Raw genomic sequence first — 72,089 nt, 5'->3', positions numbered from 1 at the left:
GCTTGTTCACATGTATTTAACCATTGAATAAACTCTTTAAATAGAGCTTCAGTGCCTCTCCACACTATGAAGATGTCATCGATAAATCGACGCCATACCAAAATGTTCTGTTGGTATGGAGAAATTGATAGCCACTGTGATTCAAAGTGTCCTACATAAAGACTCGCGACACTAGGGGCCATTGTGGCTCCCATCGCGGTGCCTCCCACCTGTTGATAATACACTTTATCAAAAACAAAAAAAATTTTTTTCAAAGCCAAAGCGGCTAATTCAACTATAAAAGTAACTGGTGGGTGAATCTTTGAGGATTGTGTTGTTAACTGGGAATGAATCACTTGCAAAGCCCCTTCTTGGGGCACGTTCGTATAAAGAGACACGATGTCAATTGTGGCTAAAGAAACTTCTTCAAAAGGAATATTTAAAGTTTCTAAATACTGTATTAAATCTCCAGAATCTCGAACATACGAGGGCAAGGAGGGTACAAGAGGACGTAGAAATGTATCCACATATTGAGAAAGAGGTTCAAGCAATGAACCTCGTGATGAAATAATAGGACGTCCCGGAGGGTTCTCTAGATTCTTATCTGTATCCTTATCTGTATCTTATCTGTAGCGTTATAAATTCATAATATATGCCTTTAAGCATTAAACCTCAAATATACTTGTTTTTTGTCAGTTGATAAATTTTGAGGTAGTGAGCCGTGGTTGTGCAGAAGCCATATATTAAACCATAAAATTTGATCTGAATTGTAAGACCAGTAATTATTAAAGTTAATTAATTATGGATTTCACTAAAACAAAAGCTTCTGAAATTGTACTTTTGAATTTTTGTGGGTCTCAAAAATTTCTATATGAGCATTTTCTTCTGTCTGAAATATCCCACTTTTATTCAGTTGATATGTATTTTACCCAAGAGCAGAGGCTAGTTCTACATCATAAATGTAAGTAGCTTTGAGGTTAAGAGGAATCTTTGCCCACGGTGGTATGAGACACCTCCAACTGTTATATAAATGATTTTTAAATGCTGGCTTTACTGAGCATAATCAGCTTATACCAGTGGGAAATGTGTATTCTCCCATTACACATTGCCAGGATCTGTCAAGGTCAATAATGTGGAAACTATACAGCTGGGGAACTGTAGATTTCCTCACAGTGCTTCTACAGAAACAAGTGACAAAATACTTAGCAACTAATCCAAGAATAATATCCTGCCACATCTTTTTTTTAAATCAATCAGGTGCACAGTGTGGTAAATGATATCTAGAACTGTACATAAAGTGCAGATCACTCAAATGCTGCAGTTTCCCATAGGCAGTATGAAGATTATCTAAAAGAATGCGCAGGCAACTTCACTAATGTGCAGTTTTGACATGTGTAAATAGGTCCTCTCCCCCTTAGAAAGGGGGTTCACATTTTTCAATTCTTGACGAGCACTGACCTTCCAGGTTCAGGGTTGGGGAACATGAATTCTGGGAATGGTAGGGATGTGCATTCATTTGAAACGAATGAATTTGTTGGAAGGAAAAAGTCAATTTTTGTTTTCTTCTGAATGGAATGAACTGAATCAGTAGTGCCTCACTAAAGAATGAACATTTTCATTTACATTTGTTTTAGGAAGTTTGTGCTCAGAGTTCCATATACATAAAGCACACAATGCATCCACTCTGGAATTTGAGTGCACAAATTGGAAATTTGTGAATATAATTTCCAAAGTATATGCACCACAGAAATGCTTATGAAAATTACCCTCCCTATTAATGATTGTACTAAAGACTTATGGGGAATGATGACAGCAGAATCTATATCTGCTAGTGTGTGAGCAGGACTTGTGGGTATTGGTTTGCTAAGGAAAGTGCGTGCTTAAAACTTGGAAAAGAAACTGAGAGTTGAACTAATTCTATGTGTTTAGAGTATGTTAAGAAAAATAGTTTGTGATTGAATTAATTCTGTGGATGTATAAAATGTAAATATGTTAAGAAACATGGAGGTTGATTTTAAAATTGTTGATAATGGACTGAAGATAACCGCTAAAGTTTGCATGAACCCAAAGATAGTAAAGCTGAATCACCATGTTGTCTCATGGAAGACAGGGTCCCTTCTGGAAGATCAACAGCATAGCAGTGCAGGCATCGTGGACACCCTGGAAGGTGGTAGTGCAGTCTTTTTCTTGGCAGCGAGACAGTACAGCAGAGCGGATGGCAGGGAAATAGGATCTTTCAAACCCTGATCCTAGTGGCTCAAAACGCTGCGTGAAGGATGTCAGAGGATACATGGCAGCAAGTTCTCTAGATGCAGGACGGCTCGAGATGATATTGGATAGAATCCACTTGCACAGAGCAAGGGCTGGAATACTCTGTGGATGCAAAGCGGCTCGCCATAATGATGCCATGAAGGAGAAGCACAGGAAGGTGACGTCTGTGAAGAACTGGCGTGGAATCCGTTGCTGGAGTCACCACTTGCAAACGCAGAGAGAAGCTTCAGGCTGAAGATGGCCCCCAGACAAGCACCAGGACAGTGCACACAGGAGCTGGATTGGAAGAGACGAAATGAAGACAGGTCTTGGGTGCAGGCACCTTCTGCAGGTCGTAAGGAACCCAGGGAGATGAACCAACATCATAGTGGGAAGAACGGAGATGGTCTCTGGAACAATGGCAAGCGCATCTTGCTGGTCGAGAAGGTTCCAGGACAGATTAAACTTGGAAATGATCTGGAGTCAGGTGCCTCCTGCAGGTCATGGGATCTAGACAGCTGTAGAGGAGAGACAAGCAACAAAATAAAAAAAGGTGGCTAGAAACAAGGAATTAAATGTCCAGGAAACTGGGAGCAAAAATTCTGGGCAAAAATCAAATTATCAGAGAGTCCAGGAACTAAGGCAAACATTCTCTGGGCAAGGAACAAGTTCAAGTTTCTAAGAACTGAAGCAAAAATTTCCAGGCAAAAATCAAGGCCAAACAAAATGTTCAAAAACTGGAGCCCAACACAAGCACAGCTCACCAAGCTCATGGCCTTCAGATCCTGTTGTGGAGCACGCCCTCAGACCTGGTCAGGAGCTCAGAGGCGCGGTCCCATCTATGGAAAATGTGAGCTCTTGGGCCACGGCACGGCTCAGGGAGGAGCCCAAGACACACTGTGGGAGGTGAGCTGATACGAGCACGGGTGGAGCAGGAGTGAGGCTGGAGAGAAGACTAGGCGAGGATTCCGGAAAAGGAACAAGGCAAGCTCAGCCCTCCACAGGACCTACACACACCAATGAGATCCAGCAATGCAATGCAATGCTGATCTCGAGAGTAGCCCTCTGGCCACTCGATAGCCCTTTCAGACCTGTCACTGGGGAAACACGAGTGCATGAGGCCAGATGGAGGCTGAGGGCTGGAACTTCAAGACTTGGACGAAGACTCAGGATACTCGGAGGGTTCAGATGTAGACTTGGATACTCATGAGACTCGGACATAGACTTAGATACTCAGGAGACTTGGACATAGACTTGGCTACTCAGGAGACTCAGAAAAAGACTTGGATACTCAAACAAGGACTCAAGATACTCAGAAGACTCAGAAGACTCAGACAAGGATTCAAGAAACTCAGAAGACGCGGAGGACTCAGATAAGGATTCAGGAAACTCAGAAGACTCGGACAAGGATTCAGGTTGCTCGGAAGTTTCAGGCAAGGATTCAAGAGTCAGGCGAAAGTACTGAGTGAGAACTGCATAGCACCATGCCCTACTTAGCTGCCCATGGCTGGTCGCGGACCACGCTGAACAAGAAGAAGACTCCAGGCGAAGACATGGAACCTGAGACTGGAACATGATGAAGATTCAGTACAGGCCTGCACCGGGGCACACCCTACACAGCTGCCTGTGGCTGGTCACGGACCACGCTGGAGCGGAGCAGGTTCTGGCAGAGTCTTAGGCATGGATGGATGCAGGCACAAAGGAACTCCGTAGACCGGGAACAAGATATTCAGGAACAATGCTTTAAAAACAGAAGTCTCCCGGAGTCTTTCACTGCAGACGAGAAGAAGGCCTTGTACCACGAGGCACCCTACACAATCAGCCCATCGACTGGTCAGGGACTACAACATGGCATGTCAAGAGAGGTGGACAGACAAGGGACCTGGGAACTGGACGAAGAGCTGAAGATGAGATGGAACATGGAACATGGCACCTCAGGGCTTGAGACATCAGGACATCTGGACACAGAACATCTGGAACAGAAGATAGGTGATGAGGGAGCTCCGACGAGGTACGAGACCAGGAACATCTAGGAGACGAGATTCAGGAAAACGAAGATCATGGAACAAAGATCCATCAAGGCACAGGAGACCATGGAAGACCTGGGACGGAAGGAAGATCACAGATATTGTGCAAACCCGATCCGAAGGCCCTGAAGAATGGCAGCATGGCCCTTTTATAGGGCTGAAGCAGGAACAGGCTGATGACATCACTGATGAGGGCCACAGGGATTTTCCCACCACTGTTCCTTTAAATACCAAAGAGAGGTGTGCGCCCATGCCTCTGCTGAAGCAGGAAGAAGTCTGCATGTCGGTGGCATCCCTGCTGCGTGGGAGACCCGGAGGACAGCGGTTTTTTCGGTGGCAGCCCTGCCACAAAGATGGAAGAAGAGACAGGCTGAAGGAGCGGCTTCATGCCGCGAAGAGGTAGCACCTGGTGGTAGCACTAGGACCACAGGGGAGCCAGGATAGTTGCGGCTTGGCTCCCTGCAGTTGTGGCTTGGCTCCCTGCAGGTCATAAGGAACCCAGGGAGATGAACCAACATCATAGTGGGAAAAACGGAGATGGTCTCTGGAACAATGGTAAGCGCATCCTGCTGGTTGAGAAGGTTCCAGGACAGATTGAACTCAGAAACGATCTGGATGCAGGTGCCTCCTGCAGGTCATGGGATCCAGACAGCTGTAGAGGAGAGACAAGCAACAAAAGAAAAAAAAGTGGCTAGAAACAAGGAATTAAATGTCCAGGAAACTGGGAGCAAAAATTCTGGGCAAAAATCAAATTATCATAGAGTCCAGGAACTAAGGCAAAAATTCTTTGGGCAAGGAACAAGTTCAAGGCAGGCTGAAGGAGCGGCTGAAGGAGCGGCTTCATGCCATGAAGAGGTAGCTCCTGGAGGTGGCACTAGGACCGCAGGGGAGCCAGGAGAGATGTGGCTTGGCTCCCTGCAGTTGTGGCTTGGCTCCCTGCAGGTCGTAAGGAACCCAGGGAGATGAACCAACATCATAGTGGGAAGAACAGAGATGGTCTCTGGAACAACAGGCAGGCCCACAACAGATGCTAATTAAGTCTATCTAATCATTCAGTGCTATGCCCTCTATCCTATCTTACTTCTCTACTTCTGGCATTGGCATCCAGACATTTCAAAATGTGTTTTTTGTTTGTATTAGCAACCTGATTTTCAGTTGGGGATAATTTGGAATCTTTTAACTCATGTGATTCTTTACTTAAAGGCACATGGACCTCTTTTGCTTTTATTGGAACCTCTCTGTTGGGATGCCCTAACTATCCTGCTTCATTAATATCCTTCAAAGATACCTCCCTCTAAACCATGCACTGCTGGGCAATTGTTGGCTTTCCCCTTTGCTCTTCTTTAACAGTTGTTCTCTCATTTTAAAAGGTTAGCGTCAGCAGCCTGATTCTACCCTGGGTAAGGGGGAACCTATCCCTTCGGAAAAAACTCCTCCTTGCCCAAAAGGTTCCCCGGTTCTTTACAAAGTTGAATCTCTCTTCCTTGCACCATCATCTCATCCTTGCATTAAGAACCCAGAGCTCTGTCAACCTCTGGGTACTTGCACACGGAACAGGCAACATTTCAGAGAATGCTACTTTGGAGGTTCTGGATTTCAGCTTTCTACCTAAGAGCCTAAATTTAGTTTCCAGAACCTCCCTCCCACATTTCCTATGTTATTGGTGCCATGACAGCTGGCTGCTCCCCAGCATTGTCTAAAATCTTATCTTGGTAGTGTGTGAGGTTTGCCACCTTCGCACTAAGCAGGCATGTTACCAAGTAATCCTTGCACCCATCAGCCATCCAGCTATCTACATTCCTAATATTTGAATCACCAACTATGATGATGAACCTAACCCTTCCATCCTGGGTAGTAGCTCTGGGAGACACATTCTTGGTGCAAGAGCAAAATGCAGGTGCTTGCTACAGGATCACTTCTTGCTGCACCAGGTTGATATTCCCCAACAAGGAGATCTTCTTCCTCCAATGCAGCACCATGGCTCCCAACTAGAGTTGGGACTTGGCTACTATGTCCCTGTAGGTCTCATCTATAAACCTCTCTGCCTGCCTCAGCTCCTCCAGATTTGCCACTCTAGCCTTTAGAGATCAAACTCATTCTCTGAGAGCCAGGAGCTCTTTGCACTGGGTGCACATATACAACCTCTCACCTGCGGGTAAAAAATCATACATGTGTCATTTGATGCAGATGTCACAAAATTAATCAGAGTAGTTAAATAACAAGCAGATTGTGATAAACTGCAGGAAGAACTTGCGAGGCTAGAAGATTGGGTGAACATATTGTAGATGATATGTGATAGGGGTATGCATTTGTTTGCAACATATTGGCAATCCGCCTCGTATAGGGCCATATTTGTTGTATTCGTGGGGAAGTGAAACGTATCGCGATTCCCACGAATACAATGAATCTTCACTGAATTATTTGGCCGTCTAAAGGAGTGAATTTAAACAAAACCCCCACCCTCCTGACCCCCCCCCCAAGACTTACCAAAACTCCCTGGTGGTCCAGCGGAGGTCCGGGAACCATCTACTGCACTCACGTCGTCGGCTGCCGGTATTCAAAATGGCACCGATAGCCCCTGTGACATAGTAAGGGCAAAGGCTATCGGCGCCATTTTGATTACTGGCAGCCGATGGCCCGAGTGCAGGAGATTGCTCCCAGACCCCCGCTGGACCACCAGGGACTTTTGGCAAGTTTTGGGGGCAGCTAGTGTAGGTAGGCTTATAAAGGGTTGGATAAATTCCTTGAGGTCAGGAGTACCCCGCCCCAAGACTTGCCAAAAGTCCCTTGTGGTCCAGCGGGGGTCCTGGAGCCATCTCCTACACTCGGGCTGTCGGCTGCCAGTATTCAAAATGGTGCCAATAGCCTTTGCCCTTACTATGTCACAGGGGCTACCGGTGTCATTGGTCGTCCCCTGTCACATGGTAGGAGTAATGGACGGCTGGCGCCACCTTGTGCTCCTACTATGTGACAGGGGCCAACCAATGGCACCGGTAGCCTCTGTGACATAGTAAGGTAAAAGGCTATCGGTGCCATTTTGAATACCGGTAGCCGATGATGTGAGTGCAGTAGATGGCTCTCAGACCCCTGCTGGACCACCAGGGAGTTTTGGCAAGTCTTGGGGGGGGCATGAGGGTGGGGGGTTGTAGTTAATTACATTTTAGCTGGGAAACAAATAAGAATGGAACGGATCGAGGCCCCCCTTTGCTGAATGCAACGTATCTGCCCCCCACAAATACAAATACTGAATGTAATGTATGCTGTCCCTCTGCACATCCCTAATATGTGATGTGATGTGGACAAAAATTGCCTAGCTACACTATGTTAGGTTCCAATTTGGGCGTTACCACCCAGGAAAATGATCTGGGCATCATAGTTGATATTACATTGAAATTGTCAGCTCAGTGTGCTACAGCACTCAAAAAAGGAAACAGAATGTTTGAATTATTAGGAAGGGAATGCCAAATAAAACAGTAGATGTCATAATGCCTCTGTATCACTCAATGGTTAGATCGCACCTTGAATACTATGTGTAATTCTGGGCACCACATCTCAAAAAAGCTATAGTTACACTGGAGAAAGTACAGAGAATGGTGACCAAAATGTTACAGGTAAGGATGTGCAGAGGGATGCCATAGATTGCATTCGGGATTTGTATTCGTCGGGGGGCAGATACGTTGCATTCGGCAAGCCCCCCCCCCCGATACATTTATACTTCAATTTGTATTTGTTTCCCCTTTAAAATTAAATTAACTACAACCCCCCACCCTCCTGACCCCCCCCCCCCCCCCCGCAAGACTTACCAAAACTCCCGGTGGTCCGGCGGGGGGTCTGGGAGCCATCTCCTGCACTCTCACACCCTCGGTGCCAGTTTCAAAATGGCGCAGATAGCCTTTGTCCTACCTTGTCACAGGGGCTACCGGTGCCATTGTTCAGCCCCTGTCACATGGGCATCGGTGCCATCCTGTGCTCCTACCATGTGATAGGGGCTGACCAATGGCACCGATAGCCTCTGTGACATAGTAAGGGCAAAGGCTATTGGTGCCATTTTGATTACTGGTAGCCGACAGCCCAAGTGCAGGAGATCTCTCCTGGACCCCCGTTGTACTACCAGGGACTTTTGGAAAGTCTTGGAGGACCCTCCTGACCCCCACAAGACTTGCCAAAAGTCCAGCGGTGGTCCAGGAGTGACCTCCTGCACTCGGGCCATGTGATATAGTGAGGGCAAAGGCGATCGGCGCCATTTTGAATACTGGCAGCCGATCACCTTTGCCCTCACTATATCACAGGACCCGAGTGCAGGAGGTCGCTCCCAGATAAACATGCAGAATAGCAATGGGAGCTATGATGGCCCTAAGCTTGGCCAATCTTTTGTTATATATTTTGAAGAAGACCACATATATTTTTTCTTATTTTAATCAAGTAAAATCATGGGTTAGATATATCGTAAATATCTCTTCCATTTACAAATCCACAATATGCCATTTGCAAGACTTCATGCAATGGCTGAATTTGGATAATGTTAACCTAAAGTTTTCTATGACTTTTCATTATCATACAATTTCTTTCTTGGATATTTTGATTAAAAAACAAGATTAAAGATTTTGTTTTTCGGTTTACAGAAAATCATGCGACAGGAATAATTTATTACATTTTGAGAGCTGCTATCCCCTTACAATGAAGTCTAATTTACCTGTCGGGCAGTTCCTTCAGATGCATTATGTTCTGAGGAGTCTGATTTCATCATTCAGGCACAGGATTTATTTTGTCATTTATTAACTACACCTTTTTTTCTGTAATAAAAAGAGCCTACAAATGAGCTTTCTGTGCCCATAGAGATTGGCTACTCCTTCATAACAAATAGACAGATTCTTCACATATGATAGGTTTCTTAGGATACTCTCATTTGGCAACAGCACTGTCCTCACTCATTTTTACATACTAGCCAGTATTACAACTTCATGATGTATTTAAGGAAGTTCCAGTGATTGCATATGCCCATGAGTATAATAGATGATATTTTGTGGTAAAATCTTATTGCCACCAATTACGACCCAGGTTTCAAGTACATTTACTGGTCACAATGTATGTGGCAATTGCTCTGTATGTTCCCAATCTATCATGGGAGAAATGTGGAAGTATCCACTCATAGATAGGAAAATGAAGCTTTAGGGATCTACTCCTTGCCAATCCACTTATGTGGTTTATGTAATAGAATATTCATGCCTGAAAATATATGTTGGTTGAAAAAAGTGCATGATTTGCACCAAATTCATTGAGAATCGGAATGTGTTAATGATAAAAGAGTAACAAGCTCCGATGTTTCATATCTGAAATCCGATGGATTCATATCTGAAATTTATATTGTCTTATGATTTCTGGACATCAGAATGAGGAGATTCATGATGAGATCCACACTGCAGTTTTCTGCAAAGAGACAGACAGGAGTAACCTCTTAAGATTTCAGAGCTTCCATTCAAAAACCTTTGGAATCAGAAGGCTTTGTTTGTAGCTCCAGGAATATTAAAATCAAGCATATAAATTACCTAATTGTTTTCTTTCCCATGGATATCCAATCACTACAATCAAAACAGCATACTGTGGGGCTCTGCATTTTGACAGATCAGTGCTGTTATAATATCAAGGCAACATGAAGGTCTAAAAAATGTTTGAGTGATTCTACATTCTTCCAAATCGTTTTAATTTGCTACTAACATTAGATGACACTGGCATGTTCTGTCTTAACACTGGATATTTTCAAAGGTACCACTGATAACATTCACCTGGGGACTGAATATTAGATACCAGTTGGTTATGTTATTCCCTATAATTGATGTCAGTATGGATACAGTATTAGCGGTCATTTCCCATGTAACAATTGCAATTTATATACACTCACAATGTCAGGAACAGCCTGGGAACATAAATTCCTTTGAAATTTTACACTATTTGTGATTCAAAGAATGTTGTATATGCAATTCGCTGCAGTTGACCTCAATTATGTTTAGGGAGGTCAAAAATAATAGTGCATACTCACTTTGTGAACATACAAAGTTGTCTAAAACTGAGAAAGAACAAGCACCAACATAAAGTTCTGTATTGCAAAAGGTCATCATTTTGAAAGTTTACGTTGGAGTATAATCGACTCAGTCCCAACTCCAAAATGAGGTGGTGACATATCAGCTATATAGAGCTACTTGGAACACTTTGGATCTTTAAATTGGATACGATTGCAACTAATGGGATAAATGAGGACATTGATTGGATTACTCTAATTTAAATGTTTTCTTTCATTGCAATTTTTCAATATGGGACAATGAGGTATATTCGATTTTTAAATGTGGGGACAATAACTTTAAAACTGGCACACGAGCACACATGTACACATGTATGCTGGCTTGTGTCCAGAGATGCAACCATTTTATAACAATCATAAAATATTGTATTCAGCTATGAAAAAGAAGAGCTCCTGTTGAGGAGTCTTACAACCATCATAAATTGCCTCTAGAAGCTTTTGGCTTATATGTACAGCCCTTATAGCTCTGGGCTTGACTAATCATAGGTCGCAAGAGGTCCAGATATTCTCCATCCGGAGCTATAACATAAGATAAGGCACTGAATGTATGACTACTAATACATGCACTTAGCTTAGATCCACAGTCAGCATGTGTAATCCTGAAGACTATCCTCAGACACGGCAGTGTTTCAGAGTGCAATACTCCTTCTTCAGGGAGCTTCAGGAACCGCAGGTCTATTAATGCGTCTGTGTGGGAAAATCAAAAAGCAGAGCCCTTAGAGAATGCCTACCGGCTAATACAACATGGCTTACAACATGGAAATCTTGAACTTACAATGAGACACTATTGTGGTCAGTTCTGGGCTGATGGGAGCGAGAAAAAGTGCTAGGAAGACAAATATGAAATGATTAAGACTTCGCCCAGTATTTCCCTGGAGGCAAAAGGTAAAAATGCAAAACTGAACTTACTTGTGTGACAGAGTATTGTCTGCTAGCGTTTTGTCCCGTGGCTGATAGTTCGACTGCGGTGAGAAACGCTATATTTAAAGGAAACTACACCGACTGCTTGGACTCCCCTCACCCTCTCCTCCCTCCCCTCAGCTCACTCTCTCCTCCCTCCCCTCACTCACTCCCCCTCTCTCAATCCCCTCCCCTTTCAGCTCATCCACAACCGGTAGACGGGGGGGGGGGGTGTCCCTACCTCCCTCGTGCGCGTCACCGCCACCACTACTGCTCCTCCTGCTCCTATCCGCCACCGCCGCTCCTGCTCCTAAGGACCCAGCACCATTTTTCTTTTTGGGGAACGCTCCGCTCTGGCCGACGTGCTTGCCCGCGCATGCGCAGTAGAGCTGTTCTCTAATGCGCATTTGCGGCAAGTCAGTCAGGGCTCCCTTATCTTGTAGATCATTGTTTCTTTGTTCTCCATTTTTCCCTCATTGTTTCTATATTTTTCAAAATATTTTTAAAATATTTTTTCTTTATTTCTATCTTTACTTTTTGTATCCCCTTGGAATCCTTTATTATTATTATTGTTATTATTATTATTATTATTATGATTTTTTATTAATTTTCTGAACCAAATAATTTTTTCTCCATTTATTTGTTTATTAATTACTTTATCATTTTCTTGCCTTGTTTTTACTAGCTACACTAGTTACACTAGTTTATTGTTTGTGTACCTAGTTTTTCTGATCAAATTGTTTCCTTCTTTTTTTAAAGTTTTGCTAGTTATATCTTTAATGCTTTATTAACCATTTTGCTTTTGTGCTTGTGCAACTCATTGTCACAAGATGGCGCCAGCCATCCATTGCTCCTACCATGTGACAGGGACTGACCAATGGCACCAGTAGCCCCTGTGACATAGTAAGGTCAAAGGCTATTGGCACCATTTTGAATACCGGCAGCCGAGGGTGTGAGTGCAAGAGATGGCTCCCAGACCCCCCGCTGGACCACCAGGGAGTTTTGGTAAGTCTTAGCAGGGGTCAGGAGGGTGGGGGGTTGTAGTTAGTTCAATTTTAGCCAGGAAATGAATAAGAATTAATGCATGAATGTATCGGGGGGCCCCCTTGATGAATGTAACGTATCTGCCCCCTGACGAATACGAATCCCGAATGCAATGTATGGCGTCCCTCTGCACATCCCTATTATTTATCCTATTGCAGAAATTATTTTCATACATTTTAAGCTACCACAATTTTTCTTTCTTTTTTCTTTAGAACACTTTATTGGTATGTAGGGCTGTTACTCCATTTCTTTATCTATGTTTTTATTTATTTACATCTGTATTTAGATTTTTCCATTGTTTATTTTATTCACCTCTTTAGTTAAATATAATTTTCTCCACTTTTCACTATTTGCTTTGTAGCCTTTTTGCAGGTGGTTGTCTTTTTATCATCTACTTTTTATGTTTGATAGATCAGTCTGCTAACCATATTGGTGAATATCAGTTTTGATCTCCTGCTCTGTCCCTCCCGATTCAGCCAGTGGAAACATGGCTGTATCAGGGGATCAACAGTGCTACTACAACTAATTGCCATATTGTATTCAAACACAAGATACATCTGCCTAATAATTATACTAAGGGGTAGATTTTTTAAAAAAGCGCGTTCGTGTACTTTTGTTGGCGCGCCAGGCGCAAACAAAAGTACGCTGGATTTTATAAGATACGATCCTTATAAGATAAAATCCTGGATCGGCGCGCGCAAGGCTGCCGATTTTGGGCAGCCGGCGCGCGCCGAGCCGCGCAGCCAGCCTCCGTTCCCTCCGAGGCCGCTCCGAAATTGAAGCGGCCTCGGAGGGAACTTTCTTTCGCCCTCCCCTCACATTCCCCTCCCTTCCCCAACCTAACCCACCCCCCCGGCCCTATCTAAACCCCCCCCCCCCCCACCTTTATCCATGGATTTACACCTCCCGGAGGGAGACGTAAAACCACGCGCGCCAGCGGGCTGCTGGCACGCCGAGACCTGACCCGGGGGCGGTTCCGGAGGGCACGGCCGCGCCCCCGGAACGCCCCAGGCCAAAACCACGCCCCCAGGCCCGCCCCCGAAACGCCGCATCCCGCCCCCAAAACGCCGCGTCATTCGGCCCACCCCCGACACGCCCCCTTCAGAAAACCCCGGGACCTTCGCGCGCCCCGGGGCTCTGCGCGCGCTGGCGGGCTATGCAAAATAGGCGCGCCGGCGAGCAGGGCTTTTAAAATCCGCCCGTAAGAGAATAAATACATCTTCTACTCCATTTCAGTTTCTGTGCCTTTAGATGATTCATCTGATTTGACACACTCCTTTATTATTTGGTATTTTGAAAATTGTTGCAATAACATATTACATTTATGCCTGTAACTCCTTTGCAAATTCACCTGATAGACTTTTGTAGGCCTGAATCGAATAAAAGAAATGACCAAGCCAATTGGCCTAATGAATGAATTGATCCAAACATTTTTTCTGTGCACATCCCTTTTTGGTAAAGATATTTCTGTTTTAGTTAGTGAGATTTGGCTGGCCTGGATAATGGCGCTGGTGCAGCATTGGGTGGAGGAGGTGGAAATGGGGATCAGGAATCTCCTAAGTTAAAATTTATAATACAACCTACAGTGGAAATATCTCTTTCCACAATTTGGGGAGCGCTTCAATCCCTTGAAAAAGCTATACTGGGATTTACTAAAGAAGAAATAGCCGTTAAAAATCAAGTTATTCAAAATGCCTTTGAAATAGCTCAACAGAATCAAAAAATGGAAAGAATGGAAGTCCGGATAATAGACATGGAAAAAGTACAGACTACGATTATTCACAGTGAAAATGAAGTAAACAGAAGATTGGAAAAAATTTAAAATAATGGGCCGGATTTTAAAAGGGTTACGTGCATAAGGTATGCGTGTAACCCTTTTAAAAAAAAACCTGCATGCGCCGAGCCTATTTTGCATAGGCTCCGCGGCGCATGCAAGCCCCGGGACGAGCGTAAGTCCCGGGGCTTGCAAAAAGGGGTGGCCGGGGGTATGGCAATGGGGCGTGGTTTTGGATCGGGAGCATGTTCTGGGGTGTGTGGGTGGTCCGGGGTGTGGCCGAGTGCCCCGACACAGTGGCCTGTGTCGGGGCCTGCCGCGCCGGCGTGCGTAAGTTACTACTGCCAGGAGGCAGTAGTAACTTTTCTGATAAAGGTAGGGGGAAGGGTTAGATAGGGCCGGGAGGGTGGGTTAGGTAGGGGAAGGGAGGGAAAGGTGTGTGTGTGGGGGGGGGGGGGGGGGGTTGGAAGGAAAGTTTCCCTCTGAGGCCGCTCCAATTTCGGAGCGACCTCGGAGGGAACGGGCAGCACGCGTAGGGCTCGGCGCGCACACATTGCACAAATGTGCACCCCCTTGCGCATGCAGACCCCAGATTTTATAAGATACGCATGACTACACGCATATCATAAAATCCAGCGTACTTTTGTTCGCGCCTGATGCGCGAACAAAAGTACGCGTGCACGCTCTTTTTTAAAATGTACCCCAATATGAGAGCACATAATTTAAGATTGTTACATTTTCCTGTATTGAGGAATATTGTCCCATTAGAACTTTAAGCTGTATGTTTCACAGGTGCTGAAGATACCGGAAGAAATAAAGCCTGTGGTAACTAAGGCATATTACCTTTATCCAAATGAAGCAAATTGAGAGAATTTTGAAGAACAGACATTGCCTGATTTGTCATCTCTACTTGAATCCTCTCAAGAGATGGTCATAGCGCAAAGGAGACCATTGTAAATCACCTTTGCATTTCTAATGGACAAAAATAACATCTTTAAACAATTTTTTTGAAACAACCAAGCTTTATTTTTTGGGCATAAAATATGGTGCTATCCAGATTTAGTAAAACAAACTCAGTTGAGAAGGAAATCATTTCTAAATATGAGGGGGAAGTGCTACAGATGGGAGCAAGGTTTAAGTTGTGTTTGCCCTGTAAGTGTATTTTTTTATCAGGATCATAATTATGTGTTTATGGAACCTCTACAGTTCAGGACTTTCCTAGATTTTCATAATTCTCCTAGTTAGACCCTATTTGTGAGTGATAAGTAGGAAATAAGTGTTGGATCTGTTTAGGCTGTCATTATGTTTAATTAGTATTTATATTGCCTAATTGATGTATGCTCTGCTTTTCCTAAGCTCTACTTTTTTTGCCTTAATTTTATTAAGTACAGTAAACAATATATAGAAATTACAATTATTATTATTGTAATTATCACATTTATCCTCAATTTTTTTCTGTACTTAAGAAATTGCCACAAGTGGATGCTTGTAAATATATTAAAATGCAATAAATAAAAAATTAAAAAAAAAAGAAGATTGTGCCCCAAAATATGCAAGTCATTGAAATTGCCTATATTGAAAAATTAATTTAGAACTCAGAAGAGACATTGAAAAAATACAATTAAATCTGGCAAGCAAACCACTCAGTGTAGTTGATTTCTCTCTTCTTATACGCTTAGATGCCCATTCACTAAGCTGTGGTATTTTTCCTCTAGTGAAAAATATATGCAGGAGTCACAAAACTGAGGTAAATGATCTAGCCTTATTGCAACTCCCTTGGTATTTTCCCATTGGTAAAATATCATGAGGAAAAATACCACAGAATTAAATCTCCCAAAAAATGAACAAAATGGTGGCCCTGAAACTGTGGCACCATCATCACTTAAAGGGGCCAAAAGCTGCAAGTAAGCCGCCCCCCAAATATAGTTGACAAAAACCCTGGGGATCTGCACAGACCCACTGTTCCACTCTCTCTGCCACCCCTAGAGGTGGCTGAATAAAAAAAAGTGAATTAAAAAACTTTACAGGTTTGTCTCAGTCCTAATCCCCTATCCCTACCCCTCCCCTTAAATACAAAAATATGGTCCTCAGAGGCCAAAACCCTCACCCCCACTCTAGTCTACCTCCAGACCCCCTTTTACTCACAATGTAAACCCTGGTTGTACAGTGGAGGCCAGATCACCCCCTAGGCTCCAGGTCCAGCAGTGGCTATTTTTAAAAATGGCACCGCCCAGCGCTTATTCCCTCATATGAGTTTTTTGTGATATTTCATGCCATGGTATTTTTTCTCATAGTATTTTACCTTGTGGAAAAATACCACGGGAGTCACAAAATGGCAGAGTCATTTACCTTGGCTTTGGGACTCCCGTGGTATTTTTCCTTCTGCTAAACATAATGCAGCTTAGTGAATGAGCCCCTAAGAGGATAAGCAGCGAGAAATGAAAAGAGATAAAACAATTATACTGAGTGATTTGCATTTTCATTTTAATCAGCTCATTATAATACCTATGGTGCTGAGGCTGAAATAACACCAGGTATTGCAAATATCTCATATTATCCCTGTGATCGGCCATTTTGTAAGATTCATGGACCCTTGTTGCTTTGGGTAGGTTGGCTCAGTCTACAGGTGAGGCCCCATAGGCCCTCACCGACAGCTGGTGAAGCAATGCCAGGAAAAGATGGGACAGGAGCTTTACCTATACCAACCTCATTCACCTTAGGTTGAGGGGGTTCATCAGGTCTTAGTCAAGAGACTCTATGGAAGTGGCATAAGTGCAGGTCCAGAGCCAGACTAGGGTCAGCAGCAGGTAGCAAGCTAGAAGGATCAAAGTCCAGGCAGGGGTCAGTGGCAGGCAGCAAACAAGAATGGCCAGTATCTACTATCTAGGCAAAGGTTAAAGGCAGGCAACAAACAAGAATGGTCAAATTCTGGGCCAAGGTCAGATCCAGAAGTCAGTCTGAGGGCAGGCTTAAGAGACAAATGGAAGGATTGACACAGCAGGGTAGGCAGGGATCCAAGGGCTGGATAAGACAAAGTTGGACAGGCTAGAAAGATGAAGTGGGCTAGGCTAGAGAGATGAGGCAGGCTGGTCTGGAGGACAAGGAAAACACAGGATCAGAAACATAGGAGTCAGGAAGCAGCAATGCACACTACACACAGGATATAAGTACCCATTGCTGAGGCAAAGAGGAAGCGGCAGGAAAGCCCTTAAAATAGGGTTCTGGAAGTGACATCATCACGGGGGCACTGTGGCCTGTTCCTGCCACAGGCCCTTTAATTCTGGCGATGCTAGCCACATGTGCACCTAAGGATGCACACAGATGGTGGCAGTTGAGGCAGCATTCTGCCGCATGAGTGGAGGTCAGCAGTGACAGCTACAGGAGAGAAGCCCAGTTTGCGGGAGCATCCCGCAAGCCGTCAAATTTAACACATTTTACCGTGTGACAAACAACTTATACCATGTGGTATATGGCCTAACGTGGCTTTGTGAATGAGCCCCTTTATTTATATTTATGAAATAGTAAATGTGATGTATTTATGAAATTTACTTGCTTGTCTTTATAAATAAAAAATTTTAAAAATATATGACATGATTGATTGGTTAAAAGTTACATATTGCTAGTATGTGCTTACATCTGATATGCTAAGAATATATTTTATTGCTTAGATGTGAATATGCTTGATTGACTGATTAAAAAAATGGGAATTAAAATATAAATATAACTGCATTACTGAGGACTGAGAATGGAACTTCACCCTGACAAGGTAAGGAATAGCAATGTCGTCACACAGTAAGGTTTTACTGATAAGAATATATAGACATTTGAGTGATTTTCTTTCATTCTCACAGCTAAGCTCTTGCCAATGAAGCTATTAAGTAGGAGGATAGAAGGAATGATAAGATATGGTGAAGTGAGAGAGAAAGATTAATGATGGAGGGGTAGGTGAAAGGGGAAAGATAAAGGAAGGGAAACAAAGACAGAAAAGAGATTTAAAAGGAGATGGGGGAATTGAGCGATAGCAGGGTGCTGATCTCGCTGGTTTCCCTTGAAAAAAAAACTGTTGTTGGCTGATACAATTTAACTTATTTAGTTATATATTTACTTTTGTTATTAAAACTTATTTCTCATTAATATACAAACCATATTCTAAGGGAATTAGCTCCTGTTCTACTTCTCCCCACACTCGCATGCCTCCAAAAACAACAAAATCCTAACAGCATCCATGTCTCCAACAAATAATGATTTTCAAGCCCCCATTTCTACTTATAGCAGGGTGGTAGGAATTTTAGTTAGATTGCAAATGCTGTGGCAGCTGAGATAGAATAAAATGCTTTATAATCCTTATTACCCTTTAAAAAAACATAACTACCACCTAGGGATATGCAGAAGAGAAACTTTTGGTTCATTTATTCATTTTGAAGGTCATAGTCATTCATTTGGTTCTATAGGTTGTTGTGCGTCCCGTCCGGCCTGCGCACAGGCCTGCTCACCTCTCTGGCTCTCCTGCAGGTCCTGGGTCAGCCTCCCCAGTGGCAGCCACAAGCTCTTCCAGGCCCTGGCGTCCCGCGGAGGCGGTCGCTGGACCTTCCACTGTGCATCAGGCCTCACGCCAGAGTTCGGCGACCCCGTAGTGTTGGCCATGCCCCTACGTGCACGCGCGCAGACTGCCTGGCCTCTTGTAGGGCCAAGGGCAGGTCTTAGCTCTGCGGCATGCCCTGATTGAAGGAACTACTTAAGGAGGTCCCTGCTTGCACTTCCTTGCCTTGGCAATCGGGTCGGCTTTGTTGCTAGATTGTCTCTGCGCTACTAAATCTTGCTGCAGTCTTGTTCCAGTCTTGTTCCAGGATCCTTGGGTTCTAGCCTTGTTCCTGCATCCTACTGTTCCAGTGTCCTTCTGTTCCAGTGTTCATCTCTCCGTCTCCCCAGGGAGTACCCTTGGACTGTCTCTCTGGGACTGACCCCAGCCTGTTCCTTGATCTCTCTGCCTGCTGCCTGCCTTGTGACCTCATCTGACCTCCAGAACCTGACCTCTGCATTGTTGACCACTCCTCAGACTGACCCTCGGATTCTGACCTCTCTCTGATTCTGGCTCTGTCCCTTGCCTTGTCATCGCCTACACTGTTCTGGTCTTCCCTGTTCCATCAGACCTATGATTTCAAGTCCGACCGCACTCCTTTCCTATCTGTGGCATGCCTACTATCTATCCAGGAGACCCTGTGAGGCCCACCTAAGTCCAAGCGGCCCAGGCACCTACAGGCTCCTCCTGGGGGGACCTCGGGCTTCCAGTGGTGAAGCTCATCCTAGCCTCTATCTCCTCCTGGGAGCAGGTGCTTCCTGGTCCCTACCAGGAGGTTACCCTGCCCTGCTCCAGGACAAAGGTCCACCCCCGAGCGCAACATAGTGTGACATAATACATCCTATTTAGGGCTCCTAAATTGGAGTTTTCTAATCATTTCTAATGAAACTTGTAGGTAGAAATCATCAGATGGGTGAAGGAAGTCCAACACATCAAGACTAAATCAACATGGTACCAATGCGTGGCAATAAATAGCCCAAGAATCCACACTGGGACAAAACACACCAGCAGTGACAAGACTTCTTCCAGACACTGTCAGAGGAGCAAAACCGCAGCAAGAGTGGCCAGAACACCTCAAAGCTCCAAAAGATGAGCAAAGGGCACCAACAGGAATGTTATGAACCCCCCTAAGGCTGCTGAAAGGGACAAAGTAGCACCAAATATGGCAAGAATAGATCAAGGCACAATTAATGGGGAAGAAAGGCGTGACTGAGGGTCAAATCAGTTGAAAGAGTGGCATGAAGACCCCAAAGCAACACGAGAGGTGCAAAGCAGCCACCCATAGTGGCAAGAACACTCCAAGGCTCCAAATGAGGGGGCAAAGGCCATCAACCCAATTAGTAAAAAACTCTAGGCAGGGAGAAGCCAGGGAGGACTCATGTCATTTTCATTCTGTATTATTAAAGGAAAGGCCTGGCTCCACTGTTGTGTATAATCTCAGCCTTCTCAGTATTATTTGCATCATCCATCTCCTCATTGAAGTCTACAATGCTACTAACAAAAGGTACCACATTTCTTCAGTCGCTAGTTATTCAATATTCTGTGATTCCTGAATTAAGGACACAATTCTTCTGAAACAGCATTTGCAAATACTGCCTATATTACCTGAGAAGAGTAACAATGGAGGTGCGTAATCTTGGTTTTGGGTGGAATAATCTGTCAAATGTTAAATACTAGATGAAAACAATAGTCATAAGAACCATAAGGGAAGGAACTTTGAGGTAAAAGTCCAAGAGGACACAAAACCATTATAGATCTGCATCAGCTATCCAGGGCAAGACCAAAAGTCAGAAAGTACCATAAGGGAAGAGAATTTTGAAAGAACCACAAATATAGCTAGAAGAACCATTCAAATATTCTAAGAGTAGATATTAGAAGCTAGAGATGTGAATCGTGTCCTCGATCGTCTTAACGATCGATTTTGGCTGGGAGGGGGAGGGAATCGTATTGTTGCCGTTTGGGTGTGTAAACTATCGTGAAAATCGTTAAAATCGTGAGCCGGCACACTAAAACCCCCTAAAACCCACCCCCGACCCTTTAAATTAAATCCCCCACCCTCCCGACCCCCCCCCCCCCAAATGCTTTAAATTACCTGGGGATCCAGCAGTGGTCCAGAATGGCGGCGGTCCGGAACGGCCCCCTCAATTGAATCCTGTTGTCTTCAGCCGGCGCCATTTTGCAAAATGGCCGCTGCAAAATGGCGGCGGCCATAGACCAAAACGATTCGATGCAGGAGGTCGTTCCGGACCCCCGCTGGACTTTTGGCAAGTCTTGTGGGGGTCAGGAGGCCCCCCCAAGCTGGCCAAAAGTTCCTGGGAGTCCAGCGTGGTTCCGGGAGCGATTTCTTGCCGCAAATTGTTTTCCGTACGGAAAATGGCGCCGGCAGGAGATCGACTGCAGGAGGTCGTTCAGCGGCGGTCCGGAACCCCCGCTGAACGACCTCCTGCAGTCGATCTCCTGCCGGCGCCATTTTCCGTACGGAAAACGATTCGCGGCAAGAAATCGCTCCCGGAACCCCGCTGGACTCCCAGGAACTTTTGGCCAGCTTGGGGGGGCCTCCTGACCCCCACAAGACTTGCCAAAAGTCCAGCGGGGGTCTGGAACGACCTCCTGCGTCGAATCATTTTGGTCTATGGCCGCCGCCATTTTGCGTCGACCATTTTGCAAAATGGCACCGGCTGAAGACAACAGGATTCAATTGAGGGGGCTGTTCCGGACCGCCGCCGTTCTGGACCACCGCTGGATCCCCAGGTAATTTAAAGCATTTGGGGGGGGTTCGGGAGGGTGGGGGATTTAATTTAAGGGGTCGGGGTGGGTTTTAGGGGGTTTTAGTGTGCCGGTTTTCCTGCCCTCCCCCTTCCCCCGATTTACGATTTTTTAACGATAAATCGGGGGAATTGGTATTGTATCATAGCCCTAATGATTTTTGACGATTTAAAATATATCGGACGATATTTTAAATCGTCAAAAAATGATTCACATCCCTATTAGATGCTGCAGCATTGATGGTGCTAGAAATTAAAAGCACACATGGTAGATGCAAAGCAATTCAGCATGAAGCATGTCAGCAATGTCACAAAATCTACAGTGAGGGAGGGGGCAAGAAGAAGAATGGCATCAAAAACTCAATGTACCAAGAGGGACAAAGTATTACCTGCAGTATCATCAAGGGCCAAAGAGTCTATTGTTATGCATGCGTGAATTAAACAAATATGGGCTCATTTGTTGAGTTTTACCCATTTATTTCAAATGAAGGCTCATCCATAATAAGGACTTCCAGGGCTAAATTTAGTTGGCTAACACTGAAAGTTTACAGGTAACCCAATCCCTTCCACTTCCCCTTCCATGCTCTCTCAAATCCCTCCTTCACCTTCTGATACCTATGCAAAATAAAACTTTCTTGCTGGTCTTCAAATCCTGCCTCTTTACCTTCCTTTCCCCATGTAAAAAAAAAAAAAAAAGGAAATTGCCTGCTGCTCTCCATAACTCTTTCCATCCCCTTCAATTGTTAAAAAAGTATACTGACTGTGCCACAACCTCGCCCCCCCCCCCCCCCACACACACACAAATATGCCATCCCCTACCCTTCTTAATGTTTACCATTATTTCCCTCCCAATCTGAATCCCAGTCTTGATAAATTCTGCAGACTATTTGAAGATGTTTTTTATAGATATTTTGGTGGCTTCTGATACCATAAATCATGATTCTTTTTCACTAGACTGCTTGAAATTGGGGTTCAAAATTATGTTCTTAATTGGTTAAATCTTATTTGAAGGGTCATCTTTATCAGCATGTCACTCTGAAAAATAGTTTGTATGCTTGGCTCCCATTGACAAGTGGGGTGCCCTAAGCTTCAGCATTATTAGCCACCTTTTTCAACATATATTTAAGACCAATATAGCTTTTTCTAGCAGACTTGGACCTTGATTAGAAGCTTTATGCAGATGATATCCAGTTCACTTTTTTCATTGGATCATCAATGGAAACTAGGGATGTGAATCGGGTGCCCAATCGTTCCAGCTTCCGGGTTCATCTGGCGGATCCCCGTATTTTTTTTGTGAAAAACCAGTTGTTGGGTTAGTGCACACTAACTCATGTTAGCGTGCACTAACAAAAAATAACAAAAAATAAAAGTAAACAGCGCACTAACCCAAAAAAAGATTTTTATGAAAATTCGGGGGGAAAAGTGATTGTTCTTTTTCTATCCAATCGTACGATATTTCAATTCGTTAGAAAAATGATTCACATCCCTAATGGAAACCACTATGAACTGAGTCTCAAAGATAACCAAGGAAATTGGGTAGTGGTTACAAGCAAACAAATTGATTTCCAAGTAGTGACATGCTTGAGTCCATCAAGATTCAAGGTCAGTTCTTCCCTATAGTTACATAAACAAGAAACGTTGGTGTCAATTTCAATATGACTCTCTCTATATGTCTTAATTTTGTTAGAGTAATGCAGAACATATTTCACAAGCTACATATAGGGGTAGATTTTATAAATTTGCGTGAGGGCGTACTTTTCTTCACGCACCAGGCGCGAACAAAAGTACGCTGGATTTTATAAGATACGCACGTAGCCACGTGTATCTTATAAAATCCGGGGTCGGCACGCGCAAGGGGGTGCACATTTGTGCAACCTGCGTGCGCCGAGCCCGGCGCGCGTTGCCTGTTCCCTCCGAGGCCACTCCGAAATTGGAGCGGACTCGGAGCGAACTTTCATTCGCCCTCCCCCCACCTTCCCCTCCCTTCCCCTCCCTTCCCCTACCTAACCCCCCCCCCCCCGGCCCTACTTTTGTTGCCAGATTTACGCCATCACCCGACCTGGGGGCAGGTCCGGAGGCCTTGACCACTCCCCCGGGCCGGCGCCATGCCCCGGTCCCGCCCCGAACCGCCCCTGACCTCAGTCCCACCCTAGACACACCCCTCCCCGCCCCTTTTACGAAGCCCCGGGACTTACGCGCATCCCAGGGCTGTGTGCGCACCGGCGATCTATGCAAAATAGGCGCGCTGGCATGCAAGGGCCCTTTTCGCGTAAATACGGCATTTAAAATCCGGCCCGTCATGTATAGACTGAGACCATTAGATTATTGCAATTCAGCTTGCTTATGCGTTTTGGTCTTTACACCTCAAGTACTGCAGATAGTTCTAAATGCAGCAGTCAGGGCCTCATGATATCAGCATATGATTCCAATTTTTCTGTCCTTGCATTGGTTCCCTATTGTCTGGCACATTCAGTTTTAAATATTGTTTCTTAATCTTTTAAGTATTGAACTTTGTAGTTCCACTCTGCATTAGTGTTGCCTTAAAAGATTTATGTTCCAACTCATTTGTTAAGATCGTAAGGCAGATATTTTCTGGAAAATTTCATCTGTCAAACATTTCTAATTGTGTGAAACAAGAGAACGACTGTTTGCTACTGCAAGTCTAATGCTTTGGAATTCATTAGCTGAGGATTTATGATTAAAGTATGTATAAAACCTTTAGGCAGGTTAAAGTACTCCTATTTAAGCAAGTCTTTGGAGGTTGAGTTTTCTCAGCTCTGTTATCCATGTGGAAGGGGTTTGGCAATAATTAGATTTGCAATTGGTGATAATTTAATGTTTACTTGGTAAATAGTTGTTTAGTGCTGTTTTAATTGTGCACGTTTATTTGTTCCTTGCCTAGCATTATTGAAAGCTGGGTTAAACAGATTTAAATTTAATAAAATAAATCCTCACCATCTAGACCTGCATAGTACTGCTACCTGCAAAACTGTTTCTTTAGCATGCAAAGGAAGAGGAAGTAAGGAAATAAGAGCTTACAAACAGTCATATTGAGTTTAACAAGCACAGTACTAAATAACAGGTGAAACTGAGCCATTGAGCTGAAATATCATCTCATACAGGCTTGTTCAGCATTTGTTTAAAGTTTTTTAGTCAATAAGAACAAGACAATGAATAACAGCTACATATTTTGTAAAATTTATTTTTTCTGTACAGTAAGCAAGGCATGAAAACCAGCTTTTTTTCATGACATAAAATCACTACAAACAGAATGCGCTGCCACTGCTGAGTTTCTTCCCCTGATGAAGCCTTTCATGGCAAAACCTAGGCCTTTGTAAGGATAGAAAAAAAAAAAGCATTGGACTCTGTAAAAAGGGATTTAAAAAGGCATTGGATTTTACATAATACATCTGTTAAACATTTAAAAAGTATCCTTTTTCAATAAAGGTGCTCCTAATATGCTTCATTGTTATTTACAAAGTAATTTTGACTTGCATTTCATGTTTATCTCATTTTTGTAACAAAACAGAAGCAAAATAAACATTCAGTGAAATGAAACCCAGGGGAAAAATGTTTGAGGCTGCATCTCTCTAGTTTCTATGTTTCTAAGTTCATTTATGCTTCTTCCCAGTTTATGGATGCCCCACTGTAAGGAGTTCAATTGTCAAATGTAGGACATAAGTGTGACTGTGGCTTTGCAATCTCACCAAGGTTTGCCCTGTTTATATCTGTTTGGGAGTTCTGCATTTTTGAATCCTTACCTAACTTCAGACCATTCTTTTGGGATGGATTTTGTCCTTTATATACTGGGTGAGCAAACTTAGAAAAGGGAAGACCATATGGAATAAGGAGTTGGAGGTTTGGAGCTGAATAAGGTGGTTTTTGGGAGGTGGAGCTCCTGATATGCCTCATGGCTCATTAATTGAAGAGTTTTGTGGATGGAATGGGATTTTTATTTGGTGACTTTGACCAGTTCCCAACAGGAGGACCAGTATAACCTTGCTGGAATGGCTGGATTTCCATTTATCTTACCCCTGTGATCTATTAACAGGAGTGACAGAGATTAATGTCCTAGAAGACGTTTTGGTACCCAGTTTTGAAGTAAGAAGGTTTTTTCCAATTATTACTTCCATTCTTACCAAAGTAAGAGAGAGGGACATTTTCCTACCCTTCAAGGGGAGGGTTTATTGGATATTGATTCAGATCAGAGGAGAATAGTTAAGGGGAGAAACACTAGGGACTAAGAAACTGCAGACATAGGAGTTGTTATTCTGCTGTTATTGTTAATGAGATTTGTCCAATTTTGGCATAAATCCTGTACTTTAAGTTAAATTAAACTTGTTTTCTGTTGAACACCACTACTGGACTGCTGGCTGTATTTCTCTGTTTTACCACAACTTATTGTGATCCTTCCATAAGTGAGCATCCACTGATTTGTGACTGATGAGTGACTGAGAGTGACCCAACTGAATTGTGAACCCCACCACTGCACCTAGGGCCTTGGAGATTATTCTTCTTTCCTGCTGATGGCTGTTGTCATTGTGAGGTGAAAGAGAATAAGAGGTCTGGAATATTAGTTCAATAGCCCTGGGAACTGTGTGGCCCCTTTATTCAGTCTACAAAATGAAAAGGTTGCATATGATTGAACTGCCTTTCCACCATATCTTAAATGTCAGCAGGCTGCTTTTGCTCCTGGTATTCAACAGAGTGGGTGGTCAAGTGCATGATTTCTCCATCTCCTCCATGTGTCAAATGGATTCTCTTTTAATGTGTGTGTTTTTTTTTAACCATCTCTTCTGATTCTTGAGGTGGTGTTTTTAAGACACCAATGTTTATTTCTTTTCCATACCTTACTACTCCTGACCCCCCCCCCCCAAAGACTTGCCAAAAGTCCCTGGTGGTCCAGTGGGGGTCTTGGAGCCATATCCTGCACTCGGGCCGTCGGCTGCCAGTATTCAAAATGGCACCAATAGCCTTTGTCCTTACTATGTCACAGGGGCTACCGGTGCCATTGGTCGGCCCCTGTGACATAGTAAGGGCAAAGGCTATCGGTGCCGGCCTTCCATTGCGCCTACCATGTGACAGGGGCCAACCAATGGTACCGGTAGCCCCTGTGACAAAGTAAGGGCAAAGTCTATTGGCGCCATTTTGAATACCGGCAGCCGACAGCCCGAGTACAGGAGATCGCTCCAGGACCCCCGCTGGACCACCAGAGACTTTTGGCAAATCTTGGGGGGGGGGGGTCAGGAGGGTGGGGGGTTGTAATAAATTAAATATAAAGGTTTGGGATGGGGTTTTTTTGGGAAACAAATGCATATGTAACTAATGAATGGATCGGGGTCCCCCGAGAACGGATGCAACGGATTTGGGTCCCAATGAATATGAATACTGAATGGGACGAATCTGTCTCTGCTGCACATTCCTAGAATTGATTGACTTATTTATTTTATTTATTTAATAATTTATATACCGACTTTTCATACAAGCATATCAAATCGGTTTACAGTAGTTAGTAATTAATCATTTAAAATTATTTGCATTTCCAAAGAAGAAAGGAAGTAAATACATTGTTTCATAATGACTTGAATGGGGTACCCCAGAAGCTAATTTTAAAGCGGGATGAACTTTGGAAGGGCTGCACCCTCTGGATCTGGCTGCGAGAGAACAATTGCAATTTCTGAAAGTGGATGTGCTCATGTGTGCCCTCACCAAGTAGACATCTATCCCTGTAGAAGGGGGAGCAGAATTGAAGGATGCACAAGATAGAATAACTGACGCCATCCTAAAGCAGGCCTTTGAAGTGATGGCAATTAATTTGCAGATAGCTTCCTGTTGCTTCCAGGTGGCTCGCTCTTGTTTACTTCTTTCTCAGGAAGTTGATGAATCTGGTGTAAATTCCAGAGCAGTGATGGAACCAGCAGCTGCCTTTTTGGTGGATGCGGACTGTGACCTGATCTACACTTTTGCCAGTGGGTTGGATTCTGTAATTGTGGCCAGGCGTCAGCTATGGCTCAGGAATTGATCTGCCGATACAATTTCAAAGTCTAATCTTATGAAATTGCTCTTTAAAGGATCACTCTTGTTTGGGAGTGAGCTGGAAAAATGGCCAATAAATGGGGTGAAGAACAGATTCCTTGGTTACCAGAGGATAAGAAGCAGATACCGTGCACCTTTGGCACTGATGGTTGTGATAGGGTTTTCAGATGCTTTCGACCCTAGAGAGGAGTAGCTTCCTAGAGGACTTGGCCTTTGGATAAGTCTCAGTCCTTTCATTCCAGGCAGCCCAGAAGGGGTGCAGGCACCGGTAGTAGTACTCCCCAGGCCTCTCAATGAAGGTATGCTGACCCACCCACCAGATCGCCTCTCTCTTTTTTATCGGAGGTGGGTTGAGTTCACGTCAGACCAGTGGGTTCTGGAGGTGATAAGAGATGGTTACACTCTGGAGTTTCGCAGTGTTCCTCAGGATGAATTCATGGTGTCTCCCTAGAATTCTATGCAGAAAAGATAAGCAGTAGAGTGTACATTGTCAAGGCTCCTCAGCCTGTGGGCTGTAGTTCCAGTGCCAAAATCTCAAGAAAATATGGACCAATATTCCATGTATTTCATTGTGCCAGGAAGGAGGGCTTCTTTTGCCCCATCCTAGATCTCAAGGGAGTCAACCATCATTTGCGGGTGACTCATTTTCTCATGGATGCCTTGTGCTCAGCAATTTTGGCAGTACAGTCAGGGGAGATTCTGATGTCTCTGGAATTGTCAGAGATGTACTTGAGCACTACCCTTTGGATTGTCCACCATGCTGAGAATCTTTTCCAAAGTTATGGTGGTGGTTGTGGCAGGGTTGAGAAAGGTTGGAATTCTGGTTCACCTTTACTTAGACGATTGGCTGATTAGGGCCAAGAGTCTGGAAGAGAGCTTTTGGGTCTCACACAAGGTGATCTCCTTGCTACAGGAACTAGGTTGGGTGGTGAACGTGGCCAAGAGCAATCTACAGCCATCCCAGACATTGTAGTATCTTGGTGTTCAGTTCAACTTGAAGCAAGGCAGGGAGTTCCTGCGAGAAGGCTGCATTCAGAAGCTGATGGGACAGGTGCGATTATTGACAGAAACAATATGCCTGACAGTGTGGTCTTATCTACAAGTGCTCAGGTTGATGTCAGCCATCCTAGAGGTGGTTCCATGGGCAAGGGCACATATGCACCCTCTTCAGCACATCTTCTGGCTCAATGGAGTCCTCAGTCTCAAGACTATTTGATTCAGCTTCACCTGCCGGTAGAGATCAGCATACAGCTGCGTTGGTGGTTATAAGTAAACCATCTAAGGAAGGAGGTTTCCCTATGATCACTGGACTGGCTAGTACTCAGGATGGATGTGAAGATTCCAAGGTTTGGGGGACCACTGTCAGGAGTTGATGCCACAATGGTGCTGGAGTACAGAAGAGTCTTTCTGGAGCATCAATTGGCTGGAAGCCCAGGCCGTCCGGTTGGCATGCTTACAATTGCCCAACTCTTGGAATAGGCAGAAATGCATATTCAGGAGATCTCAGTAAAATGAGGCATTCCAGCTCTAGTGGACCATTGGGGCCTCCCATTTCTAGACCCACTGGTGACATCTCACAATGCTAAGGTCCCTCACTTCTTCAGTTGCAGGAGAGAGCAAACATCTTTGGGCATAAATGCACTCTTGCAGGAGTAGCCAGAGGACAAGCTCCTATATGTCTTTCCCCCATGGCCCATGATGGGCAGAATGATTCAGAGGATCGAGAGTCACATGGGGATGGTGTTTCTTGTGACACCATATTGGCCAAGGAGGCCATGGTATGCAGATATGTGAAGGCTCCTGGTGGATCCTCCTAGCTGATTACCGAGTCATAGGGATCTGCTATGGCAGGATCCTGTTCTTCATGAAGATCTGACTCAATTTTGTCTTATGGTATGGCCCTTGAGGGGGTTCGGATGCTGAAGCATGGATATTCCACTACAGTGATTGCCACCTTGCTATAAGTGAGAAAGTTTTCTACTTCCTTAGCCTCTGTGCGAATTTGGTGAGTGTTTGAGGCTTGGTGTGAGGATCAAGGGGTTCTCCCTCTTTCGGTTAAGATCTCACTCATTTTGGGATTTTTGCAGAATGGATTGAGAAAAGGGTTGGCCCTTAATTCATTGAAGGTACAGGTGGCAGCTCTTGCCTGTTTACAAGGTCAGGTGAATGGTAGATCCTTGTAGGCTCATTCAGAAGTGATTTGTTTCTTAAAAGCGGTGAAGCATCTTTGTCCACCCCTGCGGTTGTCAGTACTCTTGTGGAGTCTTAATCTGGCTTTGGATTTCCTGGTGGGTCCCACCTTTTGACCATTATGTAGCCTCTCCTTGAGATAACTTACATTGAAAATGGTGTCTCTTGTTGCAATTTGTTCTGCGCGTAGAGTCTCCGAACGTCAGACATTCTCTTGCCTGGAGCCATTTCTGCAGGTGACTCTGGGGGTGATAAAGTTGCATACTGTTCCATCTTTTTTGCCAAAGGTAGTCTCAGATTTTCACTTGAATCAGCCACTTTCCCTGCCAACTTTGGACAAGGAGAGAGATGTGGATGAATATCACCTGTTAAGGTCCTTGAATGTCAAGAGGCATATCTTGAGGTATTCAAAGATTTCTGAAACTCTCAGGAAGACGGACCAACGGATTATACTCCATGGTGGGAATAAACAGGGTGAGCCCGCATACCTGGCTACAGTAGCCCACTGGATTAAGGAGGTAGTCATGGCCATGTATCTTGATGATGAGCAGCTGTTGCCTATTCAGGTTAGGGCTCTTTCCACTAGGGCTCAGGTACTGTCAAGGGCACAGATTATATTGCTGTCTCCCTTCAAGATTTGCCAAGCTGTGACATGGTCCACCTTATTCCACCTTACATACCTTTTCCAGGCATTACCACCTGGATGTGCAGGCCTGGGAGGATGCAGCCTTCACACTTGCAGTATTGATCGGACCATGGGCAGCCTCCCATCTTGTTTGGGAGTAGCTTTGGTACATCATTGGTCATGGATCCTCCTATCTGAATGCTAATAAAGGAGAAAATGCTACTTAACTGATAATTTCCTTTTCATTAAGGAGGTTAGTGTTGTGAGGCCTGGCCACGATCACTCGCGGCCAGACCTCCCTACCTTCTCTTCTCGTGCCGAGCAGGATCCCCCTCATGGCGGTCGGCAGCGTACAGGCCATGGCGCGGGCAGGGAGACATCAGGGAGCAGCATCGAAGAAGCCGAGGCTGGCTCCTCCTTTTAAAGGGGCCGCGACGCTGAAGCGAGGCCGGCCCCGGAAGATGATGTCATTGGTGAGGGAGATTTAAACTCCCTCAGTCAGGAGCAAGACGCCTTCGCAACAGGTTCCTGTAGTTGGCTGTGTTTTGTGCTCACCTGTGCCTCCTGGTTCGACTTTTGGATTGCCTTGGACTTCGTTGTTTTGCTGCCTGCCCCGACCCCTGCTTGGATTTTGGACTTTGTTTGGATTGCTGCCTGCTGACCCTTGCCTGGAATCTGGACTTTGTTGTTTTGCTGCCTGCCCTGACCCGTGCCTGGAATCTGGACTTCGTTGTTTGCTGTCTGCCCTGACCCGTGCCTGGAATCTGGACTTTGTTGTTTGCTGCCTGCCCTGACCCTTGCCTGGAATCGGGACATTGTTTTGGTTGCCGCCAGCCCAGACCCGTGTTGGTACTTGTACCACGTACCAGCCTCCTCACTGAGGACTCCGTGTCAAGGCTTCGCAGAACTTCCACCTGCCGGAGACAAGTCCGCCTGAGTACTGCAGGTGGGTGTCATCACTCACTCCGGTTCAAGGGTTCACTTGCATAACAGATTGTGAAGGCCATGGACCCGGTGGATCTATCTGGTCTCCAGGCTATTCCAGGTCTTGCCCAGCAGATGATGCAGCAACGCCAGCAGCAACAGCAACAGAGTCTTGAAGCGTTAACTGCCACTGTGGAATGACTGGTCCGCTGGCTGGATTCTGCTCATGGAACCGAGGCAGCCGCTGCTGCACCTGCTCCTCCTAATATTTCTGTCTCTGTTTTTCATTTTCCTGCGCCACCTCGTTTTTCTGGAGAGGCTAAATTGTATAGAGGATTCCTGAACCAATGCTTCGATTTTCTCTGCAAGGGCAGCAATTCCCCAATGACCAGGTGAAGCCATCCTTCATCATCTCGCTGTTAGACGGGAAAGACATGGCCTGGGCTTCTCCCCTCTGGGAGAGAGGGGATCCCATTTTGAGTGACTTATCTCGATTTGTTCAGACCTTCCGCCAGGTGTTTGACGAGCCGGGACGGACAGCCACTGCCTCTTCGGAGCTCCTAAATCTACGACAAGGTAACCACACCCTGGCAGACTTTACAATTGACTTTCGCACACTCGCTTCAGAACTGGGATGGCGACCGGACTGTCTTCGGGGCATTTTTCTGGAGGGTTTGTCATCCCGCATCAAAGACGAACTTGCTGGCCGGGAGCTTCCAGAGGACCTGGACGCACTTATTGACTTGGCAGGATGTATCGATCGACGTCTGCAACAACACACCAAGGAAGCGAGACCACCTCATCGTCTGGTGCCTTTGGCCCCAAGCTTCTCCCGTCCATTAGTGAATCCCACCGCTACGGAAGTTCCAGCAGAGTCCAAAGAGGAACCTATGCAATTGGGAAGAAGTCGGTTGACTGCGGAAGAGAAACAACGCCAGAGAAGGATGGGACTGTATTTGTATTGTGGCAACAGAGGACATCTTTTGGCTCAGTGCTCGGAGCGTCCGGGAAACTACAGATCCTAGGTGTCTCTGAGGAGCAGACCCTAGGGAGTAACCTCGCTCCTCACTTCATTGTTCCTGTGACATTACAATGTGAGCAGGGGCCCTTCACCACTCAGGCTCTGATTGATTCTGGTGCCGGGGGGAACTTTATCCTGGCCGAACTTGTCTACCAGCTACAGCTCCCGATACGCCTTTGCCAGACACCATTGTTCATTTCTTCTATCCAGGGTGAGAACCTTCCGGGTCGAGTCACATCTTGTACTGCTCCCATCGTACTTCAAACTGGGATACTCCACCAAGAAGAGATAACCTTCGTTATCTTAGAGAAAGCGGTCCACCCAGTAGTACTGGGTTTACCCTGGTTATAAAGACATTCTCCTATCATTGATTGGAGGACCCTCCATATTGCTGCTTGGGGTCCAGACTGCCTGGGGACCTGTATCCAACAGAGACTTCAACCGGTGATTCTGGTAACCACCACCAGGTTTTCTGTGCCATCCCAATACTCTGAATTCATGGACATCTTTTCAAAAAAGGAAGCAGAGATCCTTCCTTGTCACCGAAGGTTCGACTGTGCCATCAACCTACTTCCCAATACCAGTCCACCCAGGGGGCGGGTTTACCCTCTTTCTGGGCCTGAATCGCAGGCTATGACAGAAAACATTAAGGAAAACCTTAAATGAGGGTTTATTCGTCCCTCCACATCCCCTGCAGGGGCAGGATTCTTCTTCGTACCTAAGAAGGATGGGTCTTTGAGACCTTGCATTGATTACAGAGGGCTCAACGCTATCACTCGCAAGGATAGATATCCTCTTCCACTGATACCTGAACTACTCGATCAGTTGCACGGGGCTAGAATCTTCTCTAAACTGGATTTGCGTGGTGCATATAATTTGGTCTGAATTAAGCCTGGAGATGAGTGGAAGACCACATTTAACACACGTAATGGCCACTACGAGTATCTGGTTATGCCATTCGGCCTGTGCAACGCACCTGCGATTTTCCAGAATTTAATGAATGAAGTGTTCCGGGACATGTTGTATAAGCAGGTGATTATATATCTAGATGACATTCTTATCTACTCGAAGGACCTGGCTACCCATCGCAGGGATGTTGGACAAGTTCTACAATGTCTAAGAGAGAATCGCCTATTTGTGAAGCTGGAAAAGTGTGTCTTCGAGAGGCAGTCTATACCCTTTTTAGGATTTATTGTATCCACCACTGGTTTTCAAATGGACCCAGAGAAAGTAGCCTGTATTCGAGACTGGCCACGGCCAGTAGGGCTTCAGGCGATACGATTCCTTGGTTTCTCTTATTTTTACAGGAACTTTATTCCACACTACTCTCACATCGTGGCACCGATTACCGCTCTGACTAAGAAGGGAGCAGACACCAAGAAGTGGACCGGTGAGGCCGTACAGGCATTTGAGAGTCTTAAGACTGCCTTTTTACAAGAACCTAGCCTCCACCACCCGGATCCTACCCGACCATTCATAGTGGAGGTAGACGCCTCTGAAGTTGCGGTCGGAGCAGTCCTCAGTCAACTTTCGGATCGAGGCATCCTATTTCCCTGTTCTTACTTCTCCCAAAAATTTTCTCCGGCCGAAAAGAATTATGGAATCGGCGACAATGAATTATTGGCCATAAAAATGGCCTTCGAGGAATAGAGACAATGGTTGGAAGGGGCACAACACACCATTACTATATACACTGACCATAAGAACTTAGAATATCTCAACAAAGCCCAACGCCTCAACCCTCGCCAAGCCCGCTGGTCATTGTTCTTTTCACGATTTGACTTTATTCTACGATATCGTCCGGTGGTCAAGAATAGTCATGCAGATGCACTTTCCAGATCTTATGAAACAGAGGACACTCAAGAGACTCTTAACTATATTATAGATCCTGCCAAGCTGATGCTCGCTTCTACCGAGACCGTACCTCCCGGGAAGACGGTGGTACCACTCTGACTTCTCTCCAAAGTACTTTCCTGGGCGCATGACTCTCTCTCTGCTGGCCATCCTGGGAGAGCACGTACCTTGGAGCTGCTATCGCGCTACTATTGGTGGCCACAGATGAAGGGGGATGTGCGGGCCTACGTGACTTCATGCCCAAAATGTGCTCAGCAGAAACCATTACCTGGTCGACCCTGGGGCCTCCTCCAGCCCCTTCCACCTCCTCAAGAACCCTGGACCCACATATCCATGGACTTCGTTGTAGATCTCCCTCTTTTGGATGGTAATCAAGTAATATGGGTTGTAGTCGACCGGTTCTCAAAAATGGTTCATTTTGTACCTTTGCCTAAGTTGCCATCTGCGCCTGAATTGGCTGAGCTATTCTCTTTACATATTTTTCACCTACATGGACATCCTCTTCATATAACTCTGATAGAGGCCCGCAATTTATGGCCAAATACTGGAATGCGCTTTGCAAGAAATTTGGCATACAATTACATTTTACCACGGCGTTTCATCCACAAGGGAACGGTCAGGCGGAATGCATCAATAGAGGACTAAAGATGTTTTTACGTCTTTTTGTGAACCACCGCCAAGATGATTGGGCTTCCCTACTACCCTGGGCCGAGTTTTCACATAACTCCCATATACACTCAGCCACTGGAAAATCTCTGTTTCAGATCGTCTTTGGTAAACAACCACGGCCTCCACTACCTCTACCCCTTATGGTGGCCTCCCCAGCAACCCAACTGTCGGCACAGCGACTCCATGAACTCTGGGAGGTTACCAATGCTCGCCTTCGCCAAGCGGCCAAGACTGCGAAACGGATGGCTGACAAACACCGTCGTCCCGCTCCGCAATTCAATTCAGGAGACCGGGTTTGCCTCTCCACCCGTCATTTACGCCTACGGATCCCCTCCATGAGACTCGCTCCCCGGTACATTGGACCATTCTTCATCAGTAAACGGCTGGGTCCTGTAACTTATCATCTGCGTCTTCCTACCAGTCTTCGGATCCACAATTACTTTCATGTCTCCTTGCTTAAACCTCTAATTTCTTCTTCGTTCCATGATACTCCACGTCAATCTCCTATCATCGAGTCTGACGAAGATCCCATCTATCAAGTACGGGAGATTCTGGATATTCCCCGTAATCATAAGACGATGGGAATATTTGATAGCCTGGGAGGGGTTTGGTCCGGAGGAAAACTCCTGGGAACCTGCAGCAAATATATTGGATAAATCGTTACTTCACCACTTTCATCATCTACATCCCGAGAAGCCAGGCCCGGCAAGGAGGGGGCGTAAGAGGGGGGGTACTGTTGTGAGGCCTGGCCACGATCACTCGCGGCCAGACCTACCTACCTCCTCTTCTCAGGCCGAGCAGGATCCCCCTCGTGGCGGTCGGCAGCGTGCAGGCCACGGCGAGAAGGCAGGGAGACGTCAGGGAGCAGCGTTGGATTGCTGCCTGCTGACCCTTGCCTGGAATCTGGACTTCGTTGTTTGCTGTCTGCCCTGACCCGTGCCTGGAATCTGGACTTCGTTGTTTTCTGCCTGCCCTGACCCTTGCCTGGAATCGGGACATTGTTTTGGTTGCCGCCAGCCAAGATCCGTGTTGGTACTTGTACCGCTTACCAGCCTCCTCACTGAGGACTCCGTGTCAAGGCTTCACAGAACTTCCACCTGCCGGAGACGAGTCCGCCTGAGTACTGCAGGTGGGTGTCATCTCTCGCTCCGGTTCAAGGGTTCACTTGCATAACAGTTAGTTAGATGCACTTTCCTGTCATTGGCTGCCAGATGTCAGTGCTATTGTCCTCCTGCATGGTTGTGTGTTCCAGGGGATCTGGTAAGAGTAAATCCAGTCTCTAGGCTAGTGTTATTAGGGATGTGAATTGTTTTTCTGACAACTGAAAATATCGTATGATATTTTCAAAGTCGTCAGAAATCGGGGGCGCCCCAAAACCGATAGGGAAACCCCACAAAATTGTTCGTGGGGTTTTCTTATCATTTTGGGGGAGGGCGGGAAAAACAGCACACAAAAACAACCCCTAAACCCACCCCGACCCTTTAAAACAGTTCCCTTAGCTTCCCCCCCCCCCCCCACCCCCCCCCCCCCCAAATGTTTGAAAATTACCTGGTGGTTCAGTGGGGGTCCCGGGAGCGATCTCCCGCTCTCGGGCCATCGGCTGCCACTAATAAAAATGGCTCCGATGGCCCTTTGCCCTTACCATGTGACAGGGTATCCGTGCCATTGGCCGGCCCCTGTCACATGGTAGGAGTAATGGACAGCTGGCGCCATCTTTAAAAATGGCTCAGGCCATCCAGTTCTCCTACTGGAAGGCTAGAACTGGAAGAGGAGGGAATACTTCTTTCAGTAATTTGTCCTCCAGTAGTATTTATTTTATTTTATTTATTGGGTTTTATATACCGGGGTTCTTGTATGGATACAGATCACCTCGGTTTACAGTGAATGGTAAACTTTGCTCATGGGCTGTACCTAGAACATTGCTCATGGGCTGTACATAGAACAATAGATAACAATGGAAAACAATAACAATAGAAGACTTCGCTCGTGGGCGAAACCAATATAGAGGTAACGGGACTTGGCACAAACTGGTACAATGGGTACGTTAACTTCACTCAAAGGCTGTACAAAGAGCAATATGGGCTAAAACAGTAGAGAAAACTTTGTATGCAGGGGGAGCAGATAAACGGAAAAGAAACAAGAGATTGACAAGAGCTGGTACAAACGGGTAAACAATAGTTGCAACTGATGGGGAGGAATGCAGGACTGGTCCAGTTAGTATCTAGAGAGAGAGAAATATAGCAGGGGGCAGGTATTAGCGTGGGGGCAGGTAAGGGGTTGGATGTGAAGAGAAGAAAGCAAAAGGTGGGACCAAACTGGGGAATCCCATTGAGGAAATGTAAGAGGGGTGTTGTAGTAGTTGTTGATCTTTTATTATTTTCTTTAGGTTTTCTAGCTTCACATTATATATCACTAAAAGTGGCATTTGTGCAGTGGTTTTTCTTTCCTTGTATGTTTTCCCTGGGTGTTCTGAGTAAGGATGCAATTTTCATTCAGATGATTTTGGGGTAAAAGCCCTTTTTTTGAAAGATTCAGCTCAAACATTGAAGTGTTTATTCCTGTCCTTTGGGTCAGAACAAATAAAGTGGTACCATGCATCTTGGCTATGTATAATGGATTTTTATTGTGTGGGAAGGATGAAAATTCAAACTGTAAGGTAGCTGCATCTGTCTGTTGTTTTTTTGTATGCATGGATCCATCATTGATTGAGACAATAGTGTTGCACTGCAGGCGGCCTTGAGCATGGGACGCTCAGAGACCTTGATGAATCATTGTGCTGCGGTGATAGAGAGTGCTAGGAGGCACTCCCCAGCACAGGATGAGGGACGTGTGCCCTTGCGGTAGAACTAAGCCTAGGCTGGGACTGAGGCTTGGAAGTCCGAAGACGACATGGAGCTTGGAACTCTGAAGACAAGACATGGAGCTTGGAACATGAAGGATGAGAGAGGGTGAGCAAGGTCCCTCAGGCGCCCTATACAGCCCATAGACTGGTCACAGACCACACTGTCCTTACCACACCCTACCAGCCAGGAGGCTGGCCACAGACCACGGGAGGAGCAGGCAAACTTAGGACGAAGGGACAGGTAGGGACAAGTTACCCCTTGGATCCTCCAGAGTCAGGAACAGGAAACAGTCTTCAAACCATGGAACTTGCAACCGTACTCTCGGATCTGGTAAAAGCAAGGATCCTCCAGAGGCATGGGTACTCAGGACCTGGGACGACTGGATGAAGACCTCAGGAACGTGGATATCTGGAGTGGAACATTGGAGACATCAGGACTGGAACAGTGGAGACATCAGGACCGGAATAACGGAGACATCAGGACCGGAAGACAAGGACGGAAGCCAGGCAGGATCGGAATGCAGTGAAGTCCAGGAGGAGAAGCATGAGAAAGCCAGGATGGACTGACTCCAAGAACTAGCTCCTTGCCAAGGCCAGGGATTAATGGCTGAAAGGCCCTTTTGTAGGGCTGGAAGGACAATGCCCAGGAGGAGTCTGCAGATGGGCCAATAGGACCCCACCTGCGCTATCCCTTTAAGAAATGATGAAAGCCATGGGCCTGCCCCCTAGGAGGAGCAGGAACAGGAAGCAGGACCCTGGACAGCAGTGTTCCTGCCGCTGTCATGCAGAAGGAAGCTGGGCCTCAGGGCAGGCCCCGACGGGCAGCGGTGTGCTGTTGCTGAAGGGAGGAGTTCTGGAGCGGACTCCTGGCCGCGAGGTGATGGCATCTGCGGCCTCTGGTAGCGTTGAGTGATCCCAGCACGGCTCCTGCCATGCCGGCAAGATGGCGGCCAGGCCACAGGAAGAAGGCTGGTCTGTGGCTCCAGGAGATGCCCCAGGATCTGCAGCCTCCAGGCCGTGAACATAAGTGCCTCCCATGCAGCCACGGGAGGAGCACAACAGTAGTGTCTGAAAAGTTAACTCTTTCCATAGAGTACTCAATTTTGAGTCTGATTGTGGGATGGAATGCACTGAAGGAGAAGTAAAAACTGCTGAAGGATTTCTTCTCCCTCAGTCCAAATCATGTAGATGATGTCATCAATGTACCAGTAATATCAGAAAGGTTTGTTGTGGTAACCACTCAGGAATGTGTTTCCAGTTCTGACATAAAAAGACTTGCATGCTGTGGAACCATTCTGGAACCCTTAGCTATTTCCATAATCTGGAAAATAGATGTTATTGTTGAAGCTGAAGAATTTATGGGTCAGGAAGAATGCAATTGATATTAATAGTTTCTGCTGTATATTGGTGGTCCAGGATAGTTCTTAGGAATTTGTAACATGCAGCTATGCCATCTGCATGAAGGATGTTACTGTACAATGTTTCTACGTCCATTGTGACAAGGACAGTAATAGGCATAAAATAGCTGCTTGATGTTGTTTAACCTGTTTAGAATGTCTGTGGTGTCTTGATTAAAGCTGTTTGTGTTTTGTTTTTTTTATTTGTGGTTTGTTGATCCCCTCTATTAGTCCATATATTTCCTCAGTGAGTGTGCTTGTACTGGATATAATTGGTCTGTCATGGTTTGTGGATTCTGGTTAGCATGTAGAAGGCACCAATAGAAGAATTGATTGATTGATTGATTGATTGAGACTGTATCTGCTTTGGTGATGAGTTGATGACAATTTTCAGTTGCATATTCCTGTGTGGGATCCTTGTTAAACTTTTTTATTATGTATTATTCAAAAGTTTATGAACCATCAATATATTTTTCTGTGTTCATAATCACTACAGAGCCTCCTTTGTCTGCTGTTTTGATGGTGATGTTTCAGTTGTTCTGCAAATTTGTAATTGCAGACCTTTCTAGTGGGGAAAGATATTCTTTCATTTATTGAAGAGCTTTGTTTTCACCCTTTGTCTAAAGCTTTCTATATAGTTGTCTAGATCATGGTTATCCACTTGGAGGGGTAAAGTAGGTATTCCTGCTTTTGAATTTATAATCCAGTGTATTGGAGCTTCTTTTCTTTTTTGTATCAATGTACCTTTAGACTCAGTTTTCTGAAGAATTCTTTCAAGTAAGAATAAAGCTAATTTCATCCAATTTGGTGGCAGAGCAGAATGTTAGCCCTTTTGAAAGTACTGAGACTTCATGCTGAGATAGTTGGTGGTTAGAGAGGTTTATAATTCACATTTATATTAATACTTCTCTAATTTTAACATGATTATCAGACTTCAGCCTGCAGTGTCTTCCTGCCTGCACTCTTAATTTTAAATGTTGAACCCACCTAAGGGATTTGTTTTCAAACTGAAATAAATATCACACCAAATAACTTGAAAGGATATGCTGTTGGAACATTTTTTTTTTGGGTTTGTTTCACTTTTGTTATTTTTTTAGGTTTGTTTTGTTTTTGTTTCAGTACACATTCAATTGAGTTAGTGAACATTAATAGTATTGAGTGATGACTGCTAGTGTTAATAAGTGGGACTCACCTGAAAGGAGCCCACCCTTAACCAATGCGCCGTCCCCAGGCATGGACGGAGAGAAGGAGGGCGAGGGGGCGCCAGAGCACACTCCTCCCATGGGTGCGAGTGCCTCCCTTGGCCTCTCCACGAAAAAAGCAAGCTCAGCGGCATAGCCCCGCCCAGGGCTATGACGCGAGAAAGAAGCAACGAGGGCAAAGAGCGATGAAGTCACAGGCCCCTTTTTCGGATCCCTCCCAACAGGGGGATTAGCTCAAGTGGTAGAGTGCTCACTTTGCATGTGAGAGGCAGCGGGATCGATGCCTGCATTCTCCACATTGCCAGACCGGAGGGAGCGTAAAATGATTTTTGGCCACTTCGTGGGTCGGTAAAGGAGCCCCGACTACGGGGTCATGGGGGAACATGCGGCAACCGACAATGGGGGTGAGGTGAGTTCCGGGGAGCGAAGGACATGCGGCTGAACCCCGCGTAGGGAGGAGAAGCATTAGTACTAGCCAAGCCGTTTTCATCAAAAGGTAAAAGGCTTACCCATCCCCCCACCCCCTCAGGCAGTGGGACGGCGATATTCAGGAGCAAGGGGACAAAAAGGCAGTTTTTTATAGTGTAGCGTGGAGGGGACAGCACTAAGAACTGCTGTTGCCAGGATACATATATAAAAAAAAATGTTTTCCCTGTTATGTATATATACATATTGGGAGAGGATGTTATTAACATATTACGTATCGTTCACAGGATACAGTGATAAATTAATATGTCATCTGGTCACGATAGTATCACCTTAGAATCCTCCAGAGGGAGTGCAGAGCGGACGAATCTGAGACCACTTGCAGGACGCTCAGTGAAATCAGGACCAAAAAGAGGGATGACGGAAGAAGCAGGGCAGGCGCACACCAGAGGAAGAAGAAGAACAGCGAGCAGAAAAAACATGAGCAGAGAAGAAATCCAACATGGCGTGAATACGGGCCCCAGAGACAATCAAGAAATACCAGCGGCGCCTGCGCCCAGCATGGACTACGGCACAAGAGCAGATGGAAACACGACGGCGGTGCTGCAGCAGCAATCCCTCAATAATGCTTTGACACAGGAAACAGCACATCAGAGCACTAACGGAGGCCAACAGCTGCAAGCAGATGGTATGCATGCGCTAGCAGGAAGCAGTAACCAAATGTGCCCACCTTGGCTGAACATGGACGGTGCCAAATGGTATTCAAGACCACCTTGGGCATCCGGCGCGCAAGGCCCATACCCGGCATGGAACACCGGGAGGCCATGGGAGAGCGGGCCTTATGGAGGAATAGGAAACCACCCTTTCTTCCAACCACCGTGGTGGGCATGGCCGGCTCTGCCACAAGGGACCTACCAAAATCAAGGTGGACAAGCTCAGACTGCACCAATTCAGAACAGTGAGAAGAGGCCAGGTACACAAGACGGAGACAACGAAAGAGAGTCAGCTCCTTCCAATGCGGCTTCGGCACCCATGAGAGAGCCGGCCGGTGCAGAGGTGCAGAGTGACAAAGGAGAGCAACAGGGGAAGCAGAGCACGGATGAGACAGTACGACCCAACCAAGGAGAGAAGATACAGCAGACGGGAGATCATAACACTGGTGAGTGCGGGGACAAGAGTGGGGAAAAGGGGTGCAAGCCACCCGAGGTAGCCATTGCAGCAGGTGACAAGAGGCGCAAGGCGAAGCACAGGCGAAGGTCGAGCCACAGCTCCGACAGCACCTCTTCCACCTCCACGTCTGACTCAGACCGCAATAGCGAAACACCGATAGCGAACAAGACAGAAGACAAGACTTCCAGAGGTCCACCTGCTTTAACCACATTATCAGAACCATGGGAGGCAGTCCCGAGACGCCTGAGAAAGAGAATAATAAAAAGGAAGTACATTGACATATTTAGCGTATTACAGGGCAGACGCAAAGTGGCGGATCGGAAAAAAATCCAAGGAGGGGGCTGCATCAGTGGAAAAAGAGCAATGAATACCCAAGACCATTGCAAATTGGATCACTGCTTTCCTGCACATGATAAGCGTAGTGGGGCGCCGTGACCCATCACAATATGGACCCATGCTGACATATGCTGTGAACATCATGCAAGCATATAAAGATCATGAGAACTGGGCATGGCTTAACTACAACGAGAAATTCAGTGACAAAATGGAAGAAAACAAATTTATGACATGGGGTACCCAGGATGTTAGCTTGTGGATGCAACAAATGACACAAAAACCCACGGATCGCCCGCGAAGTTCCAGAAGGCCATCACCTACCAGATCTTCTGCAAGGATGACACAGTCACAGGACAACACCTGTTGGAGATATAACAGGGCAACATGTACATTTCAAGATTGTAAATTCAAACACGTGTGTTCTGGGTGCGCAGCGCAACATCCTTTAACCAGATGCCCCAAGAAGACAGTGCCAGGGAGTAAGCCTAAAGCGAATTGAGAAGAAATACTTCAAGAAAGCGTGCTCGCCCATTAACTTGGAGAAGATGCAGCCCTGGCTTAAAGCTTTTCCTAATCGACAAAAAGCGGAGAAGTTAACACAAGGTTTTTCGGACAGATTTATTATACCGATACAAGGACACATCAAGAATGCAAAGAATAGCAATGCACAATCAGCAACTAGACACGTGGACCTGGTCCAAGAAAAAGTCGAGAACGAATTGGCACTCGGGAGAATGGCAGGTCCATTCCAGGAACAACCATTCAAGAACATGTGCATATCACCACTGGCAGTGATCCCCAAAACAGAAGAAGGAAAATACCGTCTCATCCAAAACTTATCATATCCCCTGGGAACTTCAGTCAATGATATGCCACCGCAGGCAGAATGCGCAGTTCAATACGCATCATTCGATTCTGCTCTGGCCCTGCCCAGGACATGTGGAGAGGGCGCGTTGATGGCAAAATCTGACATTGAATCAGATTTCTGCCAGTGCATCCAGACAGACTTCTGCCAGTGCATCCAGACAGCTTTCCCCTGTTGGGGTTCACATTCAAAGGAAAACATTTCTTTCTTCTTCGCGCGTATCTTATAAAATCCTGGATAGGCGCGCGCAAGGCTGCCGATTTTGGGCAGCCTGCGCGCGCCGAGCCGCGCAGCCTGCCTCCATTCCCTCCATTCCCTCCGAGGCCACTCCGAAATCGGAGTGGCCTCGGAGAGAACTTTCTTTCACCCTCCCCTCACCCTCCCCTACCCTTCCCCTCCCTTCCCCTCCCTTCCCCTACCTAACCCACCCCCCCGGCCCTATCTAAAACCCCCCCTTACCTTTGTCCCTCGATTTATGCCTGCTAGAAGCAGATGTAAATCTACGCGCGCCAGCGGACTGCTGGCGCGCCGTCATCCGACCCGGGGGCTGGTCCGGAGGCCTCAACCACGCCCCTGGGCCGGCGCTACGCCCCCGGTCCCGCCCCCGAAATGCCGCGTCCCGCCCCCGAAACGCCGCATCATTCGGCCCCGCCCCCGACATGCCCCCTTAAAAAACCCCAGGACTTACGCATGTCCCGGTGCTCTGCGCGCGCCGGCGGCCTATGCCAAATAGGCGCGCCGGCGCGCGAGGGCCCTGCTCGCTTAAATCTGGGCGGATTTACGCAAGCAGGGCATTTAAAATCCGCCCGATTGTGTACGACCAATGATTAAAAATGGCCCCTTATCAGTATAAAAAAGGAGCAGCAATGCCCAAGAATACTGCAGGGCGTTATGAAGGTCATTTATGAAATACAAAACATTTTTGGTGTTGGGATTTTTGTACAGAGCACGTAGTTAAATGTTAATAAGTATTTTCTCTCTGACGTCCTTTTGAATATGTCTATTACTTAGCCAGATACATTGGAACTTATCTGGAAAGGTGCCACTACTTAATTGGATAAGTCAGAATTTATCCAGATAAGTACAATATGTATTTGCATGATTTTTTACATGTGTCGGCAGGAGATCGACTGCAGGAGGTTGTTCAGCGAGGCGCCGGAACCCTCGCTGAACGACCTCCTGCAGTCGATCTCCTGCCGGCGCCATTTTCCGTACGAAAACGATTCGCGGCGGGAAATCGCTCCCTGACCTCCGCTGGACCTCCAGGAACTTTTGGCCAGCTTGTGGGGGGCCTCCTGACCCCCACGAGACTTGCCAAAAGTCCAGCGGGGGTCCGGAAGGACCTCCTGCCGTCCAATCGTGTTCGTCTATGGTCGCCGCCATTTTTCGGCGCCATTTTGGAAAATGGCGCCGGCTGAAGACAACAAGATTCAGGAGCAGGAGCCCGTTCCGGACCGCTGCCGTTCCGGACCGCCGCTGGACCCGCAGGTTATTTAACTCATTTGGGGGGGGTTCGGGAGGGTGGGGGATTTAATTTAAAGGGTCGGGGGTGGGTTTTAGGGGGTTTTAATGTGCCGGTTTTGCGATTTTTAGATTTTTAGATTTTTCACGATTTTTCACGATATTTTACCCCCCCAAACGGCAACAATACGATTCCCTCCCCCTCCCAGCCGAAATCGATCGTTAAGACGATCGAGGACACGATTCACATCCCTAGTACCTGATGGAAAACAACATAGTTTTTCACACATACATATACATGTGTATATGAGTGGGCACGCACACTAAAAACAAAAATTAAAAAAACAAATGCTCATCACTAATAACTTGATATTAAATAAACCCCACAAATATGATATCAGAACATATTTCTTTTGCATCTTGATATGTGAGACTTAAGTCTGCAATTATGTCATAGTTAACAGCAGTCATTATATATGATCTTTCACTGGTACCTGGTGATTAGAATGACATGAGGTTCTGAACTAGCTAAGCAAGAGCACTGGAGCAGCATCTATTTCAAATGCAATTAGTCATGGACCCTTTCCTTTGGATTACATATGGAATTGTATTTCATCAAATAAAATGTAATGCATACTGTTCCACAGATCATTTTGAACATGTATCATCTGTCCAAAATCACTTTACTTTTATCATCTTTACTTTTATATTCCTTTAATAATCAACTTAAACAATCTATTCATACAGAATTGAATTTTCTGACTCTTCACTTCACAGCAGGCATGGAGAATGTGATGCTGGTGGAGAGCTTCATCAGTCAAGAAATCTTGGCAGAGTATTGAATTCTTGCCTTATGTTCCTCGCTTTCACATAGTTTTGATTGCAGAAACAATATTAAATTGGACAAGTAGCAAATTAATTTAAGATCCCTGTTTCTAATATTTACAATTTAATTATAAAGTGTTATTAACTTTTCTGTGTCCCTGAGCTTGAATAATTCAATGAATCCCTGTCTAACTGGCTTTTACTTTGATTCTGGTTTCATATACTTTATTTACTTTTTCCCTTCTTACTGCACAAAACTTTCAGATTATTGTTTTTAGCACACATTTTGTAACTTTGCTACTCTGTAAAATATCACTGTGCACATGTGTATTTCTAAATCATAGGTAAACCAATTGCATTATATTTTCCACACAATTATTTTATAACTAATTTGTGATTTTGAAAACTTGATTTCATTAGTCTTTATTTTTACATATCTAGGTGAACTAAGTAGCAACTATTTTAATTATTTCTCATATTATATTTCTTCTGTGATCTTCAAATTTTAATTGTTCTATCGCAAATCTGCGTACAGCATGAATTCTGCTATTTCATTTGCTATATCTTCAAATTGTATACTATTGTAATCCATTCTTAGAACACCAGAATGGCACAGATGGGTACAGTTTCAACAATAATTGTATATTCTCTCTGTAATGAACTTTGAATATATCATGAGGGTAGTTTTTAAATTGTCTGCATTGGGATGAAGACCTTGCGTATTATTTTCCCTGTGGGCTTTGCACCAATTCTCAAAGTGAAAATACAGGCGTACTCTCACTTTGAAATTTACCATGGCCACAAGGTATGCACGATTATGTCCACCTGTTTTTTTCCTGTGGTAGAAATTTGCTGGAAAGGATGTGAAGATTAGAAAATGCAATCTAATGGGTACATTTTAAAAAAGAGCGTGCACGCGTACTTTTGTTCACTCACCAGGCGCGAACAAAACTACGCCAGATTTTATAAGATACGCGCGTAGCCGCGCATATCTTATAAATTCCGGGGTCGGCGCGCACAAGGGGGTGCACATTTGTACAACTTGTGCGCACCGAGCCCTGCGCACGCTGCCCATTCCCTCCGAGGCCGCTCCGAAATCAAAGCGGCCTCGGAGGGAACTTTCCTTTTGCCTCCCCCCGCCTTCCCCTTCCTTCCCCTACCTAACCCACCCCCCCCCAGCCCTATCTACCCCCCCCCTACCTCTGTCACACAAGTTATGCCTGCTCGAGGCAGGCATAACTTTCTGCGCACCGGGCCGGCTGCCGCGCGCCATGTTCCGGTCCGTGGGCTGGTCTGGAGGCTGCGGCTAAGCCCCCGGAATGCCCCTGGGCCGAAACCACACCCACAGCACCGCCCCCGGATGACGCGCCGACCGCGCCACGCCCCCCAACACGCCCCCCCAAGAAAGCCCCGGGACTTACACGTGTTCCGAGGCTTTGCGCGCACCGGAAGCCTATGCAAAATAGGCTCGGTGCGCGCAGGGGCGTTTTAAAAGGGTTACACGCATACCTTATGGGCTAGATTTTAAAAGCCCTGCGCGCGTAAATCCTGCCGGATTTATGTGTGCAGGGCACTCGTGCGCCGGCGCGCTTATTTTGCATAGGCCGCTGGCATGCGCAAAGCCCTGGGACACGCGTAAGTCCCGGGGCTTCGTAAAAGGGGCGGGAGGTGGCGTGTCCGGGGTCAGGGGGTGGTCCGGGGCTGGTCCTGGAGCGTGGTGATGGTTCGGGGGCGGGCCAGGAGGGCGGGCTGGGAGAGCTGGAAGCAGGCGTAACTTGCACAACAAAAGGTAGGGGGTAATTTAGGTAGAGCTGGGGGGTGAGGTAGATAGGGGAAGGGAGGGGAAGGTGGGTGGACGTGGAAGAAAAGTTCCCTCCGAAATCGGAGCGGCCTCGAAGGGAACGGAGGTAGGCTGCGCGGCTCGGCGCGCGCAGGCTGCCGGTTTTGCACAGCCTTGCGCGTGCCAACCCCGGATTTCATAAGATATGCGTGGCTATGCGTGTATCTATGCAGTCTGCGGTCTGCGGTCTGCGGTCTATAGTCTCACTAACCTCACTAGCAAAGATCATTGAATCAATTCTCTTACATCAGCTGACAGATTACATTAACAAGAATGTCATTCTCCACCCGAATCAGCATGGCTTTAGGAAAGGTCACAGCACAGAAACACACTACTACTATCCTCTAGAGATGTGAATCGGAACCGGATTCGGTTCTGATTCCGGTTCCCATTCACATCGTGATTTTTTCTTCGTCCAGCCCAATAGGTTTTTTTTTTATCGGCTGCACCTAAGCTGATAAACAAAAAACCCACCCTGGCCTTTTAAAACTAATCCCTTAGATTCCCCCACCCCCCAAAAAACCTTTTACAGGTACCTGGTGGTCCAGTGGGAGTCCCGGGAGCGATCTCCCGTTGTCAGGCCGTCGGCTGCCACTAATAAAAATGGCGCTGATGGCCTTTGCCCTTACCATGTGACAGGGTATCCATGCCATTGGCCGGCCCCTGTCACATGGTAGGAGCACTGGATGGCCCGCATCATTTTTAAAGATGGCGCCGGCCATCCAGTGCTCCCTCCATGTGAAAGGGGCCGGCCAATGGCACGGATACCTTGTCAGATGGTAAGGACAAAGGGCCATTGGTGCCATTTTGATTAGTGGCAGCCGATGGCCCGAGAGTGGAAGATCGCTCCTGGGACCCCCACTGGACCACCAGGTAACTGTGAAAAGATTTTGGGGGGGTTGGGAGAGTGGGGGAAGCTAAGGGATTAGTTTCAAAGGGTCGGGGTGGGTTTAGGGATTATTTTTGTGTGCTGTTTTTCCCGCCATCCCCCAAACGATAAGAGAACCCCACAAACAATATCGTGGGGTTTTCCTATCGGTTTCGGGGAGCCCCCGATTTCTGATGATTTTGAAAATATCATACAATATTTTCAATCGTCCGAAATATGATTCACATCCCTACTATCCTCATTTGACACAATCATGAACGGGGTTTGACTCAAACACTGACTATATCTTAGTATTACTGGACATATCTGCCACTTTTCACACCATGGATGTTAAGATTCTACACACAGGTCTACAATCTATTGGCATTACTGATACAGTTTTCAAATGGTTCACCTTTTTCTTGTCTAATTGCCCTCAGCAAATAAACATCAGTTTACATTAACTTCCCCTTTGTTGTCTTCTTGCAGGCTTAGGTATAGACTTCAAAATCTATGCTGATGACATCCAATTTTTCATCCCTTACAGTATATCCTGGTCCAATACACTATCTTTTGTTAGCCTTTGCATTAGCTCACTCAGCATCTGGCTATCCCATAACTGCCCTAAAACTCCACACCTCCAAAACTGAAATTCTACACCTATTCACTATTCTCCAATCTTTGTGTCACCCACCAAGTCACTTAGGCCTTGATTTATCAAAATGTGGTAAGTACTGCATGTGATAGCAAAAGGGGCATGTTTTATGCTAATAACCTGTGTGAAGAGCTAAGTTAGTGCAAATTGTGATACCATTTCAGAATCTGCAATAAGTGCCAGACCTGTTGTATTTCCTGCATTCAACCACTGAGGGACCATTTTTAATGGTCCCAGACACATATATATATATATGAATGAGAGAGAGAGAGAGAGAGAGAGAGAGAGAGAGAGAGAGAGAGAGAGAGAGAGAGAGAGAGAGAGAGAGAGAGAGAGAGAGAGAGCACCTGGCCATAATATCATGGCCCATAGGTAGGTATTTGTATCCCTATGGTAGGGCCACCTAGTAACTCAAGGTGGGGATTAGGTAAGAGTGTAGGGGGTTAGGGGCCACTTTGACATTCTACGTGATACCTACGAACAGAACAGTTGTGTCTTGTGAAGATTTGCTGGCCTTTGGAGTGAGGAAACTCACTCCAAGATGAGATTTGGGCAAGGTTCTCTCAAACATCAAGCTAGGTTGAGAGAACCTTGCCCAAATCTCATCTTGGAGTGAGTTTCCTCACTCCAAAGGCCAGCAAATCTTCACAAGAGACAACTGTTCTGTTCGTAGGTATCACGTAGAATGTCAAAGTGGCCCCTAACCCCCTACACTCTTACCTAATCCCCACCTCGAGTTACTAGGTGGCCCTACCATAGGGATACAAATACCTACCTATGGGCCATGATATTATGGCCAGGTGCTCTCTCTCTCTCTCTCTCTCTCTCTCTCTCTCTCTCTCTCTCTCTCTCTCTCTCTCTCTCTCTCTCTCTCTCTCTTCACAGGAGACATGGCAATGAAACATTACTACACAGCCTAACACAATCCAAAGAGGTGTTGTTAAAATCAATGTTATGGCTGTGCAATAGCTCTTCACAGACAGGCTAACTCTCCACTCCTCCTATTTTTGGAATTTGCATCGCACCATATGATATGGTGCAATCACATGCAGTAAACACGTTTTCACTGGCATTAAGGGCTTATCGCATGCGTTAACGGGGATTTTTGCATGCGATAAGCCCTTAACGCATGCGAAAACGCCTTATGCATTTTGATAAATGACCCCCTTAATTCTCGATGGTCACTCCATCTGCATATGAACTAAAGCCCATAAACTTGGAGTCATCCTAGACTGAATTATCTATGTCACAAATATCTCCTCGATAGTAAAATCCTCATTCTATAAGATTCACTTGCTGAAGCGACTCAAACCTTTGAGCGCCCTAATTACTTTCATACAGTTCTGCAAGCTCAGATCTTGACTAGGATAGATTACTGTAATGCATTATACTTGGGTCCCCAGTTAACACCTTACATCCTTTACAACTAGTTCCAAACACTGCTGCCAGTATCCTTGTAAATTTGAGCTATCAATAACATATAACCCCTGTCCTTTGCTTGTTTCACTGGCTCCCTGTATCTCAATGAATACAGTATAAAATTCTTAAAATCATTCACAACCTATTACATAAGAAATCCGCAATTTAGTTATGCTCTAGTCTATACATGTACCAACCTGCAAGACACTTTTGTTCCATGAATAAAATCCTCCCTGAGGTTTCATCAATAAAATTATCTAGGCTTAATCTTACTAGAAGGCATGCCTTCCCTGTCATAGGCCCTTTTCTCTGAAACTCTATAGCTGATTCCCTTAGGCTAATAATTAATATTAAGGAATTTAAGAAAAATCTGAAAACCTATCTGTGTTCCATTGCTTTTAAACAGTCTGTGATTGATTATCAACTGTACTAAACTTTGTGAGGCATGATGTTGTTACTATTATTCATTTTGTTTGTCATGACATGTTGATTTTATGTCTTGTTTTCCTTTTAATTTAATATACCACTTTTATGTTAAATATCTTATTACTATGTATGTGATAATGTAAATCAGTTCAATCTAACCAAATTGTACAGTATAGTACATTAAAAAATGTTAAATAAATAAATAATAAATAAAACAATGGTCAATACGTGCCATAAGTGGATTTGGAAAGAAGTATGAAGAAAGAATCCAAGAATCTATGAAAACGGTATGGTTGATTGAATCAGGATGTCATATCACCAATGCCTATGTCATTTGTAATGAATCCTGACACTGAAGGAATTAAATAAAAAGGCAAAGCAGTAGGAGTGAAGGCAAATACATTGCAAGGCACCAAAAGAGGAGAAAAACAGAAGGAGCACTATCATTAAAACCCTAACTCGTTAGGGGCTCTAGAGGGCCAAGCTGAAAATGGCTGCTTGACCCTTTCTGTATCCAACTCCCTGGGGCTTCTCAAGCTTCCCTGATTTATTTGTTTGTAACATGCCTCCGAATAGGGCTGCCTAATAAGTCCCTCACACACCTGGATTGTCAGTGTGTTGCCCCCTAGCCACAGGGAACTTAATCTCAGAGGTATGGGTCCCTGAGTCACCATGGCAGGAGGTGAGTTCTGTTAGATGCATGGCTGTTTAAGGGCCAGGCCATATTTTTCCTGCTCAAGCTGAAGAATACTCTGTAGTGACTGCCAAGCCTTCTCCTGCAGTTTAGAGAACTTGGGACAGAAGAGGAAGTGTGGGAGGAGTGTGTCCTCCCAGACCTTTAGCAAGTCAGGGTGGAAGCAGAGAGATGCATTCTGATAAACCCAGTAGGAGGGATAAGACTGGTTGTCTGTATGATGCATGTGGTGAGTGCAGCTAGTGGGGCAGACTGAGGACTTGCTTCACTGTTTTGAGGAAGGCCCTGAAGTCTTTTCCATGCTACAAGTGGCTCAGGTGGTGGTGAGAAGCCAGAGTCTAAGCCTCTCTATGAACATTGTAATGTAGTGCATTTGAGACTATGATTCTCCTTTTTTGACTTCTTGATGTTTATTGCTGCATGAGTGCTCTGGACATCTTTCACTGCCTGTCTTCATTGTTTGTGACCGGTGAAGAGGGGCTTGGGCTATTGAGTACTGGGAAGTAATTTTTCGTCTTTGGACAACAACTATCCTCTAATTTTTGACTTAGCTGAAATCCCTGTTCTTTTTTACCTGTTTATGGAGATTTTCCTCTCTGAGATAGCACCAATGTGTTAGGAGTGCAGAGGTGCGGTCCTCTTCTCAAGGGAGGTTGTGAGCCCTTGGATCATGATGTGGCTCTGGGAGGAGCCCCAAGACACACCATGAGAGGTGAGCAGGTACGAGCAAGGGCAGAGCAGGAACAAGGCTGGACTGAAGACAAGGCAAGGAACATCTGGAACAGCAACAAGGCAGGCTCAGCCCTCCATTGGACCTACACACACAAATAAGACCTAGCAATGCAATTCTGGTCTCGATAGTAGCCCTCCGGCCACTCGATAGGCCTTCCGAACCCACCACTTGGGAACAATGAGAACATGAGGTCAGATGGAGGCTGAGGGCATGAACAAGAAGACTCAGATGAAGACCCAGGATATTCAGAAGACTCAAACATAGACTTAGGATACTCGGAGGACTAAGCCGTAGACTCAGAATACCAGGAGGACTCAGATGAGGGTTCAGGTTACTTAGAAGACTCAGGCAAGGGTTCAGGTTACTCAGAAGACTTGGACAAGGAGTCAGGTTGCTTGGAGGTTTCAGGCAAGGGTTCAGGATTCAGGAGAAAGTACTGGGTGAGTGCTGCATTGCAGCGTGCCCTACACAGCTGCCCATGGCTGGTCATGGACCATGCCGAAAGAGAAGCAGACTCCAGGCAAAGCTGTGGAACTGAAGCCAGGACATGACGAAGATTCAGGAGAGGCCTGCACCGGGGCGCGCCATATACAGCCACCTGTGGCTGGTCGTGGACCACGCTGAAGCGGAGCAAGTTCTGGCAGAGTCTTAGGCATGGACAGAAGCAGGCACAAGGCACTCCAAAGACCGGGACAGGATTCAAGACTCAGGATTCAAGACTCAGTATACAGAAGCTGGCATTAAAAACAGGAGTCTTCCAGAGGCTTCTACTGCTGACAAGAAGAAGGCCTTGTTCCACGAGGTGCCCTAAACAGCCCCCAATGGGCTGGTCACTGACCATGGCGGTGGCATGTCAGGAAAGCTAAACAGAAGAGGGACCCGGGAACTGGATGATGGATGGATCCAGGACAGAAACATCAGACATCAGAAACGTGGAACATTGTATCTCTGGACACAGAACATCAGGACATCTGGACATGGAACATCTGGACACAGAACATCTACACATCAGGACATCAGGAGAACTGGACAGCTGGAACATCAGAAACATGAAACAAGTGATGAGGGAGCTCCAACGAGGGACAAGACCAGGAACATCAAGGTGAAGAACTTCAAGAACATGGAACAAAGATCCATCAAGGCATAGGAAGATCATGGAGAACCTGGATTGGGAAGAAGACCACAGACCCTGTGAAGACCGGATCCAAATGCCCTGAGAGACTGAATCAGGGCCTTTTTATAGGGCTGGTTCAGGCAAAGGGTGAAGATATCACTGGTGAGGGCCGTGGTGCTTTTCCCGCAACTGGCCATTTAAGAGGAGTGAAGAGGTGCACACCCATGCCTATGGGACGTCTGGGGGGGGGGGGGGGGGGTGAAGGCTGCATTGGCGGCATTCCTGCCGCATGGGAGGCCAGGTGAACAGTGGCTTCCCTGCTGTTCAGGAGAAAAAGTCAGCGGCGGCATCCCACCGCAGAGGCAACAGGCAGCGGCAGCAGTGGCTTCCTGCCGCTCAAACAGAGGACCCCGGTGGCAGATCCAGCCATGATGGAGCAGGAGTGGCAGCAATCCGGGCAGCAGCACTAGGCTTCAAAAGAAGAAAGAACGGTATCTGCGGCGGCGGCAGCCTGCCGCGGACAGGTAGGGGACAGACTGCCTGTGGATCCTATCTGTGTTCCATTGCTTTTAAACAGTCTGTGATTGATTATCAACTGTACTAAACTTTGTGAGGCATGATGTTGTTACTATTATTCATTTTGTTTGTCATGACATGTTGATTTTATGTCTTGTTTTCCTTTTAATTTAATATATCACTTTTATGTTAAATATCTTATTACTATGTATGTGATAATGTAAATCAGTTCAATCTAACCAAATTGTACAGTATAGTACATGTACTTGATATCTCAGCCGCGTTTGACACTGTTAATCACGATGTCCTACTCAACATACTCAGAAATATTGGGATTGCTGGCAAGGCCATTGATTGGATTCAATCATATCTCCAAGATCGTACTTTCACTGTCTCTATCGACAACAATGAATCTGATCCCATCAGTCTCCCCCAAGGTGTTCCCCAAGGTTCCTCACTCTCATCTACTTTGTTTAACATATACATGCTGCCCCTCACTACACTACTCTCTAATCTACACATTAAGCATTTTATATATGCTGATGATGTACAAATCATCTTCCCCTTCTCAGACACCATCCAAACTGCTCTACACAGCTGGGAATCCTGTCTCTCCTCTATCAATCAGCTCCTTAAGGACATGCACCTAGCACTTAACACCAACAAAACCGAGCTGTTAGTCATATCGAATAAGCAACCGCTCCCAGACATCCCTCCTGCCTACTCTGCCACCAACTTCCCGTCACACACTCGTAACCTAGGAGTTATTATTGATAATCACCTCTCGTTCAAACCATTCATCAAATCCATCATAAAGGATTGCTACTATAAACTGCAAACAATAAAGAAGCTTAGACCCTTGCTTCATGTCAATGATTTCCGTACGGTCCTTCAAGCTATTATCTTGTCGAAGGTTGACTATTGTAATGCGCTCTTGCTTGGCATTCCTGCAATACACACCAGGCCACTCCAACTCCTTCAAAATGCCGCCGCTCGGATTTTGTCAAACACAAAGAAAAGAGAACACATCACCCCCACACTCATGCAACTACACTGGCTCCCCATACAGTCACGAATTCTTTATAAAACTCTATCGATCATACACAAGTGTCTATTAAATTCCAACCTCAACTGGCTTAACCCTCCCCTTTTACCCCGTACTTCCAAGAGACCTACCCGCCCAGCACTCCAAGCCCAATCTATCAAATCTTTTAAGCTCACATCCACAATGAACAGAGCCTTCTCCCTTGCCGGCCCCACGCTATGGAACTCACTTCCCCATGATATTCGCACTGAGACCTACACCCCCGCTTTCAAAAAGAAGCTTAAAACCTGGCTTTTCCAGCAGGCTTACTCCACTACACCCCCCATTACATAATTCCCCTCTAGGAATGTTACTCTACGAATGTTACACTGATATCCTGGTATGAACGCCTCTTGCCTATCGATTTTGTACTGCGCACCAACTGTGTATATAGTTATTGTTATAGTTCAAGTACTTATCATATACCCATGGCTTCTAACCGTGGTTGTGTGTTTTATGTAAGGGCTCCTCCCAAACATTTGTTATATGTTACCTAGCTCACTATATTCTGTTTTATGTAAGGGCTCCGCCCAATGGTTTGTGTTTGCTGTAAACCGACGCGATGTGCAAACGGTCATCGGTATAAAAGAAACGTTAAATAAATAAATAAATAAATAAATCCAGCCACAGGCAGGATGCAACACAATGGAGCAGAAGCCTACATATGCTACGACTCTTGCAAAATTTAACTTAACATCTAATTGCATATCATACCATCATGGCTCTCCCTCAGAACAACCAGTGGGAAAGGTATTGCATGATTCTCTGCAGAGTTTGGATATCATAGTAGCAGAATCAGTGATTACAGATTGTGTTAGGGAAATTAATTCTTATGTGAGTAGTGCCATCAGTGAACTTAAAACTGAAAACAAACGACTGAACACAGGATTTCACAGAATGAGATTCATATTGGAGGACAGATTCACTACAGATGTTTTTTTTTTGTAGGTGCATGAAGAGTTTGGAAACATTTCCTAAATAAATAAGGGAGCATCAGGATGATTTGGAAAATATCAACTCTGGAATAACATAAGAGTCCTAGAATTGTAGAAGAATGAAGATACTGCTATTTTGCTCAACGATATATTCCAGTCATGTGTAATGGGATTTGGAGAGTGTTCCATTAAGTTTGATAGAGTTGGTAAACCCTTCCCTGATGAATGTAGTCTTCCAAGAGTCATTGTGTCTTGTGTGCACCACTTTGAATATAAACAAGCCTGTAGCAACGGTAATGAAGACACCTCACACAGGATTCATGGTGAAGCGTCTCTCCCAGGCTTTTGGGAAGGCTGCTCTTTTATTGTAAATGATCTCATAGCATTTCATATGATACATACGTCACATATTTTCCTGCTACAATGTTTTCCACCACAAGTGTTTATGCTGACCTTTCACTAAGTAGGCGCAAGTGGGCAGTAGGTGCAAGCGGTCAGTCTGCAGGCAGGGAGGGGGGAGGTCATTAGCTGGTCATTTGTACTAAACTATCTAGGTGTGAAACACCACATAAATGCAAGTAGGTCATGAGCTATTCTGGGGCTGCAGAAGCTTGCACTAGATGTTTCCTGCTGACTTCCTGTTAGCTGGAGGCTGTTCATATGCTGCGGTCAGAGTATGACATTTTCTTTACACTAAGCGTAGGTTTAGACATGGGACAGACGTTGGCCTTCTGACGTGGCGTGCCATCAGTCAGAGAAGCCAAACGCCCAACCCCCACATCTGGTCTTTTCTTTTTTTGTTTTTAATTTTAAGTAGCATAAATTACATCTCTGTATCCAGGCCGAGATTGGGGTTTTAGAATGGATATGAGATGGGGTATGCACTGAAGGCAGCAAGCCAAACAAAGAAGCCTATCTTCAGGAATGCAACAGGAAGGAGTCGTGTGATACCACCGATATTAGGAAGCCAGGACTATAGCCAGTCCCAGGGGGATGCCGGTGTTCTTATCTGAGGGTGGCGCTTCTGCAATCATGGCCTCTATCTGCTCTATGGTATGTGTGAGATTTGCTTTATAATCTGATATATATATATACAGCAATGAGAATAGTTTTTCTGAGACTTGGAGCCAGGAAATGTGAAATTGTGCATGTGTTCAGTGATGGTTGCATTAAGGAAGGAGTATATTCTAGACATGATGTGGTGCAGAATGAATGTTTGATTGCAATATGGGTATTTCCCTACCCTGAGCCCTGTGATACTGTAATTATTATATTCCAACAAAAACAGCATTCATTTGTATTCTACTATCCAAATACATTACTGTGTAATTGACTGGTGAATTTATAAAAGACCCTTCTGTAAGTCCATGGGTAATTAGTCCATCCTGATAGGTTAAAAACTGCATGCATCAATAGTCCTTCTCTGGAATGGGCTGGCATGTGTGTGCAAAACCCAGCAATCTGTTTGTTTCAATAGTTGTGAGAAAGTCTGTGCATCGGTAATGTACATATTGGATTGTCAATAGTTCTTGTTCAGACATCGCAATGGCAGGAGAGATGAAGCTAAATATGAGTATACAGAACACAATTGTTAATGAGTTGGCATTCAGGCAAGAAAAGGCAGCTAATAAGAAGTTCTCTGGAGTTTTCTCAAAGCCTTGCTGTTCCAAGAGTTGTGCAGATTGGTGGGATAGGGCTTTGATCTATCTCCAGGTCATCAGGGCTGCTTTTTGCGGGGAGTCCGGTCTCTGACCATCTGTGGGCTGTGGAGGCTCAGGGAGAAGTTTGGGATCGGGTTTTGTGGATCCGGACGCCTTTTCAGCTTTCCACGGCTTCATACAATGGATTGACACCCAAATTGGACCTGTCGGAGAAAGCACAGTAGCATGCCCGGGAACGGGACCATGCCAGACAGTATTAGGCAATACAAAACTGACGGTTGTGGGTGACTAACTTTAGTCCCATAATGATTATCGATGGCTGTGGTCTGATTTGAATTTGATATATTTAGATGATTTAAAGGGAACAATAGTTTGTTCAGCCAGTTTTGTTTAGGGGGAAGTCCAATGGCAAAGTCCAATGGCATGGCATTTCCCGCTTTCTTTTTGTTTGGGTTTATGCTCCAGGAAGAGAAGAAGCAACATTACAAACATACTGGCTATCAGAAATAATGTTTAAATGAGCATTGATAAAAATTGCAAAGGTAGAATGACTGCAGCTAGTTCTGCTTTTTGCGCTGACTGCTGCAGCAAGATTAATAAAATTTAATGATGTTATAGTCAATCTTACAGCAAGGTGTATCAATTTTTCATTCATCAAGGCTTAAATTGTGATATGTGTTTCTTGTAGCGTCAGGTACCTAATATAGGGAAAAAACTGAAATTCAGATTATTTAATGAGATTCATTAAGGCTATAATTCTACTATTACTAATCTTATATAATGTTTTTCCACTTTATTAGTATTAAAACAATGAAACAACAACGTGTCATATCAAGATGTATCAGAAATAAATTTAGATCAAAAGATCAAAAATCAAAAAGATGTGTAAGAAATGTTTTTGAAAAATTGTTAAAATAAGCTGCAAAGTAAAGTGTTCATCTTTACATCTCTCATGACAGGAAGACTGTCAATCTGGAAAATATTAAAATCTAGCACTCAACAAAAATTATTAAGGTAATGATTAAAGTGAAATTGTTACATTTTGAACCTTGGAGAATTAATTCTATTATACCATTTAATAAAATCAATTTGGATTTGCAAGAAAAGACTTGGGAGGGATTGCTTTAGATGTAGCAACCTCTATGAGTAAAAAATAAAGGTTCAGAATTCTGAATAAAATTTAGAAAAAGAAAATAAAACTGAAGTTTCCTGAAATAAAACTAGTATTCAAAGAATTATTAAGAGAACAAGAACAATATGATATATCTGGTAGTAACATCTGGTAGAATAACACAGTGCCTCCTAGTGGATGCACTATCATCACTTTATAGATGTCAACCTAGAATAAATTCAATCCATAAGATTCTGAGCTGAAGTGTAATGTGCAATACTAAGTAATGAGAATAATTAGAACTTAAACATCAAACAGTTAATTATCAAATGAGTAGAGCTTGAATATGCTCCGTTTAAACAAAAGTAACTTTTTTTTTCTTTTTTCCGTTCGCCGCACAAGTCACTGACAAAAATACTTCTATAAGCAGTGCTGTGCCTGTCACCAGAAACCTTTACTTCCGCTCAGCACTGATCGTAAATTTTAACACTAGGAAATGTCTTTGTCAGTAACCTCAATTCAGTATATCAGAGATATATACAAATACAGAATTAGAGAGATAAACTGCAGTACTAAGTTCAGTTTTTTTTTTTTTCAAAAGTTCTCCCTCCCCCACACGAGGTAACAGAAAGATAGAGTGAGGGGAAGGGCTAGTGTATGCCGAAAGCGTTTCTCAAGAGAAAATAAACAGATAAAGAGAACTCCATTCAATGAATCAATAGTCAGATTTTATCCTAATCTACTTTATCCTAAAAAAACTAATTCTGTGCACTATTAATGTAATCAATAGCTATAAAATATAAGGTTCAGAGTCACGAGGTCATTTTAAATTTGGTCCAATTTAACTTTGTGAAAAGGAGAACATTTCACATGAAATTTACAGTGTCTTGGCCAAATTTCAACACAGTTGTAACATACATTGAATCTTTTTTGATGTGTGAGGGGCCCCTATCATTCCCTGTAGGGAAATGTGTTTTAAATACGTATGTTTTGTTTATTCTGGTTTCCAATAGAGCATTGTACTGTCTTATTAAATCATTTCTCTCACGTTGGAACCGTTCTTGCTTATATCGCTGCTGCGATATTAGGAATGCCTGGCCCAAGGTCATATAGGCTATTTTCTTGGAAGACCTGGGAACATTTTTACTGCATACGGCACTCCGGGCAGTATTCAATTCAATTGCTGTCAGAGATCCCTCCAGAGGACAAACTCTTTTTTGTGGGCTTAAGGCAAGCATCCATCCATGAAATGAATCAACCCAAATGGTGACATAAAAAAATGAACGTTCTAATTTGGCAACTTGTGCTGCTGGAGGACCAGCGACAGCCGAAGTTACAGTGACTTTTTCCACTTCCTCACTACTCTCCGTGCCTTCCTCATTATTCTCAAGGAAAATAGGCATGGATTGGAGGCAAGGGTTAGGTGACAGGTTAGGAGGTTCAGGAATCAGTGACAATTCAGGAAGGTTAGGAGGCAGTGACAGCTCAGGATACAGGGAATTTATGGGTGGTGAAAGAGCTTTAGGGTAAGGCAGAGAGAGGCTAGTTTCTCTGATTTCAGTGTCTTTAGTTTCCTGAGGTTTTTTCTCTGAGGTGAACGCAGAGGAAACCACGGGAGCCGTGGTTGGGGACTGTGCCTTGTGAGTGTGTGTTCCCAGATGTTCTATGGATTCATATTCTGTCCTCCCTAGTTCATTGGTCCTTTCTGTATTGGGAAAGACTTGAAGTCCTTCTAATAATTCTTCTCCTGTAAGATATTCTTTGCAAATTGGACCACACTGGCCAGGTTGTGGTTCAATTGTGCCTAGGGCCTGTTTTTCTGAATCAGACTGAGAGGTCTGAATGGACTGTGTCATGGGTTCTGGCATGGGAAGCTGAGGATACAGCGAAGTTGCTGTTCCTGAGGGATTTTGCAGATCTGATGAGGGATGAGTGTGTGTAGTAGCTGTGCTGATGGACAGTCTGTCTGTTTCTTTACTGTCTGTGTCTAAGGACGCATGAACTAAAAGTGGTGGCTTGAGAGTTTTAGTCCTGATGTGTTCTAGAGCCTCTGTACATTTTTTCCAGAGCAATAACTGCTTTATGGGAGCTCGTGGATATGTATGCAGACTATTACCTATCTGGATCCAGTCTTCTACATTCAGAGTTCCTGATTCGGGGTACCAAGGACAACGACAAGCTATCTCTTTCATCAATTTTTCCATGTCCCCCAATTTGATATGTACCCTTTCTCCCTTGGTGACTAAATAATGATTCTTCACTAATATTTTCAATTCTTCCGCATGACTTCTATGCTGAATTGAAATGCTATCTCCCATACTCACGAATGTTTGGGAACAAACTCGCTGAATAAATACTTACGACGGGTCTGTTGTAGGGAGCAAACTCGCTGAGAGAAAAAAAATACTTACGTTTGCAGGAGCGAGTTTTGCTGTTTTACGATGCGCATCTAGGCTTTCTGTCCAGCCGGATGAGCAGGGAGTTGTCACGTCTCGGGTCACTCCTTGGATCAAGACTTAAATCACGTCAGGCTCACCAGATGTAGCAACGGTAATGAAGACACCTCACACAGGATTCATGGTGAAGCGTCTCTCCCAGGCTTTTGGGAAGGCTGCTCTTTTATTGTAAATGATCTCATAGCATTTCATATGATACATACGTCACATATTTTCCTGCTACAATGTTTTCCACCACAAGTGTTTATGCTGACCTTTTACTAAGTAGGCACAAGTGGGCAGTAGGTGCAAGCGGTCAGTCTGCAGGCAGGGAGGGGGGAGGTCATTAGCTGGTCATTTGTACTAAACTATCTAGGTGTGAAACACCACATAAATGCAAGTAGGTCATGAGCTATTCTGGGGCTGCAGAAGCTTGCACTAGATGTTTCCTGCTGACTTCCTGTTAGCTGGAGGCTGTTCATATGCTGCGGTCAGAGTATGACATTTTCTTTACACTAAGCGTAGGTTTAGACATGGGACAGACGTTGGCCTTCTGACGTGGCGTGCCATCAGTCAGAGAAGCCAAACGCCCAACCCCCACACAAGCCCTTCTTAAACACACTAGAGGCTCCAAGGAGAGAAAGTCAACATTTTTCAGGATCTGTCTCCGTACACTTTGGAAAGATGGAAAAGATTTTGTCCACTCACTACCATGTTGAGGCATAAAGGGATATATTATCGAAGGAACTTTCCTTTCACCTTGCAGTTCCCCTGGTATGGTAGAGAGTTCCATGTCTGAGATCTTGTGGAGTGTAAGGAGATTTTGAAGAAGTTGTGGTTTTCTTCTCTGGAGCAGTCCGTTGGGGAGCTGGACCAATCAACAGTGTTCAATATCTTGTAAAATGCAACAACGTGTTGCTGAATAATGGCTTATGATACAAAGTAGTTTCAAAGTGACCAGAGGTGTTCATAATTGTAATGTCCAAAAATTGTATTGTCTGTTGTTGTATATCAGCTGTGAAATGTAAATGTGGATTAAGTCCATTTAACCAGGCTAAAAAATCAGCCAATGTGTGGGAGGTATCACACCATAAAAGAAATATGTCATCAGTTTCTTCACTGATTCACCTTGTGTAAATGATATGTCAATGGATTTACAACAACAATCCTTTTTCATCTTACATAGTCACCTGGAAACGGTACATTGATGACATATTTCTTTTATGGTCTGATACCTCCCACACATTGGCTGCTTTTTTAGCCTGGTTAAATGGACTTAATCCATATTTACATTTCACAGCTGATATACAACAACAAACAATACAATTTTTGGACATTACAATTATGAACGCCTCTGGTCACTTTAAAACTACTTTGTATTGTAGGCTAGTATCCAGCAACACATTGTTGCATTTTACAAGTGCTCACCCCCACACTCTTAAAGAGAATTTACCAATGAGTCAGTTCTTTCAGATATGACGCCTTTGTACCACTCACATTGAATTTAAAACTCAAGCTCGGTCCCTTGGAGAAAGGTTTCTCAAGAGGGGTTATCCAGAAAGCAGCATTAAAAGGGCATACATGAGAGCTAAGTTTGCCCATAGAGAGTGGCTGTTTTTACCCAAAATTACCAGCGAGGAAGACGAACTTACATGTATACTTCCGTTCACATCGATGACACAGAAAATGAAACAGATCATCAGTTCTAACTGGCACATTATACGATTACACCATGAATTTCAACAAATACCACAATTTGCTTATACACGAGGTACTAACTTAAAGGACCAATTAGTCCATTCTGATTCTACCCGACAATCACGTAAAAAGGAAATTGGCTCTCATAAAGCTTGTGGTTCATGCACAGTTTGCAAGATTATGATAAAAACATCAGCCATTTGGTTTTCTAAACTCAATTGGACACACACTCTGAGACAACATACAGACTGCATATCAGAAGGTGTAATATACATCATACAATGTCCTTGCAATTTTCTATACATAGGCAAGACGAGACGAGCTTTGAAGACCAGACTGATTGAACATAAATCATGTTTGAATAAGGCACGGATTTCAGCTCCTCTTGTATCACACTGTTTGGAGCATTCACACAGTTTCGATTCCTTAAGGGCAGGTGTTTTAGTACAATTCCTCCCCTCTTGGCGTGGTGGAGATTTCAACAACCTGCTATTACAGGAAGAGCAGCGCTGGATTCATCAACTCAACACAGTTCCACCTGAAGGTATTAATTCTACTCTAGAGTTACAAGTTTTTCTCAGCTGAGTTAACATGGACATATTTGAGTTAAAGATGACAACATAGAAACCTCAGCATCACTTGGATAAGTATCGGCATGCAGCTCCATATTTGTTTACCCATGGTGGTCATGACGGCGGCATTCTTTGACGTCATCCCGCTAGAATTTGCGCGGGCTATTTAATTATCAAGACCTGAGCATAGCAGTCTCTGTCCCGCTTCTTCAAGATGTTTTTGTGAGACCATTGGTTCACCATAAGCAGGTCGGCTCGTCCACATACATCCAGCTAAGTATGTGCTGTTTTATAATTACAACGTTTTTACCCGACTCTCTGTTATTTGTTTTGTTTCTCAGACAACTACCCCTGATGAAGCTGCAGCTACGCAGCGAAACACCGGCCACTGTCGGGTCGATTATATTAGGCTGATAAAGTCAGAGGATTCTTGTAAACAGTGCTGAGGCTTTTTGCCATAGAATTATACAGTACTTTAGATCCTCGACGGGACATCTGGGACAGGCATAGAAATAGAAATTTAATCTAATAGGCTGGTTATGCGAAGAGAGTTGGATGACACAACACTTGTTGGATAACACTTGAGAAAATTAGAACGTTTTGATACAATAATATACAGCCACCTAGCCGCAAATGATGTGCAGACCGGACGGTTCATGTCGACAGGCTTGCTGATGCGGCGTTTACAAAATTTATTAAAATTCATAAAATTGTACAAACATTTGGTTTGAGCTGTACTACAAACAATCCTTAGGAGCCTTTTGTTTTGCACCGAGTTGGATTATAGGTCCTAACTGTGCTCTTTGTTTAGAAATAATATGCATGTTCATCATATTAACTAGTTCACATGAGCCAAAGATGCCTGCAATTTATGAACTGTGAAATTCTTCTAAGGAGATATCAGAGTGAACTCTATTTGTGAAACAAACACATGGTCTTTGGCATCCTACAAAAACAATCATTAATCATTAAAATATGGACTCTTCAAAATAAGTCAATACATTCCATTCTTTATAAGCTGGAATTTTGATTGAGGTACCTCTAGTTTAAATTTGTAACCTTATTTTATTTTCCACATCTGACAATATGACACAATTATAAAAGTTCAATATAAACCAAAAACTTTTTTATCTGTTCCCTTATCAATAAATACTAAAACATATAAAAGATATAATGTGAAAAATAATTACTATTTCAAGACTGAGTATACCATGCTATATCAACAATGCAATGCATTATCTATATTCTTTAATGTGGTATCATGGTTTTTGCTTTTCATGCATAGAACAAATGATAATGATCCCTTCCAAGGCTGTTTTAATTCCCAGCACATCCTTTATCTAATTGCAGAAAATAACTCCATAAAAGTTTTAAATGTATTTATAAATTCTATATGAAAAGAAATATTAAAGCTCCATCTATTATTTTGCACAGATGACATGATTTCATCAAACTTGATATGGATTCAGACGTGCTTGGTAAGAATAATAGGATGTTCTGGGACCATACAATTTCAATCACTGAAAAGTTCAATAACGAAAAGAACCTTTTTCTCACTATTACATCAAGGATTTTTTTTTTGTGCATTAAAAAAAGCTTACAAAACATTTTCAAGAATATAAGATAATATGTGGACAATATAGAGTGGGTAAGAGAAAGGGAAAGTTACCAGTATTTTTAACCAGAATTCAGTGGGACATATCTGTGTAAGTTAAGTTACCAACTAGCACCAGATTTTCAAGACAGGCCTATTGAGACCTTGTTTTATCCCACTGCCTGCATGGATTTGTTTTCTTCCTTTTCTTAGGATAATCACTAGTAAGGGCACCAGATCTACAAATCTGTGCAAGCAGTCAGGAGAAACCAGGTCTGGATCAGAGCCTCCTGGCAACCCTAGTTTTTGGAAATCTCAAATACTTTAAAAGGGCACATATTTGTGGGTCTATCAACTAAAGCTTACTGTGTAAAGCAATGTGCTATGCACAAAAACTCTAGCATGGATGCTAAACCATTCCAAAACATTAGATAGAAATGAGGTTTTACTGGATGCACACCAAAAGTCAAGGGTGTACAGGCCAAAAAACAGTTTTGTTCCATTTCATTTCATTGGGGGAGGATTCTGTCTGAATTGTGTTTCATTGGAGGGAATTTTTATTTTTCATTCATTTTGAGAGATAGTGTATGCTATTTATTTCAGAGTTTTTGTAAATCACCAAGGTAATGAACAAATAATGTACACTATTTGCAGAATACCTCAGCTTGGTCACAGCAAAAATGAACAGGTCTTACGTATTCAAAAGCTAGTTAAAGGTACCTCCACTCCATCACTCTTATTGAAGCATCAATTGCTCTCTCAAGAAACAAGACTATCAAAACTACAATTAAACTAGCAGCAGTACTTGAAAACTAACATAATAAAATTAGACATAAATGCCATCCGGATCCACATAGAAAATCATTATAAAGAAAAGTTTTAAGTTTCTTCTGAAATTACACAGTATCAGATTCTATATTCCACAGCTAAGGACCAACAATGGAGAAGGTGCAATTCAAAGTAGCTTGCATATGAAATTATTTAATAAAAGGAAAAGCGAGTAGATGTTCACTAGAATGTAATGTTGGATGGAGCTTAATATGAAACCCAGTAATCAGGCTGGATATGGATACTGGCTAGGTGCTCCAAACTCTAGCCACAGGAATACCCCTGTCCCATCCCAGCACTTCAGTGAATTACAAACTGGTTAAAAGACAGGAAACAGAGAATAGGATTAAATGGTCAATTTTCTCAGTGGAAAAGGATAAACAGTGGAGTGCCTCAGGGATCTGTACTTGGACCAGTGCTTTTCAATATATTTAAAAATGATCTGGAAAGGAATACGAAGAGCGTGGTTATCAAATTTGCAGATGATGCAAAATTATTCAAAGTAGTTAAATCACAAGCAGATTGTGATACATTGCAGGAGAACCTTGCAAGACTGGAAGATTGGGCATCCAAATGGCAGATGAAATTTAATGTGGACAAGTGCAAAGTGTTGCATATATGGAATAATTAACATTTAAAACTGAAACAAGATTAAGTTTCTGCACTGGCATCCTTGCTGTAGTTACATGATGTTAGGTTCCATATTAGGAGCCACCACCCAGGAAAAAGATCTAGGAATCATAGTGGATAATACTTTGAAATCGTCGGCTCAGTGTGCTACAGCAATCAAAAAAGCAAACAGAATGTTAGGAATTATTAGGAAGGGAATGGTTAATAAAACAGAAAATGTCATAATGCCTCTGTATCGCTCCATGGTGAGACTGCACTTTGAATACTGTCTACAATTCTGGCCGCAGCATCTCAAAAAAGATATAGTTGCAATGGAGAAGGTACAGAGGAGGGCACCCAAAATGATAAAGGGAACAACTGCCCTATGAGGAAAGGCTGAAGAGGTTAAGGCTGTTCAGCTTGGAGAAGAGACGGCTGAGGGGGATATGATGGAGGTCTTTAAGATCATGAAAGGTCTTGAACGAGTAGATGTAAATTGGTTATTTACACTTTCAGATAACAGAAGGACCAGGGGGCATTCCATGAAGTTAGCAAGTAGCACATTTAAGACTAAGCAGAGAAAATTCTTTTTCACTCAATGCACAATTAAGCTCTGGAATTTGTTGCCAGAGGATGTGATTATTAGTGCAGTTAGTGTAGCTGGGTTAAAAAAAGATTTGGATAAGTTCTTGGAGGAGAAGTCCATTAACTGCTATTAATCAAGTTTACTTAGGTAATAGCCATTGCTATTAATTGCATCAGTAGCATGGGATCTTCTTGGTGTTTGGGTACTTGCCAGGTTCTTGTGGCCTGGTTTGGCCTCTGTTGGAAACAGGATGCTAGGCTTGATGGACCCTTGGTCTGACCCAGCATGGCAATTTCTTATGTTCTCATGTTCTTATGTTCTCTTTGCTCCAACACTCTGATTCCGTTTGGGTTCTTGCCCTCTCGGGCTCTTCCCTGGCCTCTGGTCTCAGACCGGACTGGACCATCGCCTACTGCTGCCTGCCTCTGACCTCAGATTGGACCTGACCATTGCCTACAGCTGCCTGCCTCTAACCTCGGACCGGACCGGACCACCGCTACTGCTGCCTGCCCTTGACCTTGGACCGGACAAGACCACGCTTCCTTCGGCTTGCTTTCTGCTTACCATGGGCTCAAGGCTCCATGGCATCTGTCTTTTCTGGCTGCTCTCTCTGGACCAGCCACGCAGAGGCCCACCTAAAATCAGCCAGCCCCAGCACCCAATGGCTCAACCTGCGGGAAAGAAGGGCTTGTAGTGGCGAAGCTCCTGCCAGCCTCTGCTTCAGCCTCACCTCTGCTTCAGCCTCACCTCTACCGGCCTCTGCTTCAGCCTCACCTCTTGACAGTAGGGACCTGTCTTCAATGGGCCAAGGGTCTACTATCCCTAACACAGAGGAGGTCTGTCAATTAGAATGCTAGATTTTTAGGCACAGAAATGATGTAGCATAGGAGGAAACTCATTATTGAGCAGATCAGACAGTAGTAAAACTGACCTGATTTGATATTTTTATCGAGAATGTCGGTATATAAAAACCCGAAATAAATAAATAAATAGTGGAAGTCAGAGTAGAACTCCCCAGCTCTCCCTCCTCCACTGTAAAACAGAAACCACTTCTGTCCCAGGTGATCATGAAAGCAGTTGGGAATAAAGATATGTCTGACACAAGCAAGTGAAATGGCAGCTCAAATCTCTAGGACATACTATCTCACAGAGACCATCGAGGACATGGACACACATGTACTGGCATATTGCTCCCAGAAGTTCAGAATCTGGCCAGACCTAACATGATTGACTCAACACTATCTCTCTTGCCAACTGAGTATGCCCAGTGAAAGAGTGTTTTTGATGACAGGGAATATTGTCAACCCTCATCACTCAAGGCTGTCACCACACTTGATGGAAAAGCTAGTGTTCCTCAAAATTAAGCTGCCTTTGCTTGGGTTGCAGAATTGCCATGCAAGTGGTAAAACTAATGAAAGCAATTTGAAGAGTTTGTAGCTGCTCCACTGTGCCTATCTGCCTGCTGTGCCTCAAGTTAATACCAGTAACTGGGTCTAGTATATCCAGCATCCAGCAATATCCAGTGACTGAGTGCATGTGCCTGTACTGTCCCCAACACTGTCAATTGGTCAACACTTCTGTAAAAAACTGCTGCTACCTCCCAGGCCAAGAAGCCATTGTGGTGGTGAGAACACCTGAATGCTGAGTCCTGCTGTGCCCCCAACTTCATCAATTGGGCCACACTTCCACAAACACACTGCTGCTGTCTCCCAGGCCAGAGATGCTATATCCTGCACAAGTCTGTCTTGCTCCAAACATAACCACAATGGCTGACACTTTCAGCTGAAGAATGCTGTGCTCCAACCACCATATCAAAATAGTCTTAGAAAAAAATCTCAGAATCCTTAATGTTTTCAATTAGTCTTTGCAGATCCTAAGAATGCTACATTTTACCCCTCATCCTACAACTTCAGGCCCTTGTGTCATTCGGTCTTGCTGCTATGCAAAGAGTTTACATCTTGAGGTTCTAATCTTCTTTTGTCACTGTACCTACCTGGCATACTCCAGCTCTTAAACCTTGAGGTCTTCTTGCTAATCTAGGGTGCTCCTCTGCAGTATTCACCTCTCCAATGATTTTGAAATCTTTATACCAGGCTTTCTGATTCTTATTCCCTTTATCTGTACCTTGGGATTTTTTCTGCCATATTTTCTGCTTTGTTCCCTCTACATAGTACCATAGGATGCTGATGCAACGTTTGGTGCCACTATACCTCTCATGATGTCATCGTGTTCAAATCACTATTGCTGGCATCCTCTATTTACACATTGGGGTGTTCTTCCTCCTCTTCCTCATCTTATTGATTCTTTGGTCCTCTCACAGTGTTTTGGAGAGCACCTGCCAATGCAGAAAGCCTGGTACACCTTTGAACCTTTGTGGAGCCTTAGGCTAGTATTTATGCCACTTTTGATGCCACTAAGTACTTTGCAGTTCTTTCCCTCTTCTGATGAATTCATCTTACAAGTCTCATTGGAACTGACAAGAAAATTACTATCGTGGAAACCAGAATAGACTACAGTGCTTCCTCCATAGCTTTTAATGGCAAATGAATAAACTAATGAAACAAATAAACACTTTTTTTTTGTAGTGAAACTAATGAAACAAATTTTGGACCTAACAAAACAAATGAACTGAAACATTTTTTTTTTCTTCTGAACATCCCTAGGAATCAGCCTCATTTGGTATGCCATAATACCACTGTAAATCAAGTACATTTGCTATGATTAGAGCTTGGGTGGAGAATTACATATAAGATTAGTGATAGAAAGTCAGGATAGGCTCCTGAAGAATTCCATATTTGTCTCTAAGAAGCCTCACATATTGATATTTATATGTTTGGCCTACTATATAAGCCTCTTAGAATGCATGGAATAATGAACATTTAAAACTCAAACAGATTTAAGTTTCTGCAATGGCATCCTATGGTCAAAATGGACATTTTAACTGACCAAACCACAAAAAATACTAGGCCTAGAGGCTTTTCTAGAATTTGGGCTTTCTTCTGAAAGAAATATTTCACAACATTTAAAAATCAGAGCTGTAACAAGTATCTAGGTAACACAAGGTATCAGCCCCAGTGCTGACAACTTGGACAGATGACCAGGCCCTGGGCAGATCCAGCCCAAAGCCGATGTAAGCAGCCCAGCCACAGATGTCACCAGAAGGAGACAGGCCAGACCATATAGAGTAGGCCTAAGACCAGAAAAAGAAATGCAGAGGCAATATGGACTCCTGAATATGTTACAAGACACTTCAGGAAGCGGTAAGAAAGGGAGGACACCTGCGTAGTTAAAAGAACTATTTGCATATCATAAAGTATGGGGAATTGAAAACTGAACAATTGATCTTTGAAAATATAAAATTACTTATACATATTTACCATCAATAAATTACATTATATGTATTGTCTCAGAGTCTGTGCAGAGAGTGTGAAAGTTCCAGAGTGAATGTGTACTGTGCAGTCTGTAGGTATGCATTACCCATCATTCCATTTTCCAATTGGGCTTAAATCACATGGGTACATCATCTGCATATTAGGTAACCAAAATTCCATCAATAAAACTTCCTTGGGGGGACAAGATGGCCGTGAGCTGTTAGACGCTGTGCTGCTGTGCTGCTGTGCTGCTGTGCCTTACTTCATTTCCATTTGATTCTTGTTTTTCCATTGATATGCCACCGAAAAGGAAGTCGAAAAACTGGGTTTTTCCTACTGACCCGCCCCTTTCCCCCCAGCCAGCAGTCTATTCTTACCTTCACATCACTAGGAGACCCTTCGATTAACTCTGGAGGTGAGCTCCATGATGCGGCACTCAGCGAGGGAGGATTTGTGCTGCCAGGGGATGAGGTTTCTCTCAGCCCCCGTGAGCAGGCTTCTCCACAGGCAGCATGACGAGCTCGATCTGATGACACTGCCAATGCAATGGCTGCTGTTCCATTGCTGAATGAGGCGGTAGTGGGTGCGGAAGATCCTGTCTCATCAGTTCCTACTTCTTCAATGGTTTCAGATTGTGCTGCAGTTTCTGGAGCATCTATTCCTCTGCTTTCTCTGTTTATCTAGAGATCAGGTTTCTTCTTTACTTATGCCTTCAGTATTGGCTGCTCTTCCTTGGCAGTACTCTCTTCAGCTACCAACCAGGCCTGCAGTAATAACTCTGGATTTCCTGTGCAAAAATGTTGTCCTTTTCTATTTGCAAACTTGATTTAGTTACTTCCAAATTGGATCCCCTGGTTGCACAACATGAAAGTACTCTCCGGACCATTGCAGGCGACTTGCTAATATTCAGTCGGATGTTGGTAAAATTCAGGCAGTTCAATCCACCTCAATTCGGGACATGAGTGTCCTTTCATGTCGCTGGAGTTGATTGAAAATTATTCTCGTCATTTGATTTTCCTAAGGTTCTTGGTGAACTTCCATTAAATATCTTAACTAGATATTTCACTTCAGTTTTTGGAATTCCACAAGATGAACTTCCCTCTAATAATAAGCTAACTTTCCAGCCTTAACCTGTTTCAGAAAATTTTCCATCTGGGAACCAACCTCCTCTTTTGAATCTCACTGAATTCCTAGCGTCATTTGACCAGGATATATTAGACCATGTTACTTTGCTTGTTTCTTTCGTACTAAAATCTGATTTTCTAAAGTAATATCTTTATATTTTAGAAAGTTAAATGTTTCTTTTTATGGGCAACATTTACATATTTTTCCTGATATTTCCAGGTCTACTCAGCTTAGGAGGAAAGGTTTTATTGCATTAAGGAAAGATACTTTGGATTTAGGTGCCTCTTTTCTATTACGGTACCCTTGTAAATGTATTGTTAAAGTTTGGTCTGATACTTTTTTTTTTCACTCCTGAACAGTTACAATCTTTCCTTAGCTCTAAGAAAATGATTACCTCTTCTCCTGTCCTCTCTGATCCTTAGTTAGTATTTTGAGCCTTTAAGTTAGAATAATGAAGGGTTCTTACTCACTATAAGCCTTTCTTTCTTTCTTTCTTTTTCTTTTTTACACTTTTTTTCCTAAGTTTCTCTTTTCTTGGGAAGACATCTTTATTCAATATGCTACTTTTTTCAACTTTTAGTTTTGATGTTATCTAGATTTTTTTCTTTCCTTTAATTGTAATTGTCTTCCCTATTTTGATTGTACAAAGATTGCTGTATGCTTTGTATACTTAAAATTGCAAAAATAAAAAGTTAAAAAAAAGAAAACCTTCCTTATCACATTCAAACCACCACCCACTTTATTGCATTCTAACTTAGCATAGCTAACTCTAACTGGCAGACCCTTCCACAGAAATTGTTCAATGGCTGATTTATAAACATTTATGGCCAAAAATTAAAATATATCCAGCTGTTTAACCCCTAGATGCACTAAGCCACAATGTTATTTTATAGGAAGAGTCCCAATATCGTGGTGCTGTTACCGTGATAGTGAGGCCCCTCCCCCCAAAAAAGCATCATAGCTGTATGGTAGGGGTGT

This window comes from Rhinatrema bivittatum, chromosome 1 (genome assembly GCF_901001135.1).
Source record: "Rhinatrema bivittatum chromosome 1, aRhiBiv1.1, whole genome shotgun sequence".
NCBI classification, from domain to species: Eukaryota; Metazoa; Chordata; class Amphibia; order Gymnophiona; family Rhinatrematidae; genus Rhinatrema; species Rhinatrema bivittatum.
This window is presented reverse-complemented; position numbering follows the sequence as displayed.